The sequence below is a fragment of the Dama dama genome, chromosome 22 (assembly GCF_033118175.1).
Source record: "Dama dama isolate Ldn47 chromosome 22, ASM3311817v1, whole genome shotgun sequence".
Taxonomy (NCBI): domain Eukaryota; kingdom Metazoa; phylum Chordata; class Mammalia; order Artiodactyla; family Cervidae; genus Dama; species Dama dama.
In genome coordinates, this window is record NC_083702.1 from 7266382 (window position 1) to 7329629 (window position 63248).

Below are 63248 nucleotides of genomic sequence, written 5' to 3' on the forward strand. Positions count from 1 at the left end.
GTGTTCAACTTGATTTTTAAAAAGTTTTTGGCCATGCCACATGGCGTGTGGGATCTTAGAGTTTCCCAACCAGGGATCAAATGCATGCCCTTTGCATTGGAAGCATGAAGTTTTAACTACTGGATCTCTAGGAAAATCCCTCAACTTGATATTTTTAACATATATCTTAGTTCCTAGCAAACTTACCATAATGGATGTTTCTTGAATTGGAGAGGGGAAAATGCAAAACAGTTTTTCCAAACTGACTCAAGGCATGTTTAAAAAAAATGTAATTAAAAAAATGCAGCCAATGTCAACCAAATTGTTGGAGAATTAGCTGTACAAATGTACTTCTCCTTTAGCCCATCTAATCAAGAATTGGTGGCGGTGGTGGTGGTTTAGTCACTAAGTTGTGTCCGACTCTTTGCAACCCCATGGACTGTAGCTCGCCAGGCTCCTCTGTCCATGGGATTTCCCAGGCAGGCATACTGGAGTGTGTTGCCATTTCCTTCTCCCAGGGGATCTTCCCGACCTAGGGAACAAACCCGCATCTCTTGCATTGCAGGCAGATTCTTTACCAACTGAGCCACCAGGGAAGCCCAGTCAAGAACTGACTTGGCCTCTAAAATCTAGGCGTGGAAGTAAAGCTTCATCTTCCCTCTAAGGTTGCCCTTCCAAAGGGTATGATAACTACATGGGATGGGACTTCAACCACCTACCTGAGTCTTCCTTCTTACTGTGACTTCAGTTTTAGGGTGCCCTTTGCTTGGTGAGTCTTCAAGGTTTAACTCTGAGAAGGTGGTAAATGGACCTGAGAAGATGAGGTAGAGGGAAGAGAAGTCTCCTGCTGAGCTGCCACAGATCTGTGAGAGGCAGCTGTATTTCCAGCATATGGAGCTTCATATGCTGGTGGTAGGGCTTCATTTCCAACTGATAGGGCTCCATATCCTGCAGATGGGGCTCCATATCCCCCAGGTAAGGCACCATATCCCCCAGGAGGGGCTCCATATCCCCCAGGTGGGGCTCCATATCCCACAGGTGGGGCTCCATATCCCCCTGGTTGGGCTCCATATCCTTCTGGTGGAGTTCCATATTCCCCTGGTTGGACTCCATATCCTGGTGGTGGGGGTCCATAGATCACAACTGGATATGCTGAGAAGGAAAAAAAAATCAGTTACTCATTTTTTAGAGCAGACAAGGAATAAGTAAGAAGGAGGTGGAAGATGAAAAAGTACTGAAGCAGACTGAAACAGGAAGAGAATTCAGACAGAACAATGCAAAAGCCTTATCCTTCAGCCATCACCAGTTGGATGCTTTAACATCCACAACTGTTGTGGAGGAATTCAAATTAACATGAAAATAACCTATAGTTAAATCTCTACATACTAATAGTTGTACACAGATACATATTAACTCAGTAAAGTTTGTTTTGATCATAAAAAAATGCTCAATGAGGAATATGTATTTGGAAAATAGAGAAGAGATAAATTTTTAAAAGTCATCTATAATTCCATCATCAAAGACAAAAACTTATTATTTTGGTATATTTATAAGTAGGATCTCTGTTAATATTTTTTATACAGTCATGATTATGACAATCATACAATTTTAAAAAATCTGGCTCGTTTTACTTGACATTGTGAGAATGTTCTTTATATTATTTTTTCTTTTTTTCCTGGCTGTTCTGCATGGCTTGTGGGATCTTAGTTTCCCAACCACGGGTTGAACCTGGCCCTCAGCAATGAAAATGCCAAGTCTTAACCACTGGACTGCCAAGAAAGTTCTTTATATCATTAGCATATTTCACAAATTAAAATCGGGGCAATATTTCATCATATGGATAAATGCCACTTATGATAAGTGCTACCTGATTGTCAGAGAGTTATGTTGCTTCCAACTTTCCAATTAATATTATAATAAACATGAGTTTTATTTATTTTCTTGGCTACATTCCCAAAATTATTTAACTGTGTCAGTGTGAATGGATAACTGTCAAGTTATTTTTCTAAAATCCATATTTAATATTTAAGCTATCTAGAAAAAAATTAAAAGAATCATCATTAAGATGCTCAAAGAACAAAAGGAAAAATGTATATAAAGTCAAGAAAAGTGATATATGAACAAAATAGAAACAGCAATAAAGAGATAGAAAACATAACAGGAAACCAACACAAACAAAATTGTGGAGCTGAAAAGTACAATAACTGAAATGAAAAATTCACTAGAGGGATTCAAATTCATATTTGAATAGGCAGAAGAAAGAATCAGTAAACCTGAATACAGAACAATAAAAACTGTAGATAGAGAGGAATAGAAAGAAAAATATTGAAGAAAAGTGAACAGAGCCCAAGGGACCAGTGGGACACTACCAAGGAGACCAACATATACATTGTGGAAGTTTCAGAAAAAAAGAGAGAAAGATGTAGGAAAGTATTTGAAGAAATAATGACTGAAAACTTCTCAAATCTGATGAAAGACATGAATATAAACATCCAAGAAGCTCAATAAACTCCAAATAAGATGAACTCAAAGAGATCCACACCGACACATTATAGTCAAACTTACAAAAAAGGGAATCTTGACAGCAGCAAGTTCAGTTCAGTTCAGTCACTCAGTCATGTCCAACTCTTTGAGACCCCATTAACTGCAGCACACCATGCCTCCCTGTCCATCACCAACTCCTGGAGTTCACCCAAACCCATGTCCATTGAGTCGGTGATGCCATCCAACCATCTCATCCTCTGTCGTCCCCTTCTGTTCCCTCCCTCAATCTTTCCCAACGTCAGAGTCTTTTCAAATAAGTCAGCTCTTCGCATCAGGTGGCCAAAGTATTGGAGTTTCAGCTTCAGCATCAGTCCATCCAATGACTATTCCGGACTGATTTCCTTTAGGATGGACTGGTTGGATCTCCTTGCAGTCCAAGGGACAGCAGCAAGAGAGAAGTGAATAATCACATGCAAGAGATCCTCAATAAGATTATTAGCAGATTTCTCTTCAGGAATGTTGGAGGCCAGAAATAAACTATCTAACAAGAATCTTATATCTAGCCAAACTCCTTTCAGATAGAGAAAGAAAGTAAGATGTTTCCAGATAAACAAAACCTGAGGGAGTTGATTACCACTAGACTTGTCCTGTAAGAAATGCTGAAGGGAGTCAAATGAAAGGACACTGGATAATAATTTGAAGCCAAATGAAGAAATAAATATCTCAATAAAGGTAAATCATTGACCAATTATAAAAGTCAATATTATTATAACAAAGGTTTGTAATTTCATTTTTGTTTTCTACATAACTTAAGAGACTAATGCATTTACAGGAAATATTAGATTATGTGTTTGGGGACACAATGTATAGAGATATAATTTTGTGATATGGTAAAAGGAGTGAGATGGAGGGCTTGTAAAGGTACAGAATATTTGTATGTTATTGAAGTTAAGATTGTAAAATTCAAATCAGTGTTATAACTTTAGGATGTTAAATGTAACCCCTGTGGTAGTCACATCAAAAAAAAAAAAAAAGCTATAAAATATAAACAAAAGGAAATGAGAAAGAAATTCAAACTTTTCACTATCAAAAAACAACTAAACACAAAAGAAGACAGTGATGCAGAAAATGAGGGACAAAAAAGCTATAAGGCATATAAAAACCAAATAGCAAAACAGCAGAAGTAAGGCTCCCATCATCAGTAATTACTTTAAATGCAAATGGATTAAATTCCCCAATCAAAAGACAGAGATTGCAGAATGAATGAAAATTCATGATTCAACTACATGCTATGTGTTTGAGAGACTTGTTCTAGATACAAAGACATAAATAAATTGAAAGTAAAGGATGAAAAAAGATATTCCACGTAAATAGTAACCAAAAGAGAGCAAAACTAACTATACTAATATCAGACAAAATAGACTACATCAAAAAGATTAAGCAATAAAGACAAAAATTACATATTAATAAAATATTCAGTACAGCAAAAGAATATAACAATTATAAACATTTGCACAGCTGATAACAGACCATCACATATATGAAGCAAAAACTGACAGAATTGAAGGAAGAAGCAATTTCACAATAATAGTTGAAGACTTCAATATCCCTCACTCACACTGATAGATAGAACAACCAGAGAGAAGATAAATAAGAAAGCAGAGGATTTGAAAAAGCGCAACAAGCCAACTGGATCTAACAAACACAGGACACTCTACCCAACAACAGAATACACATTACTCTCAAATGCTCATTTGATCAGCCGTGTCCAACTCTTTGTGACCCCATGGACTGTAGCCCACCAGGCTCCTCTGCCCATGGAATTTTCCCTTTTCCACGGGATCTTCCCGACCCAGGGATCAAACCTACATCTCTTATGTCTCCTGCATTGGCAGGCAGATTCTTTACCACTAGTGCCACCTGGGACCCTGGTACTCTCAAGGACACGTGATATTTTTAGAATAGACCATATATTAGGTAACAAATTAAGTCTGGATAGATTTTAAAAGGTAGGGGTCATACAAAGTAGCTTCTCTGATCACAAAGGGATTAATTTATAAACCAACAACAGAAGTAAAACTAGAAAATTCACAAATTTCTGGAAATTAAACACCATACTCAGGCTTCCCTGGTGGTCCAGTGGTTAAGAATCCGCCTGCCAATGCAGGTGACATAGGTTCAATCTCTGGTCCAGGAAGATCCCACATGCTGCAGAGCAACTAGGCCTGTGCATCACAACTACTGAAGCCCACACTCTCTAGGGCCCATGCTCTGCAACAAGAGAAGCCACTGCAATGAAAAGCCTGCAAGGAAGCACAATGCAAAAAAAAGTAGCCCCTGCTTGCTGCCCAAGAGCAGCAACAAACACATAGTGTGGCCAAAAATGAATGAATAAATAAATATTTTTAAATGGGCAAAGGACTTGAAAAGATACATCTTCAAAGAAGATACACAAATGGTCAACAAGCACATGAAAAGATGTTCAGTACCATTGGTCATTAAGAAAATGCAAATTAAAATTATAATGAGATATCACCTCACCTCACTAGGATGACTTTACTATAAACAACAAGCAAAAAGAAAGGAAAATAACAAGCATTGACAACGATATGGAGCAATATGAACTTGTACATTGCTGGTGAGAGTAAAATAACAGTGCAGTTTCTGCGGAAAAAGAGTTTGGTGGTTTCTCAAAAAAGTTAAACATTGAATTACCATATCACCCAATAATTCCCAACCTAAGTACATACTCAAGAGAAATGAAAACTTATGTCTACAGAGAAGCCTATATACAAATGATTATAACAGCTATTATTCATAATAATCGAAAGGTGGAAACCAACCAAATGTGTATCAATGCACGAATGAATAAACAAACTATGATATACACAATGGAGCACTAGTCAGACACAAAAAGTGAAGTACTGATACATGTTACATCTTGGAGGAGCCTTGAAAACATCATGTTAAGTGAGATAAGCCAAACACAAAGTCACATGTTGCTTGGCTTCTTTTATGTGATATACACAGAACAGACAAATCCAAAAAGACAAAAAGCAGATTAGGGGAAACCAAGAGACAAAGGAGAGAGGACAAGGAATAATTACTTCGTGGGTATGGGGTATTATTATGGAGTAATGGAAAAGTTTTCCATTTTGTTTGTTTGTTTGCTTTTTGACTGTGCAACACAGCATGCAGGATGTTAGTTCCCCGACTAGGGATCAAACCTGAACCCCCTAAGTGAAATGACAGAGTCAACCACTGGACTGCCAGGGAAGTCCTGGAAAAGTTTTGAAACTGGAGAGAGCTGATGGCTGCACAGCATTGTGATACACTAAATACCATTGAATTGTACGTTTTAAAATGGTTAATTGTATCTTATACAAATTTCAACTTAAAAACATTTTTATAAAACCTTAGCAATACTTACTTCAAAATTTTGAATGTCAGTTGATTAACACTTAAAAATTAAGGTAACTATAAAGGCCAGAAATAACTACCCATGAGTTGTATACAAACTAAATGCTGATGGACATGCATGTCATGCTCCAAGGAAAACCCAAGAAATGGCCTGCATCTGGGGGTCTGTTGGCAGCCTGTCAGGAGACCTTTCGTGGTCCACCCACAGACTGTGAACCACATTTGAGAATACTGATCTATATCTCTGGGGAATATGGCTCAGCATCTGTGGACAGACACAGCTGCTACAGGAAAGGGTACAGGTCACAAAGCCCAAGATTGGAGTCCTCAGTGAGGATGAAAGGCGTGGCACAAGCATGATGGCTGTGCTTGTGTGAGAGAGGAAGGGGGAGGTATGCAAGAGCACACGTTTCTGCTCAGGTTGTCAGCAGAAGTGACTTCCTACTGATGAGAGTTGCACAATATCCTCCATATTTGTACATCAAAGTAAGCCTGAAATTGATGCTTTTGAACTGTGGTGTTGGAGAAGACTCTTGAGAGTCCCTAGGACTGCAAGGATATCAAACCAGTCAATTCTAAAGGATATCAATCCTGAATATTCATTGGAAGGACTGCTGCTGAAGCTGAAACTCCAATACTTTGGCCACCTGATGCGAAGAGCCAACTCATTAGAAAATACTCTGATGCTGGGAAAATTGAAGGCAGGAGGAGAAGGGGACGACAGAGGATGAGATGGTTGGATGGCATCACTGACTCGATGGACATGAGTTTGAGCAAGCTCTAGGAGATGGTGAAGGACAGGGAAGCCTGGCGTGCTATAGTCCATGGGATTGCAAAGAGTAGGACACAACTGAGTGACTGAACAACAACAAAAAAGCCTGAAATGGAAAGCCGGTCACTTACTGACTTGCCACTGGGTTTGAATCCGGAAATGAAATCATGGACTCAACTATTTTCCAACCCCCAAATCTCTGCTGCTGCTCTTGCAGCAGAGTTGAAGGCAAGCTATCAGCGATTAGATCTGCGAGCCTTGGGCACACCCTTTTACCTCCCAGGAAGAACCTCCCTGCCATACTTACCTGGACAAGATGTCTGTGGGGAGCACACTGCAGCCCCTGGGACAGTAATTATGTACAGTCCTGAAGTGTCAAACCAGTAATTTACACTTCCAAGTGGAATTCCTCTGGCAGCTGAGAAGACAAATTTGGCAAAATAAGGGCTCTTTAATTGTTTTAAGACAGATATACAGCAACTATCAACCAAATAATTAACAGAGTATTAACCAACATGTTACATGAGTGTCCAGCAATGTTCCCAGGATACAAGACTTAAAATATACTCTGTCCTTGTCCTCAACTGTATGCTTCCTGAAGACAGTGATTGTGTATATTTTCCTATGCTTATTGAAGGCCTAGCATAATACCCACCATAATAGGGATTCAGAAAAAATTTTCAAGTGAAGATTTTATCAAGTTGTCAGGATAACTCCATTAAAGGCCAACACAACATAATGGCAGTACCCTGCAGGTGGTGACTGCAGCCATGAAATTAAGACGCTTGCTCCTTGGAAGAAAACCTATGACAAACCTAAACAGTGTTTTAAAAAGCAGAGACATCACTTTGCCAACAAAGGTCCATATAGTCAAAGCTATGGTTTTTCCAGTCATCATGTATGGATGTGAGAGTTGGGCCATAAAGAAGGCTGAGCACCGAAGAATTGATGCTTTTGAAATGTGGTGCTGGAGAAGACTCTTGAGAGGCCTTTGGACTGCAAGGAGGTCAAACCTGTCAATCCTAAAGGAAATCAACCCTGAATATGCATTGGAAGGACTGATACTGAAGCTGACACTCCAATACTTTGGCCACCTGATGTGAAGAGATGACTCATTGGAAACGACCCTGATGCTGGGAAATATTGAGGGCAGAAGGACAAGGGAGCGACAGAGGATGAGATGGTTGGATGGCGTCATTGACTCAGTGGACATGAGTTTGAGCAAACTCTGGGAGATAGTGAAGGACAGGGAAGCCTGGCATGCTGCAGTCCATGGGGTCATAAAGAGTTGGACATGACTTACCGACTGAACAACAACAATGGCATTACCAAAGAAAGCTTCTGTTGGTCTCCTCTGCATCTCGTTTACAAGGACACTTTAATGGTATTTAATATTTGATGGTATTTGAGTAATCTAGAGTAATTCTCTCATCTCAAGATCCTTAATTATATCTGAAAAGCCTTTTTTTTTCTTTTTTTTTACAAAGTAACATTCAAAGATTCTGAGGCTTATATTTTCAGAGCCACTGTCAGCCTGCCACACTAATTTCTGCCCTATGGCATATGACCAGAAGCAATGCACACAGCTTCCACACCTGGCCCATGAAAACTTCCAAAGTGAGATCTTTACTCTCTTCCTCACTCTGCTGGCCACCCAAAGAGGCTGTGGAAGCCATGTGTTACTGATGAGACTCTACTACCCTGGGTCCCTGAAGGGCTGTGTGGAGCAGAGATCCCTTTAACCCCTGCTGATGGCCTCTTTTTCAGATTTATTTTGATGTGAGCCATTTTAAAAGTTTTTATTGAATTTGTTGCAATACTGCTTCTGTTTTATGCTTTGGTTTTTTGGCCCCAAGGCATGTGGGGTCTGAGCTCCTGACTAGGGATAGAACTCACACTGTCTGTGATGAAAGGGGAAATTTTAACCACTGAACTGTCAGAGAAGTTCCCAACTGGCCTTTATATAGGCAGTAATATCCATTACCTTATTGTTGTTTGTTTAGTCACTTAGTTGTGTCTGATTTTTTGCGACTCCGTGGACTGCAGCCAGCCAGGCTCCTCTGTCCATAGGATTTCCCAGGCAAGAATACTGGAATGGGTTGTCATTTCCTTCTCCACCATTATCTTAAGTCACTGATAATTTGGGCTTTATCTGTTTCAATAGCTAGCATTATCTTAACTGGGTGGGATGTGCTCAGTTGTGTCTGACTCTTTGTGACCCCATGGACTGTAGCCCGCCAGGTTCCTCTGTCCATGGGGTTTCCAAGGCAAGAATACTGGAGTGGGTTGCCACTTCCTTCTCCAGGGGATCTTCCCAGCCCAGGGATCAAATCCACTTCTGTATTTCCTGCATTGCAAGCGGATTCTTTACCTCTGAGCCCCCAGGGAAGCCCCCACCATAAGATAGGATAATGTATTATTCTTGCATATGTCTATTTCCACTAGACCGTGTGCATCTTAACTAGATTGAAGTTGGTGGTGGAAAGCAAGGGAGAAAGAGGAAGAGCATTCCAGACAGAGCAAATAGCCTGAAGGCTCAGAGATGGGAGAGCAAGGTGCAAAGAAGTCCAGTTGGATTAGAATGTAAAAACTGAGAGTGAGGGATATAAAGTGAAGCTACATTGAATTAAAAGATTACTTGTATTCTAAGTCTGAAAGAGTCCTCTGGTACATCTGTTAGATCAGTGCTGCAGGACTTAACAGTATCTCTTCCCATGCTTTAGTCCCATGAAAAATGAGAATTAAACCCAAGAAAAGTAAAGGTATAGCCAGAGAGAAGACAAGAAGGCATGCCAGAGGAAGAAGAGCCAAGGTAACTCTACCAAAAACAAGAGTACTCAATGATACAGCCACTTCAATGGACAAGAGACTATCAGGTATAATCATTCAGGAGTCTGATGTAAATTCCCACTAGATTGTGAACTCCTTCAGGTTAAGGAAGGACCAAATCTTATGTTTCTAACATGTAGTAGGGTACTTGGTACATAGTCAGTAGGTTCAGGAAATACCCACTGAATACAGGTGAAATCTAGAGAAGGAAATGGCAACCTGCTGCAGTATTCCTGCCTGGGAAATCCCATGGACAGAGGAGGCTGGCAGTCTACACAGTACATGAGGCTGAAAAAAGTTGAACACAGCTTAGCGACTAAACAACAACAACATGGGCAAATACCAACGTCCTGACCACAGAGGCCAGAAGTCTTCACCAGTTAACAGTCCTACTCCAGTTATACAGGTCCCCAAACCCCAAAGCACTCGATATCTTTCTCAGCATCACTCACCAGCAGAGGCAGCTTTTACCATCAGTTGGGCAAATTCGATGGCGCCTCCTTTCCTGAAGGATAACTTAAAAACAGCTTGTCCTTCCCAGCCACCTGGGGGGAGAAACAGCACACTGAGAGGCTGGCGCACGGTCACAGACGGGCTGCCAGAAACACGGAGAGAGACACCACCCAGTGAAATCTGAGTCTTCAACTTTCTCTACGCTTTGGAGAAAAAATACACTTCTGACGGGGACACTTACCACCCGGAGCTGCCTGAATGGTTCCTTTAATGTAGTTGGGGGCAAAAATTGGTTGTTCAATGGTGCAGTCACCCATCAGGCCAAACGGCATCATAAAGGAAAGCATGGGGTCATTGACTAAGTGTGATGTCACGAAGACCACCTAAGAAAGAAAAGAAACTTTAGGAAAGGAATGCAATTCGTCCATGCGTTGAGACATAGAAGAGCAATTCTAAAGTCAAGGCTACTTTATAGCTCCTGGCCTAATTGAGAAACATCACCGATTTTCTTCTATCACTCTTCAACAGGGAAAATCTCCGAGTGGAAATGTTTCAAAACATTTTGAAAGTCAATACCTCTCTCCATTTTAAGGGAAACAAACAGAGAGTTAATTAGATAAAAGGAGAAGCAGAAATTACCTGGTGTGGGACTTTCCTGGTGGTTCAATGGTTAGGAATCTGCCTGCCAATGCAGGGTACATGGGTTTGATTCCTAGTCCAAGAAGAATCCACATGCCACAGGGCAACTAAGCCTGTGTGCCACAACTCCTGAGCCCGAGTGCCCTAGAGCCTATGCTCCTGAACAAGAGAAGCCACTGCAATGAGAAGCCCAAGCACTGCAACTACAGAGTAACCCCCCACTCACGACAACTAGAAAAAGCCCACACATAGCCATGAAGACCCAGCACAGTGAAAAAAACGAAAAATAAATTAGATTAAAAAGAGAGAAATTACCCGGTATGAAGTGAGAAACAACGTTCCTTTCTTTGTACCATTAAAGAGATAGGATTCCACTGGTTTCTGTAGGAAGCAGAGGTCCACATCCTCACACTGCTTCAAGACACTGCAGAAGAGAAAGGACAGACAACACACGGTTTGGGATATATATAAAAAAGATACAACCAAAGCTCTCGGCACAGTTTTTAGCCTGGAGGGAGATTTTAATAAACGTCATTTGCTGCTACTGGTGCTACTGCTACTATTTTATTAAAATAGGAAGGAACTAAAATGCTCTTATTCTCTGACAACTCACACTTGCTTGACTTCCTCTTTATCACTGGGTTCTTTTTTTTTTCTTTCTTAGCAAACCTAATTCTGTTCTTAAAGTCCACTAATTCTTATACTTCTTGTGCATTTTGTATAAAGCACTGTGTTAATGAAACTGTTTCTTGGACTCTGGTAAAGAAGGTGAGACATATGAAGTGTGCTACAGAATCCTCTGACATGTCTGCCATGTTCTCCCTTCACTCCTAACCTGAAAAACCTGGACTCATCCTACTCTTACAGAATCCTATTGGGTTTTTTACCCATTCTTAGTTTTATATATATATATATATATATTTTTATATATATATATATATATATACTGTTAATATTTATTGAAAGAATGAATGAACAAAAACAAATATAGGTAATAATGCAAGAAAAACATGATATGCATCACATAAGCAGAAAAAATATCATGGCAGGTAGAGATCAGCTCTTGGTAGAAGTAATTAGGAATGATTTTATAGAAAAGTTGAAATTTGAGCTGATTCTTCAGAGATGAATAGTGTTTCAGTGGGCAGAAGTGAGGGCAGGGGACAGTCCTGATGGGGTGCAAACAGCATTAGTGGAAGTGCAGGAGCAGCATCAGTGGAAAGAACACTGTATACTTGGGAGCAGCCTACCTGTGTGAATTTATCAAAACATCATGGAAGTGGGATTAGGAGGAATAGTGAGATAAAGCTGGACCCACGTTGGGAATAGAGATAGAAACACCATTCAACAGGCAAGGCAGAACTGCCTGTCTCAGCGGATAGGTCACATGACCAAGGAAATGGTGATATGTCAGAGGGATCCATTTAAGAACTGACATAGTCCTGATATGAGGTAATAAGAACAGGAACTAGGGTGATAGTATTTGGCTAAAAAGCGCTTAAGAGACGATGAAAAGAGAACAGCATCGAAACATGTGTATTATCAAGTGTGAAACAGATCGCCAGTCCAGGTTGGATGGATGAGACAAGTGCTCGGGGCTGGTGCACTGGGAAGACCCAGAGGGATGGGATGGGGAGGGAGGTGGGAGGGGGGTTCAGGATGGGGAGCACATGTAAATCCACGGCTGATTCATGTCAATGTATGGCAAAAGCCACTACAATATTGTAAAGTAATTAGCCTCCAACTAATAAAATAAATGGAAAAAAAATAAAGTCACCAAGCCAAAAAAAAAAAAGAGACTATGAAAAAATGGATGTCAGCAACAATAGTGGAATAGGGAACTCTAGAAGTCAGTCTAGAATCTAATCAAAAGCTTATAGCAGAATGTTTAATCAAGAAAAAAAAATAAGAGCGTCAATAAGAGCTTTGTGCACTTCAACTTATCCCGGTACTCCTCCACTCCCTAGCATGGCACAGCTCTGAAAACAACAACCCACATTCTCAGTATAAGTACAAAGTACTGGGGTGAGGGGAGGAGAACAGACCTTACTGTGGTTTTCTGTTTTGACCTGTCCAGGGGTTCCCTGGAGGACTAGCTCAGAATTCCCTCAGGATTAAGGCAACTACCCAGGGCACATTTGTTAAACAACATTTCAAAATGCGTGAGAGCTGTTAAGTGGGGCAAACGATGACTTTGGGGGGAAAGACATATACTTAAAAGATGGGAAGAAAAGACTGGGGAATGAGATGCTTTGAGGAATAAAGGCTTTGAAAACCTCTGATATATTCATGGGAATCTAGAAAGTATCACAGACTGGGTGCTTTCACATATCAGGGTTGGGGTCATGCTCAGAAGAAACCTGAAAAGGCTCTAGAACTGTTACCTCTGACTGACAATGAGGCTCTGCCCAATCAGGAAGTGAAAATTAAGACAGTTTTACACTGCCTGACTGAGTGACAAAACTGGCTCACACACACACACACACATACACAGAGCCCATCTAAGATATATAAAGGGCTCCTACAACTCAACAACAACAAATCTGATTTAAAAATTAACAAAGGGATAACCAACAAGGACCTACTGTATAGCACATGGAACTCTGCTCAGTGTCATGTGGTAGACTGGATGGGAGGGGAGTTTGGGGGAGAATGGATACATGTATATGCATGACTGAGTCTTTTTGCTATTCACCTGAACCTATCACATTGTTAATCGACTATCCCTCAATACAAAATAAAAAATTTAAAAGAAAAAAAAATTTTTAATGGACAGAGGACTTAAATAGACATTTTGCCAAAAATGATATATAAATAGAAAAAAATATGAGAAGATGCTCAACATTATTAATCATCAGAGAAATGCAAATCAAAACCACAAATGAGATATCACCTCACACCTATTAGAATGACTACTATTGCAAAAGATATTCTAGGTGTTTGTGGTCTAGAATATTGACAGGTTGGAAATTCTGTGCACTCTTGGTGGGATTGTAAAGTGGTGCAGGCATTATGGAACAGTATGGGGTTGCCTCAAAAATTAAAAATAGAATTACTCCATGATCCAGCAATCCCACTTCTGGGTATATATCAAAAAGAATTAAAAGCAAGGTCTCAAAAAGATATTTGTGCACTCATATTCATAACAGCACTATTCATAATTAATATGAATAGCCAAGAGGAGGAAGCAATCTAAAAGTCTATCAGTGAATGGAGAAACAAAATGTGGTATATACACACAATGGAATATTATTCAGTCTTAAAAATGAAGGAATCTTGTCACATGCCACAACATGGGTGAACCTTGAGGACATTATGCTAAATGCAATAGCAGAGACAAAGACAGTTATATGATTTCACCTACATGTGGAATCTAAAACAAAATCAAATTCATAGAAGCAAAGAGTATAACAGTAGTTATTGGAGGTTGAGGGGATGAGGAAAATGGGGAAATGTTAGGCAAGGATACAAATTTAGAGTTATGTAAGATGAGTAAATCGAAGAAAGTAGGGAAAACCACTAGACCACTCAGGTATGACCTAAATCCAATCACTTATAATTATACGATGGAAGTGACAAATAGATTCAAGGGACTAGATCTGATAGAGTGCCTGAAGAACTATGGATGGAAGTTTGTAACATTGTATAGGAGGCAGTGACCAAAACTATCCCCAAGAAGAAGAAATGCAAAAAGGCAAAATGGTTGTCTGAGGAGGCCTTACAAATAGCTGAGAAAAGAAGAGAAGCGAAAGGTAAAGAAGAAAAAGAAAGATACACCCATCTGAATGGAGAGTTCCAAAGAATAGCAAGGAGAAATAAGAACATTTTCCTAAGTGATTAATGCAAAGAAACAGACGAAAACAATAGACTGGGAAAGACTAGAGATTTCCTCAAGAAAATTAGAGATACCAAGGGAACATTTCATGCAAAGATGGGCACAATAAAGGACAGAAATGGTATGGGCTTAACAGAAGCAGAAGATATTAAGAAGACATGGCAAGAATATGCATGAGAACTATACAAAAAAGATCTGAATGACCCAGATAACCACGATGGTGTGATCAGTCACATAGAGCCAGACATCCTGGAGTGCAAAGTCCAATGGGCCTTACGAAGCATCACTATGAACAAAGCTAGTGGAGTTGATGGAATTCCAGCTCAGCTATTTCAAATCCTAAAAGATGATGCTGTCAAAGTGCTGCACTCAATATGTCAGCAAATTTGGAAAACTCAGCAGTGGCCACAGGACTGGAAAAGTCAGTTTTCATTCCAATCCCAAAGAAAGGCAATGCTTAAAAATGCTCAAAATACCGCACAATTGCACTCATCTCACACGCTAGCAAAGTAATGCTCAAAACTCTCCGATCAAGGCTTCAATAGTACCTGAACCAAGAACTTCCAGATGTTCAAGCTGGGTTTAGAAAAGGCAGAGGAACCAAAGATCAAATTGCCAACATCTGCTGGATCATTGAAAAAGCAAGAGAGTTCCAGAAAAACATCTACTTCTGCTTTATTGACTACCCCAAAGCCTTTGATTGTGTGGATCACAACAAACTGTGGAAAATTCTGAAAGAGATGGGAATACCAGACCACCTGACCTGCCTCTTCAGAAATCTGTATGCAGGTCAAGAAGCAACAGTTAGAACCGGACATGGAATAACGGATTGGTTCCAAATCAGGAAAGGAGTACATGAAGGCTGTATGTTGTCACCCCACTTAATTAACTTATATGCAGAATACATCATGGGAAATGCCAGGCTGGATGAAGCACAAGCTGGAATCAAGACTGCTGGAAGAAATATTGATAACCTCAGATATATAGCTGACACCACCCTTATGACAGAAAGTGAAGAGGAACTGAACAGCCTCTTGATGAAAGTCAAAGAGGAGAGTGAAAAAGATGGCTTGAAGCTCAACATTCAAAAAATGAAGATCATGGTATCCCGTCCCGTCACTTCATGGCAAATAGATGGGGAAACAATGGAAACAGTGACAGACTTTGTTTTCTTTTTTTTTTTTTCAGACTTTGTTTTCTTGGTCTCCAAAATCACTGCAGATGGTGACTGCAGCCATGAAATTAAAAGATGCTTGCTCTTTGGAAGAAAAGCTATGACCAACCTAGACAGCATATTAAAAAGCAGAGACATTACTTTGCCAACAAAGATCCATCTAGTCAAAGCTATGGTTTCTCCAGTAGTCATGTATGGGAGACTTGGATCATAAAGAAAGCTGAGCGCCGAAGAATTGATGCTTTTGAACTGTGGTGTTGGAGAAAACTCTTGAGAGTCCCTTGGACTGCAAGGAGATCCCACCAGTCCATCCTAAAGGAAATCAGTCCCGAATATTCATTGGAAGGACTGATGCTGAAGCTAAAGCTCCAATAGTTTGGCCACCTGATGCGAAGAGCTGGCTCATTTGAAAAGACCCTGATGCTGGGAAAGATCGAGGGCAGGAGGAGAAGGGGAAGACAGAGGATGAGATGGTTGAATGGCATCACCGACTCAATGGACATGGGTTTGGGTGAACTCCAGGAGTTGGTGATGGACAGGGAGGCCTGACGTGCTGCGGTTCACGGGGTCACAAAGAGTCAGACATGACTGAGTGACTGAACTGAAACTGAAACTATAGGGGGATTTTGCAATAAATATATTTCCACTTATAAATATGTTAAATATAAAATATGTGTAATATTTTAAAATATGTTTATAAGGATTTTTATATTATAAATATATAAAAATTTTTTAAAGGTCTATGTCCTCTGGGGACTTCCCTGGTGGTCCAGCACTTCCCTGCAAGTTCCCAATGCAGGAGGCCTGGGTTCAATTCCTGGTCCAGGAACTAGATCCTGCACACCACAACTAAAGGTCCCACAGCCCACAACAAAGGTTTGTGTTCCGAAATCAAGACTCGGCACAGCCAAATAAATAAAAATAAATATTTAAATAAATAACAAATAAATACTTTTTAAAAAGTCTATGTCTTCTGACCCCACAATTTCACTTTCAGAAATATGTATGAAAGAAACATTTGACAGGTGACCAAAAATAAATCTTTAAGAAATTCACTGTGGCAATGTTTATAGCAATGACAAATTAAAACCAGACTTATCCCAGATAGTGGCTTGAGCCAAAATGTCTGCATATTGGAGTACCAGACATTGAAAACAATGATGCATTACTAGATGCTAATACTGCAAAGCATTCTCAATACATTGGTAAATGAGAAAAACAAATTACAAAGCAGTCTGATAAGGGAAGGTGTGTGTATTTCCACAGGGGGACGTGCAAAAGGATACATATCAAAATATAAAAAGCACTGAATGTAAGAATTTGGAGTAATTAAATGTTTCCCAATTTTTCTACATGGTATTACCTGCACATTTTAGGATATGGATTTAAAAAAAAAAAAAAAAAACTCAGTCAGTATCTTCCTTTTTACCAATACAGTCTGGCTCATACATTTATGACTTTTCAGCTGGGATCAGAAAAAATATCTCCACACAACATAGCCAAGCTGTTATGAATTTCTTAACTGCGTATTGTGAATACTCAGAAGAAGTTAAAATATAACCAGTCTTCTCCCTCTCAAGCTATTTCTGTAAATTAATTTCTACCCAAAAAGCTAGAGCACTGACAGAGCCTTGTTTGCAGAGGAGAAAAAAGAGACATAGTCCTCATCCTTTTCGAGGGGCAGCCAGCCTAGAGACATGAATACACACTACCAAAATTCAGAGCTCTCCCACATGCCTGACCATATGATTTTAAGCAAATTACTATTTGTTTTAGTTTTTCCACCTATGAAATGAGGAAAATAGTACTGATCCTCATTGCAGATACAGCAGTTATAACCATAAAGCCCTTAGAACAGTGCCCCAATAAGGTCAACCATTGGAGAGCACAGAAAGGACTCCACAAAGATAACAGACATAAAATCAATATTTGTTATAATTTTTTTAAGACCACACTTCATTCCTTGCCTCCAGTACACAAACAGAAAAGCAGAGAGACAAACCCATAGCCCAGCTGAGAAGACACCCAAACACCAGATTAGAAGTGGCTTCTAGGCACAGAGCCACAGGCACACAGGTCATAGTTCTCTAGGCCAGCGTGCAGGGAGTCAGCATGGTGGGCAATCATCTCACTACTAGGAAAACGGTCCTAGCAGCGGTCCTTCGTGGCCAAGGGAAGACGTACAGCCGTGATAGAGCGTATAAATCTGTCAAGAAAATATTCTCGGCAAGGAAACATAGAAAAAAACAGATCTGGACATCAGCATGATGTACTGTCTTCAAGGATCTTCCTGACAGATGCATTCAAAGCAATCTGGGTGTGGTTTGCCCAGTGTGGTTCACCTGAGCAATGCGTTGGGCTTCAGAATCTCACAGCTAGGCGAAAGCAAAGGAAAAGGACGGCAAATCTGAGCACAGAGGGGAGCATTTTCAAGAACTGTTGGGGAGTTCGAACAGGACTCTAACAGCCTGGGCAGGGGACTGAGGAGGGGAGTGAGGCAGGGGCCGAGGTATTGGGTAGGGAAGCAAAAATTGGGCAACTCTGGGCTTAACCTGACAGAGGCTGGAGGAAACGGGTGAGCGGCAGGCACTGCTAGCACCACACAAAGCCAGGGGTGCAAACTCCAGGGCCGTCATGGGAGATGAGAGAACATCACTCTTCCCAGACGTGTCTTCTCTTGGTCCCCATCTTTTCAAAAAAGTAAGACCAGTCATCTCCTTGGTTGGGGGCAAAGAAGAGAGAGGTCTTTTTGAAGTTCTGAGGGTGAAGAGAGGCCCCGGACAGTTCAGGATCTTTCTAGAAAGATCCACCCTCGTGCCTCTTCTACCTCCCAGAAGCCTGGGATCTTGTTGCCGTCACTCTACAAAGGTAGTGTACTCCTAACGGCACCGCATGCCACCCCGAGGGTCGGTGTGACTTCCCTTTCCTGCCACTGCACTTCCAACTTTTTTCTGAGGCAGCACGGCTCACTCCCTGCGCACGTGCCCTTCACATGTGCGACACCCCTATTCCCGCCTTCACCACGTTCACATCTAGAACACCCGCGAGGCAGCACTGGCCCTAACGGTCGGGGAAGAGCTACGCTTGCCGTAAGCGCAAAAAAGGCGGGAAAGTCTCTGATTGGCTGAGAGTTTGCGCGCCGCCAATTCTCCTGGCCTCTCCTCCCTCTGACAGCTGCACAGGCTTCCTTTCAGGCACCTTTCGCCAGAGGGGATGAGGGCCCCACGACGGCTCTCGGTGTGGCTCTGGTTCACTGCCATCCTGCCCAGGCCCCCTCCTGCCGCCCCGCAGATGGGAAGGGGCGGGGCCTGCGCCAAGCGGTTGGGTGGGGTTATGAAGGGGAGGCGGAGATTATGGCGCAAGGACCGCAGTGAGTGAACGAGGCGGCTGGTCACGTGAGGGGCCTCGGTCAGAGGACCCCGCAGAGTCAAGGTTGAGACAACCCTGAGGGGAAAGCGGATGGGTCCAGGGGGTTGGCTCTGCCCCCAGAGCGCTGAGGAGTAAGGGATGAGGCGGTGATCGCCACAGCCAGCCGCAGTCTTGGCCGCTGTTCTGTAACCCCTGCCTAGCAGCCCCGCTGCCCACGAGTATGGACTTGAATTGGTCCTGTCAGGAATCAAAATTAAAAGCCGGATTTTCCTACGCCCTTCCTGACCCAGGTCAGAAAACTGTTGCTCTTTGGAGAAAGAGTTCGAAACGATTCCTCACTTCTGAGATGAGCAGCACTCTCTTCCCCCAGGGAAAGACTGAAATCAGAGCCGATTTTTTGTGAGGCAGCGTCCAGGAAATGGTGCAAGAGCTGGGTGAGGAAATCTAAGGGGGGATTTCGACCCTGAGTGAGTCCGTTCCAGCTCCAAGATGGAGAGCCTTTGTCTCTGTGTCTCCCATCATACCTGCCCTGCCTCCTCCAAAGGGAGATTGTGAGGATCAGGTGATACATTTTATTAGAGTTGCTTTTAAGACTATAATGTGTGTTTGCTTATTTCCTTGAACTTCACCAGTAGCACCAGAGGTCTTCCAACAAAAGGATGTTAACATCTGGATTACCTACCATATATATCATCAAATTTAAGATGTTGTCAGTTATAAAATAGGGGCTTCCCAGGTGGCTCAGAGGTAAAGACTGCCTGCCAAGCAAGAGACACTGGTTTGATCCATCGGTCAGGCAGATCCCCTAGAGAAGGAAATGGCAACCCACTTGAGTGTTCTTGCCTGGGAAATCCCCTGGACCAAGGAGCCTGGTGGACTACAGTCCATGGAGATGTAAAAAGAGTCAGACACAACTTAGCAACTAAACAACAGTTATAATATGCACCATTTTAAAGTGTAACCCTAAAAAAAAAAAAAAAGAATCTGAAAAAACAATAAAGTGTAACGCTAAGGGGGAAAAACTGCTAAATCAACTGACATCTGTTGTAAGATGTATCCTGATTTCAGAAATATGTATGTGTATACATATATTTTTAAGTATGACTACCATAGGAATGGTGTGAAGCAATGGAACAAACATCACGCATTGCTCTCTAGGTCCTGTCCTGCACTGTTAACTAAGGATATAACTTTGGGCAAGATGATCATGCTTCCTAGACTTGTTTCCTTATCTGTTTGAAGAAAGAACTAGAACTCTTAGGTTTCTTCCAGCTATAATATTTTATGTTTGCCAAACTGTCTCTCAAATCTTCTCACTTTTCTCCATCTCCTTGAGGCTCCAATTCTGGCCTTCATCATTTAACTTGAATGACTACCAAGAGCCTACTGACCTCGCTTCCTCTAGTCTTGACCCCCACCATTCATTTATGCCTTAAGATCATCATACAGAACGTTGAGGACCCAAACATAATTGCATATGGTTGTCACATTCAAATTCAGAGAAATAATGTGCAGTTAGAGTTGTGTTATTTGCTGGCTATAGAAGAGAGTGTAAACCTCATAGAGAAGAAGGACTGATTTAAGTTCAAAAAAGACAACAGAAAAGCTAGTTTAAATTCTTAACTCTTAAAAAGTCTTCAGTGCAAAATAGGCAGGTTTCTAGCAAGATGGATCCACTCCTCTCACAGCTTTGGTTTTATGCCTTTATACCACATCCCTCAAGGTCATGTGAAAGATCTATAACTCATTTTGGATACAAAACTCCAGGGAATAATGCCTGGTGACCAACTTCTTGCCAACTGAAGATGAACAAAATTTTTCCATCTCTAATTTCTGTGTCTGCTTCTTACCAACATGGTCCTGTCTCACCCTCCACATGAGTGAGATGATGTAATAGCTAATTTGGCCAAGGATGAGGAGCACAAATAAAACACAGTTCAGACAGTTATTGTTTAAAGAGCAATGTTTAGTTGTACAACACATAAAGTCTAGCAACATTTACACAACCAGTTTGAGTGTCTGTTGGCTTACTTTCAATTGGGTAAATTAACTGTAATGTCACCAAAAGGTTGGCTGGGACTGGTAACATTTAAGAAATGGGTCGTTCTTGCATCCCCTAGGCTTGGGCCTCTTGCTCCATCAGGACTTGGTTGTAGATGAATGGCCCACAAGTCACCAGCCTTTGAGCAAGTTGTGTCCAGGTGGAAGTGGTTGGGCAGTGGGCAAGGGGTAGTCCATAAAGACACAGTGCAGGGGTGGGCAGTGGCAGCCGACATTCGCAAACATTCATGCATCTGATAGGAGGGCTTTGCCTTCCACTGGGGATTTTCCACTAGCCTACAGTAACCGACTGTGGCCAGGCTAATTCATTACTCACATTAATGGAGTAGGGGAGGGGTGGGGTGTAGGAGTAGCCAGGGTAGGTGGGAAAAGATTCCCTCTTATTGCTAAGTGGACAGAAGGGTGCTTTTTTTCTTCCTAGAGTTCACATTTCGTGAGCTTCTGGAATTCGGTATGTGTGTTTAGTTCTTATTTAAAATATAAGGATAAGGAAGTCAACTCCAGGAATGTCTCTTCAGGAAAACCACCATTCCTAAATGGCTGCTATGTGGGGTAGGGAGGGTATGTGGCTGCACTCTGGGCCAGTCACCAGCGGTGATTTTTTTTAAAAAAGTGATCCTAGCCCTTGCTCCCCCACATCTGGAGTGACCCATCCTTACAAATAAGCTTTAAGCAATGAAGGAGACACCCTTGTCCCACGTTGGGGCTCACACAGCTGACGTCAACAAATCCGACAAGCAGAAAAGTTGCTTTCTTGACCCTTTAAGGAAGTCAAGAGCAGCTCATGCAGATGAACGGACAGGGAGCAACGCCATATCCCTTGGAGATGGTTACAAGTAGCTGATATGGGTTTGCAAGGGCAGAAGAAGCTCTTGGTGAGTTCTTTCACCCTACAGATGGGCTAGGACCGGCTGACACAGACGATGGAGGAGGGCAATGCTGGCGGGAACTCCATTCCAACTGGGAGGAGAGGGGTGGTGTGGATAAATGGAAGCAGCAACTGTCCTAAAGAGGCAGCTGGCCCCTCCCATCTGCTGAGGGCTGAGAGGGGCTGTGGTGGTGGGCCCGACACGCACGCACAGCACTAAAGAGCGCATGGCCCTGCAGCAAGAAGAGCTGAGAGGAATGGAGGGAGGAGCGGCGCTTGAAATGGCCTTCATTCGGCAGTGGGGCAGGGGGTGGCTGGCACGGGTGGAAGGACAGTGCCCAGGAGGCCTTCTCCCTGCAGGGGGGGTTGAGAACGGTTGAGGGTGTGGAGACCGGCAGCTGACAGCAGACATACAGAACAGCTTCTCCAGGGAGGCTGAGATCATGGTTTAGGAGCACCAAGCATTATTCTCCTATTCTCTTCCTCAGCCTCACCAGTGCCCCCCAACTCCCACCCCAGACCTTCCCTGTGAGGTCAAGGTGTCTAGTCCCACGTCTTCATATAAGCCAGGGGTCCCTCTTCTGTTGAAACTTAGCAACCTCTGGACTCTAACTCTGCACTGTTCTGCTCTGACTGGTGCCTAACCTGGAATAACTGTGTGGGTGAGGGAAGATGGGGGTTGGACTGGTAATGAGCTTCCAGGAAAGATTGGAGACTGTGAGTTTGGGGCCACTAGCAATCTGATCACCCACCTCTTTCTCCTGGTCTGCTGAATCTTGGTCTTAAGTCTATATGTTTTCCTAGCACCTGAGTGATAAGGGCCTATAAATACTGGGATTTGTAGAGGACCAGTAAAACACCTCGGGTTGGACCAGGAGATGAAACAGGAGGTTGTAAGAGGTTACTGTAAACTGTGTCAATTTTTCCCCTTGCCTGAGGCTAAATTGTTTCTCCAGCTTGAAATTTTAGCCACCTTACAGACTAAAGGAGAAAGAGTAACTTGTGTGTCAAACAACATGGAAAATATATGCATTAATAAATATAGGGCTGAAGGGGAAGGCAAGAAAAGGCTACATGTAGGCTTGTGAGTGTCATTGGGCATGTATAAAGGGGTGAGGAAGAAGAAGTTCAGAAAGCTGAGAAAGACACAAAAATGCAAGTAGCTTCAACACGAGAAAGAGAATAGAAGAGAAGGAAAGGGAGGTCAAGTATATACAAGAAGGAGGAGAAACAGAAGCCAGCTTTAAGGAGGAAGAATCCTAATGGATAGAAGGGAAATGAGGTTCAAAACTGTCTCTGAAGCCAAACGACCAAGAAAGACAAACACTGTATATTGTTCTTGATACTTCTTTAGACTCAGTTCTGCTAGGACCTAACACCTAGAAAAAAGGTTGTCTCACTTGACCAGCACATGTATTTCTTTAACCAGACAGTGGGAACCACATAGCTCACTGTGTCGGCTCCTTCACTGGGCTGCCCACAAGTTCAGGCCCCTTTTTCATCACTCAACTGCAGAAACTTTGTCTCCCATGTTTTTCTACAGATCTGATTTCCCTTGTAGTCTCCTTTTTTACTGTCCTGTGATTTTACTGGGGATGTTAAGTGGCCTAAAGTCACTTTTGGAAGTAAACTGGACATAAATCCTAAATATAGGAGTGCAGCTCAAGTGGATTAGGCTAAAAGGAAATGAAAGAAGTCAGAGGGGGCAGGGAAAAGGAAGGAGGGAAAGGGGAGAAAGAGAGAAGGTGGGAGCAGAGGAGAGTGAGGCGGGGGGCAGGGGGTGGGATATGTGGAAAGCAGCAGTCTGCGACAGAGACAGGTGGTAGCTTCTGGACAGTGAATGCCACACAGACCGAAGGGTGGAGCTCTCTCCTCCACGTGTAGGCACTAATTCTTCAGGAGCCCAGCACTGGCCAACTTCTCTGCTCTCCACTGATCTTTCTTTTCCCAAAAAGTCCTAGCCTCACCACAGATCACCGGGCTTACAGAGAGGGTTAAGTCCTCAACTCTGCCGCCGCCCCCTCCCCGCCCCCCCCCCCCCAATCCCAGGTCAAGCTCCACAGACCGTCTTTGGAGAATCTCTGTGGTCCCTGCTCACAGGTGGGTTCAGAGATAAGAAAGCGTTACCTGAGGCTCACCTGCTCCCATCATTTTTAAATGAAGCCTCCCCCAGACCTCTTGAGTGAGGCACACGCCTTGTTCTGGGACACAAGGAAAGGAGACAGATAATGGACAGCCATGGAGGAACCAAACTTACTAGGAACTTTCCAGGGAGGCAGTATAAATACCTCAGCCCTGCACGGGCGCACACACATACACACACATGAGCGCGCGCGCGCGCACACACACACACACGCACACACTCATCTCTCGCACACACACAACACACACACACACCGTAGACAAGATGCTCCACAATTACCAGACAGGCCTGTGGGACAGAGTAGAAAGGAAGAAGGTGGTGGGTGGTGGTCTGAGGATGTGTGTGTGTGGAGAAGTGGGTATGTGTGATGATACAGAGAAAGGGTCGTCATGGGTTACTGTCGTGGCTTTCCTCTGTGTCCACGCTCACCGGAGGGAGGCCTCCATTGTCATTAAGACGCTTGGCCCTGTAGGTCTCGTAGTGGATGTTGTGTGTTACTTCCTTGAGGTCCTGGAGGTGGGTCCTGAAGGACACAGGGCAAGAGAAAGAGAGATGAGATTAGGGGCAGGAGGAGGAAGAGAGGACCCATGTCTGAGGTCAACACGTCGCTTCCAGGGTCTGGACCCAATGACTGGGACCAGAGAGCCAGTGACACCTCTTGAGCCCCTTGTCCTTCAAGATGGGAGCTGGGACTGCGGCAGAAGCTCTGTCAGAGGCACCTGGGGACCGAGGAAGTGGATCTGAACAAGTGGCCTCTGGACCCCAAATAATTAAACTTGCCGTTGGATGGGAGCGGTGTGTCTTACCTGATGACAAAGTCTCGAAGCAGGGCAAACTCACAGTGGTTGAGGTTTTCCACTGTGAACAAACAAACAAAAACAGGTGGTCACTTCACTAATGCAGATACCAGCAGGTGAATTTCTGTTCAGGTCATGGACTGAGCCATGGGCCGGGCCACTGTCACCTTCCAGAGGTGTGCTCATCTTGGCACTCGGGTGCACTGGATTTTACTCATTGAACAAGGATTCATGAAGCAGTGACAAGGGCACAATACTATTCTAGACTCTGTGGAATAATATCTCATATGTAGTATTATATTCCCCATTTTATAGGAAAAGAAACTAATACACAGGGAGTCTAAGAAACTTGCCCAAGGCCGAAGACACAATTTCTATCTTTCAGGAGCTTGTAATCTGATTGGAAGACAATAAACACACAGAATAATCGAGCCATCTTAAAAAGGTCATGATGGCTTGATAAATCTAATTCAACATAGATCGAGTGCCTACTAACTGCAAATCACTTGGCAAAGACGATGGAAACCGAAGAGAATTAAGTCATGAGCCCTCTTTCTCATAATCTATGGGTAGGACAGATATTCTTATAATTTCATTCAATGCAAATGATGAGAAAAAGGCTATTTTTTTTAAATCCCAACAAAGGATAGAAAAATGAGAGACAACATGATATAATGGGAAGAACTTGGTGTGTTTTTTTTTTAATTTTTTTTTTTAGAACTTGGTTTTGAAATCAAAATATCCAGGTCTAAAATCCAGGTTTCACCATTAATAAGTCACATGATCTTGGGCAGGACACTTAACCTGATACCCAAGTGCCTCAGGGAGGATGATCTGAGAACAGTCACGCCTACCCTGCCCGCCTCCAAGGGTATCATGATGAATTCATCACTGAAGTGATTCTCTGAGAGCTCTCAGAATCACTGTGACCTTCTCAAGGTCACATCATTTCTAATAAAATGAAAATGGCAACATCTGAACAACCCTTCAGCAGTTTTTCAGATCATGCCTCCTTTCATGTGAAAACCTTTCTCTGGTTTTTCTGATCCTTATTAATCTCTCCATGTTCTGAGCTCCTTTGACCCTCGAGCTAGTGCCTCCCGGTCAGGTGCTAAATCCATCTTTTATTGCTTCCTGCTCATGAGTCTCAGCCTCTCAGTTAGACTGTAAGCCCCTTATGGCAGGGTCTGACTGGCTCTGGCTGGCATTCATTTTATATTTTGCATCCTAGGACTGTGCCTTGACCTACAGATGCTTAATTAATAAGCATAATTGACTGGCAACCAGTTCTTCAAGAAGATGCATTGAATTACCTTCAATGATGCCCCAGGGAGTTTTTCTGCCAAGGACCCGCTTGCCATTCACTTGGTACTCCTTGTCACTTCCCACCACAGCGAAAGGCATGCTCTCCTGCTGACAAAGCAGACACATACGCATGTCATCCTTCTACTCTTTGCGCCTCCAAGGGTAGGATGGCATACGGTCCTGGGCCTCTAACCTTGAACTGCACATTTCTGAAGCTCATTCAGTGATCCCACTGATGGCAGAGGCCAGGCACTTGTCTCTGAAAAAGAGCACTGGACTGGGAGTCTGAAGTCCTGGGATCCAGACCTGATTGCTCCCCTGCCTGGCTGGTTAACCTCAGTAAGTCAGCTTTCCCACAACTGGAGAATGCTTTGTACTCTTTAGCACTTTTAAGAGGTTTGGTTTGATTTGGAACAACTCTGTGAGCTAGCCAAGAAAGACAGACCTCTTAGACAACACCCACCCAATGGACAACCAAAGTAATGAGTTTCACATGGTCTCCCACACTGGCAGAGGCCCATACCTGCTGCCCTGCCAGAGGTCAAAGGCCACTTTCTGACGTACCTAGGCTCCTCTATTCCAGCAGGTGTCTGTTCCCAAGTTGATCTGCTTGGTGTGTGCTGTTATTGCATTTGGATAAATTAACTATTATATAAGCTGAGGACCTATCAGTGTGGAGATCTGTTTCTTTGAAAATGGAATGTTTCAGAAAGACCGATAAAGCTGAGTTCCTTTTGCATTAAGAGTGGATTTAGCAGGACTTCCCTGGAGGTCCAGCAGTTAAGAATCTGCCTCCCAACACAAGGGATGTGAGTTTGATCCCTGGTCAGGGAACGAAGATGCCACAGGGCCCAAGCGCCTCAACTAGAGTGCCTGCATGCTGCAAATTACAGAACCCATGTGCTCTGGCCCCAACTAGAGAGAAGCCCGCACGCTGCAATGAAAAGCCTGCATGCCACAACTAAGACTAGACGTAGTAAAAAATGTATTATTATTTTTTTTAAAAAGCACAGAATTTAAATAAAGAGTGGACTTATCTCCAAAGAAGAGGCCTTGTCTCTATATAAAAAGAATGCTTAATGAACCTGATGTGTTTTTGATATTTTAATTTAATAATTCAGTAAAACATCTATTTTAAAACATTTAAGATTTGTATGCTTCATTTTTAAAATTATTTCTTCAATTGATTTTTTCAATGAACTACCTGTCTCAACTACATCAGGCTTCTCCTAGGTTACCACACTTGATGGAGAAGGAGACTCAAGGTCAAAGCGAGGGATTTGTCCCAGGTTACAGTGATTAGTGGAAACGCTCAGACTAGAACCCAGGATTCTAATGAGGAATCACAGAACAGTAGAATTTTAGAATTGAGAGGGATCTTGGAAATCATAAAGGTCAGGGGTTTCCCAGCCAGGTTTCATGAAGCCTTAAGATTCCCAGGAAACACCTCAGGGGCTGCTCAGAAGGTAGAGTTGAAAAGACCCTGATGCTGGGAAAGATTGAAGGCAGGAGGAGAAGGGGGCAGCAGGGGATGAGATGGTTGTATGGCATCATCGACTCAGTGCATGAATTTGAGCAATTTCTTCTGGGAGATGGTGAAGGACAGGGAGGCCTGGCGTGCTACAGTTCATGGGATCGCAAAGAGCTGGACACGACTGAGCGACTGAAAAACAACATACTGGAGTCTGACACTTAGCTTTTTCTAAAGGGTTCTTCTAGGGGAGCAAAAGAGTCGATGAGCCACTCATCTAGCCTGATCTCTGAATTTTAAAGAAGGAGAAACTGAGGAGGAGCTCTGCCTGAAGCTTTTCCTGCCTGTATTCTTCCACCACCCCATACTCTGGTTTCACTTGGCCCGGTGGGGGAACCAGAGGCTTTTGTTGGCTGTGGGCATGAACAGGAGAATTTGGCTTTCTGGGTGCAGGATTCACAGCCACGGCCAGGGCCCCCAGTCCTCATCCTCTCCCATGCCACTTCTGGTCTGGGTCAGGCAAGGTGGGGCAGGGAGTTTGGAAAGGGGAAAGCAGGAGGCAAAACAGAAGTGGTACATGATACATATCCCAGGGGGACCAAGGCGGGCATCTATGTGATGAACAGAGTCCTAGGCACCTACCCGGATTTTGTCATTCTCTGTCTTGTCCTCCAAATCCTCATCAAATTCCTTCTGTGGGTAGAATTCAATGCCATTCACTTCAAGCTCCTTTCGAACCTAAAGGCGGGCAGGAGAATCATGGTAGCCAAGCATCAGGATTCAGAGAGGGCTATGTGTGCATGGGCACGCATGTGCAAATGTGTGCACACTGAAGCCAGAGGGGTAAATGGCAGTCCGGTCATCTTTGAACTCTGAGGCCCTGGCCAGCAGGAGGATCCTGAATGAATGGGCGCCCCAGCGCTACAGTTACCACTGCCCACCCCAGCCTGCCACGAGGAAGAATCAGGGGATGTGGTCTGTTCCCCTCAGGGTCTGTAAGATCAGGATCCAGACAAGCAGGACCACTGAGAACAGACTCCACGTGGGCAGTGTTCATGCCATGCTTGTTTCACGCCTCTTGGCAGGGAAGAAAGGTCCAGCTCGCCACCTGCAGCCTCTCCCCATTTGTCCTCTTTCAAAGCTCAGCTTAAGTCTCCTCCTCCAGGAAGCCACCCAGTGCTTTTCAGCAATCTCCTTGATGAAGTTTCTTAAAGGCAGCAACCGTCTTTATACTTCTCCGGCATTTCCCCAACCCAGTCCCCTGTGTGTCCAGCACAGGACAGAGCTTACGGAAAATAACGATAAAGAACCAGTAGGTGGTTGATTAATTAGTCTCGTCCTTCAAGCAACCTAACAGTGTAGAGTGGTTTCTCACGCTCGAGGTGATTTATGCATTTAGTGGTATTTGCAGGTAAGTTTGGAGGGCAAGAAGGCTGGAGCCGCACTAACTTCTCTTCTCCACCAGTCTCGCCTCTTTAATAGTTGAGTAGGAGCCGGGTGGGAAGTGGGGTAGGAGGTGGATATAGTAATAGAGGAGAGGAGAGGGCTTGGACCCGAGGAGGAGAGGCAAGCATGGGGACAGGAAAAGGAGAAAGGACCTTCTCACCCTTTGCTTGAATTCAGACTTCTCCTCCAGGGTCATGGTGTCAGCCTTAGCAATGACGGGGATGATGTTCACAACTTTGCTGAGGTGTTTCATGAACTCCAGGTCGAGAGGTCGCAAGCTGGGGCCCAGAGAAGGCGGGTGTCAGAGCCACCAGGCCCTCCCCACTCAGCCTCTGCCACCACTCCAGGGGCACCCTTGGGACAGGAGGACTGGGCTGGGAACTGGCTGGGTAGCCACCATCTCCCGTCTGCAGAACAGAACCCAACTCTCTACCCACACGTGGTCCACCAACTCCCTTTCTCTCTCCCTTGGCTCTGGGGCATATCCTGGCTTTCTTTAAGCCCCACTCAAACCACTCCTTCACGACACCTTTTCTGACCTGAGATCTCCTTCTCCTGGGAACAGCCATGGCCTGCTGTCCCTACCCATGCATCCTCGTGTCATGGTTATACGTGTGTCTATTCTGCCTATGGGCAGCACTTTTGGACAGGCCTCCCCCTGGTCCCCAAGTAGTCCTGCAGGGGTCCAGCTGGGGCCTGGCCCCTCACCTCCCCGAGGGCCTCTGGGCTCTGGGGCCCCGATCTGGCTGTAGTTTGAAGTCCACCAGACTCATTTAAGTCAGGCTGCCTGCTGGCCTGCTCTGACCTTGGGTCCAGGCTCTAGGGAGGGATAAATGCGAAACTTCCTGCTGAGTTCCTGACCTGCACCGTCGAAAACCTGCTGAACATCTGGCTCCTCCAAAACTGAGGGCCTGCCACGCTGGTGCCATCGTCTCAAGAATGAAATTCTTGCCTAGCCACCGGGCTCAGTGACAGTTAGGAGACCTCCCCAGCAGGAAGGTGGCCTGCTTGTCCATTTGCATGGCTCAGCCCCACCTGATATTCACAGAGTTCCGGGCATGCCCTGCTGGTTGTCAGCCTTCATCGCTGGACGCCTGGCTCCTCTCGCTGGGCTGGCCACCCTCCAAATGCCTACAGCTGGGTCCCCCCCTCCTCACCTCTACCTAAACACCAGCCCCAACCCACTAGCCCGGGCCCTTCCCATCTCATCCTTCTTGCTGCCCCTGACCCCAGGCCTCTGCAAAGCAGGTATCTACTGAACAAACGAGGAGCCCTTTGCCCACAGCAACCAACTTCTGTCTGCTGGCACAGTCATGCTATGGTGCTAACACATGGATGGGCAGCGTGGGGGCTGATGGTGGTCAGCTTCTCTCTCCTGTCAAGAATCTCTGGGGGACTCCCAGGGCCATGACTATGTGGGGGCCCACCTGACCTCCCTAGCTGAGTCTAGATATTTGTCATTCACTATGATTGGGATCAAATGATGCAAACCAGAGGCAGGCCCAGGGACAGGGGCAGGACTGATACATACGAGTGTCCGGTCGGGGAGATGAAGTAGAGGCAGCAGTGGACGCGAGTGTCAGGGATGCGTTTCTTCCTGGCGATGTTCACCTCCTCCTTCAGGAACTTCTCGTACTGCTCATTGATGTACTTCTCAATGGGCTCCCAGCTAGAGGAGGGGGGAGGAAAGCAGATGGAGGTCCCAGAAGGACACGACCTGGGAGCTCCTCTTACCAGGGTCAGGAGTCAGGCTCTCACATCCGTCTCATTCCCTGCCTCCCGAGGGCTCTAGGTGACGTGTTCATTATTCTCCCTCGGCGCCCATGGATGGCTTTCCCTGTTGTCAAGGGCAGAATTCCTCTGGGGTCCGAGCCCTTTGATTGACCTATGGGAACCTGCAGAACCCCACCCTGCTCCTGACAGCAGTGCACACTTTCCCCACATCCATCACTTATTAGCTGGGCTACTCTGGGGAAGTCTCTGCCCTTCTCTGAAGCTCTTTTCCCATAAGTGAAAAGAGAGTAACAACAGATGCCTGGAAAGATTCATGTAAGAATTAGAACAGAGGTATAATACTGAACGGGGCTTCCCCGGTGGCTCAGTGGTAAAGAGTCCGCCTGCAATGTAAGAGATGCAGGTTCGATCCCTGGGTCAGGAAGATCCACTGGAGAAGGAAATGGCCACCCATTCTAGTATTCTTGCCTGGGAGATCCCATGGACAGAGGAACTTGACGGGCTACAGTCCAAGGGGTTGCAAAGTGTTGGACACGACTGAGGGACTAAACAACAATAACACAGTACAGAACAGAGAAATGGGACATAGAAAGTGCTCGATCCTGGCATTATAATAATTCATATTATAATCACAGGCGTACAATAACCCCAGCACAATAATTCATCATTGTCATGGCTGTTGCCATAATAGTAACCTTTCCCTGTCTAGGAGTGTGTGGATAGCCAGAGAAGAAGGTGACCAGCCACTTTCTAAGATCAACATAGCCAATTCCAAGGTGTGTTGTTGACAGGCCCTATCTGTCTGGGGCAGCCCCAGGCTCCCTCACAGAGGTACAACTGTCTTCATCCCTGTCTGGGACCAAACTTCTGCCCAGAACCTTCTGTAAAGCAAAGAATGTCACTTGCCATCTGGTTTTACAAGGATTAAGTCATTAGCCACTGTAGTCACTGACCTACAATATATCCTGGAAGGAACAAGATAAGGCTCTCTGTGCTTTGGGGAAACAGGCCCTTCAATAGTTGTATTTCAGGAAAAAAAAATTGGACCCAAATTCTTGCACCTTCCCCTATTTAGAAAAGCACTAAAATCATTAACAGAGATCTCTGTTCCTCTTGACTGGCAGTAGCCTTCTGCTGAGATGTATGCTTGGCTACACGCATCCCGTCAAAAATCACTCGTACACTGGCCTCCGCCCACCTTTTCAGAGTAGGTCCTCCGAGCCGTCTGGGAGGCTGGCTCTCAGGCCACAGGCCTCAGTGTGTGTGCGTGCGTGCTTAGTCGCTAAGTCAGGTCCGACTCTTTGTGACCCCAAGGTCTGCAGCCCGCCAGGCTCCTCTGCCCATGGGATTCTCCAGGCAAGAATACTGGAGTGGGTTGCCATTTCCTTCTCCAGGGGATCTTCCCAACCCAGGGAATGAACCCACGTATCTTGTGTCTCCTGCATTGGCAGGCAGATTGTTTACCACTGAGCCCCCTGGGAAGCCCTCAGTAAGAGTGTGAATAAGACCCAACTCAGAACTCTTACATTCTGCTTTTTCTTCTTTTTTTTTTTTGGCTGCACCATGAGGCAGGCACTGTGCATTCTGTTCGCAGCCGACACTTCCATCCTCACCTGGGCAGTGTACTTCCCCCCTTTTGGCTGGACACTGGATCCCCAGAGGCTCTCTCCTCATGGAAATTGCCCTCCCCCTTGTCTTCTTCCCATCCTGTTTGTCTAGGTGGCCAACACCTGGCCCTCAGGCCAAGCTCTCAGCCACAGCCTTCAGGTCTGCCTGGGTTTGCAGCCCAGTTTCTCCCGCTCTGTCACTCCGGCTCCTGACCCACACCCATCTCCAGGCAATGCCTCGGCTGACATTGCCTCTGCTCTGTCCCCTCTATCCTCACGCCCGGGCCCCATTTGGTCCTCTCTGCTTGCTTCCTGACAACCCACCCCCCCCCCGCCTCTTTCAGCAAGTCTTGCCACTTAAGCCCTCAGCCTAGAGGGCACAGATGGTTCTCAGTTTGAGTGAATCTGCTCTGCATTCAGTGCCTGCCTTGCAGTCTTTAGGGTGGAGGTCTCACACACAGGCAGACATACCAGTTTTCATTGTTGATCTGGTCTCCAAAGCCTGGGGTGTCAATGACAGTCAGCTTCATCTTGACACCACCTTCCTCGATCACTGGGGAGCGAACAGAAAAGGCACCCGGGGTGTCACTCCTCCAGCTGACTCCAGGTGCCCCACTGCCTACCCGCTGGGGAGACCTGGGCTCCTTACTTCTACAGGACCAATGACTGGGAAAACCAAGTTCAGGGTCCTCAACACTTCAACACCTTTGTTCATACTGTTCCCTACACCTGGAATGCCCTCCTTACCCCTTCTGTCTGTCTAAATCTACCCAGTCTTGGGACTTCTCTGGTGGGCCAGTGGCTAAGACCTCATGCTCCCAATGCAGGGGGGCCCAGGTTCAACTCTTAGTCAGGGAACTAGGGTTGCAGACGTGAACTCTGTACACTGCGAAGAGTTCGTGTGCCCCACTAAAGATCCCTTGTGCTGTAACTAACACCTGCTGCAGCCAAATTAAAAAAATATATAAGTATTTTTTTTAAATGAAAAAAAAAAAATCCACCAGGCTTTATCATCCCACTCAAATCCTACTCATTCCTCTGTAATTCTCTCACCCTCTTTTCTGGACTTACAGTCTAAAGAGTTGGCTCCATCATGTTCAAGGGCTTAATTCTATTCTGTCTTCAGACTGTCTTTCATTTATCTCATCCCCCAGATGCCCCACTCTTCCCCTTTTCTGGCAGAGGCCCTTGGAACAATGCCCGTCAGGGTCCCTGCCGGGTTCTCACCATGCCCAATAGCTTTGATTTCCACCGTCTTGGGAATCTTCTCCTCCCGGTTCCAGCTGGAGGCCTTGCGGCTCACTTGGGATTTGAAGAGGGTGTTGACCAGTGTTGACTTGCCCAGTCCACTCTGACCTGCAGCAAGACAGGAGGAGGATGAGAAGGCTGGGAGACCCCAGGCCCAGCTCCCAAGCCTAGCATCTCTCCCCTGAGCTTACAGAATTCTAGAGCTGTGATTCAGGTCCTTGACTGAATGCTCACTGGAGAGGCTAGAGGCTGAGCAGGGACAGCGAGTGGGTGGGAATGCTTTCCTACTTACTGATAGAGGACCTGGGGAAACGTCAGTCGCATTGCACATCCTCTCCTTCTGGAGCCCTGGGAGCGGTGGGAAAGGGGCAACCTCTGCACTTGTGTACTGGTTTTCCATTTCGTTTTTGCTTGACCTAAGTTTTCAGTCTTAAATCACACTTTAAAGATGGAATTACTTTACATACTGACACTGCACTTCTGAAGAAGATTTCAGTCCAAGGAAGAGCTCCACAACTAAAAGATAGGTGAAAACCACTGGTCTGAGCAGAGTGTTTCTCAAACATGCACAAGAATCACAGGATAATAAAGAAAGCTGAGTGAAGAATCGACGCTTTTGAATTGTGGTCTGGAGAAGACTCTTGAGAGTCCCTCAGACTGCAAAGAGATCAAACCAAACAAACCCAAAGGAAATCAACTATAAATATTTATTGGAAGGACTGATGCTGAAGCTGAAACTCCAATACTTTGGCCACCTGATGCAAAGAGCCGACTCATTGGAAAAGACCCCGATGCTGGGAAAGAAGGCAAAAAAGAAGGGGGTGGTAGAGGATGAGATGGTTAGATAGCATCACTGACTCAATGGACATGAATTTGATCAAACTCTGGGAGATAGTGAAGGACAGGGGAACCTGGTATGCTGCAGTTCATGGAGTTGCAAAGAGTAAGACATGGCTTAGCGATTGAACAACAGTAAAGATGCTACATGGGAAGTGCTAAGAGATGAGTGGAGAAGTACTACCAGGCCAAGCTAGGAATTCAAACCCTTAAACTTATGAAGATTGTTAAGTAGGATGGGTGATGAGGAGCTTTGCAGGCTGGAAAAATTATTCAGTCACTGGTAGACAATGGATTGAAGAAGACAGAGAACCAGGAGAAAGAGAAGTTATGTCATCACACACGCTGTCTAGTTTAGCCAGTGTGTTTTAGAGCAAGATGTGCCAGATGATTTACACTCTGGCCCAGATGTATGAGCAACTCTGAGTCAGGTGGCCGTGGTAACCCAGGGTAGTAGCAGCTGGTAGCCTAGGGTGCTGGCAGTGGAGATGGAGAGGGTAGACAGACTGGAGAGATATTTGTGAGGTAAAATTGACAGCATTTGATGACTGACTGGATTGGGGATAAAGAAGGAGGAAGAAAGATGATTCCCAGATCCCAGTTTCAGCAACTGAAAGAATATGTCACTGCGATCAAAGGCAAAGGTCCCTCCCTGCTCTTATATTCTGTGGCCCAGTGACCCTACTTAGTGACCAATGTCCTGAAAATTCTCTTCAAGCTTGAAAGCACTACCAAAGATCAGAAAGAAGACCACCCTTCCTCTGATCCTCTCCTAACTCTTGAAGGTGGGGAAGAACAAGGGTGATGCTCCCAGGCCTTGAGCACAGCTATAGGGCTGCCTGTGTACAGACAGGGGGTGACGGGGCCAGGTTGACCATCGTCCACCCTCATCTCCCACCCTCAGAGCAGCCAGCCTTGTGGGGAGAGAGGAGTCAGGCTTTTGTGATCAGCACGATAAGATCTTTCCTCTGAGGAAGAGCTCATTCTAGAGAAGCCAGGGCTGAGGCCATCCTAAAGAAAGAGGTGGGATTCTAAAGGGTACTGCCTGCCACCAGGGTCTCCAGAGAGCCAACGGCCTCCGTACCGACCACCATGATGTTGAAGTCAAAGCCGGTCTTCATGGTCTTCTTGCGCATCTGCTCGATGATGGTGTCGATGCCGATGTAGCCCAGCAGGTTGGGGTTGATGCCGACGGGCTTCATGGGCACTGCCGGCTTAGGCCTGGGCTCAGGCACCAGCTCTGACATGGCTGCGTCCGTCCTGGTCTCTGGGAGCCCTGCAAAGCCAAGGTGGGAGAGGCAGGCTGAGGTCACGTGGACACCACAGTTTTATTCTCTGGATACACAATTATACAGAGTTAGGCCTGGATGGGACCATGGATGTCCTCCAGTACAGGTATCCCATCTCACAGATGTGGAGACTGAGGCCTGGGGGTGGGAGGTGGTAGTAAGGGCTCACCTGAGAACACAGAGCAAGTCAGATGCAAAATCTGGACCAGTACCCAGTTGCTGGGGTACTTTCAAATGCACCTCACTGCTCCAAAGAACCAGATCTGTGTCTCTAACCCAGGGGTTTCTTTGCCTTGGCACTACTGACATGCTAGGTCAGATAATTAGAGCAGGCAGTGTCCTGGGCATTGTAGTCCATTTAGTGACATCCTTGGCCTCTACTAGCTGCCAGTGCATGCTTAGTCACTCAGCCGTGTCTGACTCTTGGTGACCCTTTGGATTATAGCCCACCAGGCTCTTCTGTCCATAGGATTTTTCAGGCAAGAATAGGTGGGTTTTCATTTCCTTCTCCACTAATAGATGCCAGGAGTAGCTTCCAATTTAATGATCAAAAGTATTTTCAGACAGTGCCAAATGTTAACTGGCACTGCCAACAGTTGAGAACCACTGACCTAAGAGATGTCTGGGGTTATTCCAACCTGAGTCCTGCCTCACCCAAATAAAGGGCAAAGCAAAGACCTTTTAGGATTCTGGACCTAACATCTATTGACTGCCTGTCCCTGACCCAGTTGCTTTGTCTTTTAGAAAGCCATGGGTCTGGGACGTCCCTGGTGGTCCAGTGGTTAAGAATCTGCCTTGCAAGGCAGGGCATGTGGGTTTGATCCCTGGTAGGGGAACTAAGATCTCACATGCTGAGGAACAATTAAGCCTGTGCACTGCAAATAGAGCCCTTGAGCTATAATGAAAGATCCAGCCTGCCACAACTAAGACCTGATGCAACAAAGTAATTTTTTTTTTTTAAAAAGCAGCAGATGGGGCTCTACCTCAACTCAGCAGAGTGAGCATCACTCATGTCTCCCAGTCTCAGTATCACCTCTATTCCATGGGCATTGCTGCAAAGTAGGGGTCTCTGTGCCCTGAGGAGTCCCAGACAGCCTCCACACTCTATTTTTAGATTTTAAGTTGTTTATTGCTTTCAGATTTTTTGTTTGGCTGCACCGCATAGCATTCGGCACCTTAGTTCCCCGACCAGGGGTCAAACCCATGCCACCTGCAGTGGAAGCATGGAGTCTTAACCACTGGACCACCAGGGAAGTCCTCTACAAGCCTTAGTTTTAAATCTGAGGAGGAATAAGCCTCCCCTGCTGACCAATGCGGAGAGGATGAGGCCCAGGTAGGGGCAGTCACGGGCCTAAGATGACAAGACATGCTGTGTTCTTGGCATGGTGGGTAACAGGAGAAAGGAAAGCCTGAGATCACAGCCCTTCCCCCGGGGGAGAAAGGCAAACATCCTTCCGGGTCTGGCACATCATGGGTATGCTCATATACATGAGAAATCTGTGTGTTCCCTCATCAGGGCACTGTCCTCCAGGGTGGGTTTCGGGACATGGCATCTCCACTTCCCTCCCCATGAGACGCGGGTGTGAGGTGACGTGGGAAGAGCCTGGCTCTGTGACTTGCCTTCTCCGTGGCCTCGGGTGAACCGCCTGCCCCCATGCACCTGCTTCCTCTTCTGTAAACTTCTTAGGATAGTGATTAAGGCTGTGGGGAGCCCCCCATGTGAGATGCACCCCCACTCTGCCTCACTGCTGCAAACCCTCTTGGTCCTGCCCCTTTCTGGTTCCCAGTCATGAGAGGGAATGAAGTGGTGCATGAGAAAGCACTTGTTAAAGGGAGGTGCCCCAGATGCTAATTACCCAGCACAGTCACTGGACTCCACGCTCTCTGGAGGCCCCCTTCCAGCCTGGCCATTCTAGAATCCTATGGCTCCTGGTTACCCCCTGCAGGGTCTCTGGATCCCAGGGAGAAGTGATGGAGCCGCAGATGGGAAAGAGAGAGAGGGGACAGGAGCACCTCCCTCCCCCACCCGCAACGCCAGCCAGGAGTCTGTTCTTGCACCCCCACCACCTGGTCCCTTCCCTGGTCCTGGCACGACTCTCTCTCCCCACTGGAAACCGTTCTTTTCTTGTCATCCGCGGGCACAGCCAAATCTGACGGAGTCTCGGGACCTCCCCAGGGCCTGGCGTGCTTCCCTCCTGCTTCCCAGGAAGTTGTTGCTAGCCAGGCGGCTCCAGAAGGCACCCAGATTGGCTCGGGCCTGAAGCAGCTGACTATCAGCAGCCTGGCCTGCGCCTCCACTCCGCACGTGGTTCCCGGGCCCAACTCAGCACACCTGCACTGGGGCCAGTGCCCCGATTTCCCTGTCCAGCTGCTCACCAGGCCGGTCCTCTTCATCCCCCGGATGCCTCTACGGCCAGCCCACTGGGTTGCCACAACCACTGTTGTGAGATGGAGCCATCTGTGTGCATGTGTGTGTTTTGGGGAGGGCAGGGTCTTACTCTACAGACCTGGAAATGAGTCTGGTATTTATTTACGGGAGTTTTTATAAGGGTTTTTATAAAGTCTGTATCCTCACCCCAGCCTGCTTTGCCCTGGCCTGTCAATCACAGCATCCTCAAAGACTACTCCCCAGATACAACCTGGTTTGGAGAAGAGGCCAGCTGACCAGATTCCCGGGCAACTTCAAGGGGCTCCAGCAGGCCAGGAGCAGAGTCCACTTTTATTCCTCCATCGAGCCCCTGTTACCACCCACAGAGCTCCTGCTGGCAAGATGTCCCTCCCAACCACACGGCGATTACACGCCAGTCATGTGCTAATGACAGCCACCCATCAGCCACAAGCATTGCAAACCTGCAGCGGGTCACAGTGTCACGGCCTTTGCTGGAAGACCCTTTGCCCGCTCCAGCCCCTGGCGACCTCCCACTCTTCCTTCACTATACAGGAAAGCCTCCGCTTTCCCATCTCACATGGATGCCTCTCTTCTGTGCTGCCTCAGCCCCCTGAGTACCTCTGTAGTCATTACATTCATTCATTCATTCACTCACTCACTCCATCCCATCTGGGCCATTCTATAGGCCCTCCAGTGAGAGCCAACTCCAGCCAAACCCTAGACTAAATGCCAAGGACACTGCTAGACCCCAGACAAGGTCCTTGCCTCATACTGTCTGGTGAAGAGACCTCCAGAGCACAGGGTGTAGACAGCTCCGAAGTTGATTTCTGTAGCTCCCTCCTCTGCCCCTGCAGCCCCTCCAGGTCCGGCCATGCCAGCTCCAGATGGGCAGCTGGCCCATCCTTGACCCCCAGCCAGATGGCCTCCAGGAGCCTCAGTGTTCTCCTCGGGAAGACAGGGACAGTCCCGACCTCACTGGGTTGCTTTGATGCTTACACAAAAGTGTGGGCACGAACCTGGCACTGAACACATACCAGTTGCCACCCTTCTTCAGGGCAGGAGCCACGTCTTATGGATTTCTGTGCCCCAATATACCTAGTATAACAAGGCATTCAGCAATGAATGAATGAATGCAAGCCTCACTCAGCAATATGAACGAATGAATGAAGGTAAGCCTCATTCAGCCATGAATGAATCAATGCAAGCCTCACTGCAAGGCCGATGTTACTCAGAGCCATCACCTTTCTCCTCCTTTGGATGCTGCTCCCTTGGTGGAGCGGCTGACCTCCAACCCAGCAAATGGCTCTTGGGTGGGCCCCAGGCAGGGGAGACAGACTCTGTTATGAGACCTTCTCCCCGCTCCACAACAGGGATTGGAGGAGGGGCTCCCCAGGGGTGGGGAAGAGCTCCGGATGGGCTCACAGCCGGATGTAACTCAAAAATGCCATCCTGCCTACGGGGTTCCTGGGGCTCCTTCTAAGCTCCCAGCTTTCTCCCAGCCCTGCCTGAAGCACCTCCTGCTGGGAGCCACCTGCCCCAACCGTGCTCCGGGGAGAGACCCTGTCCACTCCCTGCTCAGCTCTGGCTTAGTCCCCACAGAAACGGCAACATTCTCCCCCCACCCCACCCCACCTCCCTGACAAGCAAGGGCCCTGGTGCTTTCTCTTAGAGGGAAATGAATGGGCTTTGTCTTTCTCCGGCCCAGGGACCCCACCCCTCTGCTGGGAAGGTGGCCGCAAAGGGAGAGGACCTTTCCAGAATAGCACCTGCCTTCCTGGCTTCGCGGGGATCCAGGGGGTGGAGAGGCTCTTCCTTCCGGAGCCGGAGATCATTCCCAACCCCCAGACCCCAGCCTTAAGACTCCACCCCCACCCCCACCCGCAGAGGCAATTTCAGTCCACCCCTAGCTCCAGCCCCTGGCTCTCAGCGGGAGAAATCACAAAAGCTATCTTAGTACTTTCCCATTCACAGAACCAAAGGGCCCTGAGATATATACCCCTTCCTCCATCCCAGTCCTCTGGAGGCCAACGAGTTCCCTTGGAGACCACCAGCTGGTGCCTGTCTCAGCGTGCGCCCGCCGCCCCTGTGTGTGGGGGAAGGGGTCTATGTGTCAGCGCACATATCTCTGAGTCCGGCCGTAGGTGGTCCCGATACCTGTGCGTGGTGTGCATGTGTGTGCACGTCTTAGTGTGCTCCAGCGCGCATCGCGGTGCCCGCCTGCGTGTTCGGGGGTCTCCGTGTCTCTCCGCCTTCCCGTCTGTGCATTTCTCCGGGCTTGAACATCTTGGGGAGTGTGCCCCCGTGTGTGTGTCCGTGCAAATATGTCACCGTGCGTGGGCTCCTTCGCGCATCAACCCTCCCCCTGGTAGCATCTCCAGCTGGGCTGGTAGGGGCCGCAGCCTCCGCCTCCCGGCACGCGCTGATGGCCCGGCTGGCCTCCTTACCTTTGGACATGAATCCTCCTTTGTCTCCGTTTCCTCCGGGAAGATGCTCAAGGGCGCGGGGCTGCAAGGCTGAGCGGGACGCGGGCTCCTCCTGGGCCGAGTAGCCCCTGCAGCCGGGCCTCGCCCTTCGGCGCTCTCCGCCCACCCGCCCGGCCCGCGGCCCGGCCGCGCCGCCCCTGCGCCCCGCGCCGCCGCGCCCGCCCGAGACTTCGACTCCGTGGCTCGGCGCCGCGCTGCCCCTGCCCGCGCGCACCGATGCCGCCGCCGCCGCCGCCGCTGCCACCCGCACCACGTGACCCGCGCGCCGCCCGCCCCGCCGAGGGCCCCTCCCCCTCCCACGGCGTCGGCGCCCGCACCGGCTCTCCGCCCGCCCGCCCGCACGCGGGAGCGCGGGCACCCAGCGCCGGCTGAGCGGGGGCGCTGGGCCTCGCAGTCTCGAGATGCCGGGCGGGGGGGCGGCGCCCCCATCCCATCCCTCCGCCCGGACCCCGCTCCCGGCCTCTAATTCTCTGAGGCTGGGGTGGGGCGGGGGCGCGGGGGACCAGTGACTGCTGCGGGATGCGGTGCGCGAGCGTGAGTCACGCGGTGGTTGGGATGTTGGGCTGGTTCCGTGGGGTTCTGCCCAGGCGTGGGTGCCGGTAGAACCCTGCCTGATTCAGGAGCCCGGGCCTGGCTCTGGGATGAGGAGCCCTATGACCTTGAACTGGTCAGGAACTTTCTTTCCTGGGCCTCAATTTACCGGTCGGGAAAAAAATCTTTCTTGCATTTAATCCACATGAATGGATAGCATATTGCCAGGCCAGGTGGGCACAGGAATGAGGACCATCGTTTATGTCCTCAAAGAGCTTTGGGTCTGGTGGGGTAAGACAGAAAGCTGGACTGTCCTCATACAGAGAGTGGGGTGTGCCCAGGGAAACTGTGGGTGCAGGCAGGTGGGCACCCTGGGGAGAGGGGTTTTGTAGGATTTCTTGGAGGGGGTGAGGGCCGAGACGGAAAGACAAATGTAGGTGGGAGGGAAGAAGGGAAATCATTCCATGGAGAGAAGAGGGCTGAGGTGAGGAGACCAGAGGTGAGAGCTGCCTGGTGCTGGGGACAACAGGGTTCCTGGGTGCAAGGAAGCAGGGAAAATTCCAGACAGGGATACAGAGCTAAGAGAAGTCCACAGCCTTGGGAGTCAAGCTAAGGAGCTAGACTTTAAAAGAAGATAATGGTGAGTCACCAACAGCTGTTAAGCATAAAGTGCTCCCATGAGATGAGTCCCTCATCTCCTGCCAGTTGAAGGGGGCAAGTGGCCTCGCAGGGGCAGAGGGATGGAGAGAAAGGGACACAGAGCCTGGGACTGAGGAGGCTGGGCCACAGAGTTGGAATCAGACTGGTTGGGATGAAGGAGAGAAAGAGGAGGATGCCCGGGTCTCTAGTGGGGTGGGGCAAGGGAGAAGTCAGGAAGTAAAGGGCTGCCTCTGAACCTGCCTGGGAGCTGTCTGGGCGGAAGGGTCTGGCAGGCCGCTGGCTGTCCACACCTACATTTCAGAAGAGAGGGCTGGGCTGAAGATGGAGAGAGAGCTGGAGGGAGGAGGGAAGACGAGAGCCTGAGTGGGCTCCCCAGACGGAGTGTGCAGAGTGCAGTGGGAAGGGGGCTGACAACCCCCAACCCCAGGTAAGCCACAGGACCAGATGCTTTCTGAGCATCCGCCAGACCCAGAATCTCTGAGCCTTTGCAAGGTTGGGAATGAGACTGCCAGAAGAATTCCAATCCCTGGGTTGCCGTTACCTTGCATGAATGCATGCTAAGTCGCTTTAGTCATGTCCGGTTCTTTGAGACTCTATGGACTATTGCCCACCAGGCTCCTCTGCCCATGGGATTCTCCAGGCTCCTCTGCCCATGGAGTGGGTTGCCATGCCCTCCTCCAGGGGGCCTTCCCATCCCAGGGATCAAACCCGAGTCTCTTATTATACATCTCCTGCACTGAAGGCGGGTTCTTTACCGCTACTGCCACTTTAGACATGCCAGCTATGTGATGTAGGCAAGTCACAGCCTCTCGAAGACCAAATGAACTTCTGGCCCTTGTGTTGACCTGTTTATAGTTCTGTGTAGGACTTCCAACATACAAACCTCCAACTCACCCTGTAGGACTACAGCGCTGGGGCTAGGGGACCAAGAAAGAATTCCAGGTAAGACACTTTTTAAGCAACAGCTAACAGCGCTCCCCCCAGTGGCTAAGACTCCAAGCTCCCAATGCAAGGGTTCTGGGTTTGGTCCCTGGTCAAGGAACTAGATTCCACGTGCTGCAACTAAGAGTTAAAATCTTCCTTCCCAGGACTTCCCTGTTGGTCCAGTGGTTCAGAATCCACCTTCCCATGCAGGGGACGGGGGTTGGATCCCTGGTCAGGGAACTAAGATCCCACATGTTGCATGTGCCACAACTAAGACCCAGTGCAGCCAGATAAATAAACTAAATACATAGATATTAAAAGAAATGTCATTCTCACCTTAAAAAAACTTCCCTCCCTTTCCAGATCTAGCCAAGCACAATCTATTTCTGGGTCCTTACACCCCTGCCCCACCCACCCACCGCGGTCCGGTGCCTCCCCAGCCCAGCTCTTTGCATTTACCTTTGGTTTCTCTGGCCCGGTCCAGCTCTGTGGCCCAGTCCGTGGCAGCATCTGCTGTAGGGTGGCCCAGGGCTGTGTCTGTGCTTTGGCTCAGCACTGATGGGTGGGCGGCAACGTCTGGTGTCATCAGGTTAATGACACTGTCCAGTGTGGTCTCGCCAGCGGCCGGGTCTGGGGCGACTGGCACAGCTGGACCCATGGCTATGACCAACCTGCTTGTATCCAGAGCTGGAGAATTCGTAGTCACACCCAGCTTGGCTGTGTTCGCCAGCATGACTGTGTCCGGCCTGGCTGTGCCCAGCCTGACTGGATCTGGGGCTGCCCGTTCCATGGCTGCACCCCCTGTGGTTGTTTCTGGCTTGGCTGTGCCTGCTGTAGCTATGGCTTTGCCCACCTTGTCTGGGTCTGGGGTTACCGAGTCCATGCCCCCTCCAGGCTTGGTCGTGCTTGCTGCAGCCACATCCATAGCAGATCCCAGATTGGTATCCAGATCAGGGGACTCAATGCCTGTGTCCAGTCTGGATGGATTTGGTGTAGCCAAGTTGACAGTCAAACCGGGTCTGTTGGTGGCCCTTGTGGATAAACGGCTGGCTGTGCCTGGCCTCTTATCCAGAGCAGCCAAGTCCATGGCCATCGTGGGCCCCGAGGTAGGGGAGGCCCTTTGGAGATGCAGCCGGGGTCTTGGAATACCCCTGCACCGGGGCTTGCCTCTTCCTGGAGAAGCTCTGGCAGGCACGTGTGCAGTCACTGGGACGGGGTGCCTTGGACCCACTGAGCCCAGCCCCGCAGGACCTGGTGGACTCGGAGCTAAGCGGGACTGGAACGGTAGAGTCAGATATGAACTCACCAGGGGCTTCTCCACTGTGGGCATCCTGCTGGGTTTGGCCAGACCTGGGTTCCCTGGGCCCTCAGAGTGGACCCTGTCCCCTGGCACTAGGGTCACCGATGACGAACCAACTGTGGGCAGCCTCCCTCCTCCGTGGGTGGCCGCCTCCTTGCCCGGGCTGGACAGCTCTTCCCAGTGAGAAGGTAGGGGGCCCAGGGGCCGTGCCTGTCTGTGCGGATGGACTGTTAAGGAGATGGAGCTGAACTTCCTGGATGCCAGGCTCTTGCCAGTCTCCTGGGAGGACACGCTCCAGGCCCTCACCCCGAGGCCCGACCGGCTGGAAGCCTGCGGGATGTGGCTCGGAGGAAAAGCATCCAGATGGAAGGTCTTCCTGAGAACAGGGATGAGAGGCGACACCCCACCGGGGAGCTTCGAGGGGCGGGCTGGGCGGCCCAGCAGGTGGCTGTGGGAGAAGGAGTTTCCGGGGCCGGGGGCCCCATGCGGCTGCATCTCAAAGTCGTGGTCCATCCAGGTCTTCCACCTTCCCCTGATCAACAGAGCAAAGGGGCCAAGCAGGGGTGAGGTACCCGAGCCTGGAGGTGCCGGCCCTTCCCCACCTGTCCAGCCGCTAGCCCTCCTCTGAAGGGGCCTTATTTGGAGGGGGTGGTCAGGTACTCAGTGGGGTACATGCATCCCCTCCTACAGCTCCCACCGCTGCATGCCTGCACACGCCACACACACACCCCGCTACCTGGACACCAGGTGAAGGTGGCCCCCAGTGAGCAGGCTGCCTGGTGTGATGGATGAAACCTCTCTCTTTACCTGGGCCCCTCTCTCTATGGACAGCTCCGTGGAGGTCACATATACATGTCTGGGGACCCCAGGGGAGGACAGTGGTTATTGGAGGCCTGTCTGCGTCTTCCAGAAGGAACCAGAGGACTCTGGGTTCCCACCCACAGCCCCCAAAATAGGAGTGCCAGCGTCCAGGTAGGAGGCCAAGAGACGACCCCTTTGGCTTGGGAACAGGGTCAGATCTGGGGCTCCTCCCAGAACCAGGGAAGAGCCCGGGGCTGCCTGCTGCTGGAGCCGAAATGAGAGCCGTAATTGGAGCTGAAGCAGGCCCTGGAAGAGGGGAGGCTTGGGAAGTGCAGAAGTAACAAGCATTCACGGGAGACTCGTCTGGTGAACACACCTCTGTCCCCTCCCCGGGGGACCTGTGGTCCCCAGAGTTGCAGGGCAGCAAAGCAGGCCGAGCTACATCAGAGGTGAGCCCGGTGGCGGAAGCGTTAGCTCAGCCTTTGGGGTTCAAGGAGGGAGGCTGACCTGGAGCTGGGGGAATTCACACGGAGGACCCAAGGGCAAGGAAATGTCGTGTTTTTCTGAAAACCCTCCATGGGCTTCCAGGCTGTGTCTGGGGGAGAGGGGAGGCCAGCCTGCAGGTGTCCTGGGACCTGGGCCAGGCCACCACGATGCTCGGGCCCTGGAAGGGGACCTGGTGGGATCTTGCAGGTGGTCACTCCGCGGCTGTGTGGCAGAGAGACCGGGGGAACAGAAGAGGAGGCAGAGAGGGAGTCCCCTGGTGTCTGGTGGTTAGGGTGTGCTGCTTTCATGGCCGTGGCCCCAGTTCAACCCGATCGGGGGGACTGAGATCCCGCAAGCTGCATGGCAAGGAGAGACGCCTCTCTGTGGGCTGGGGTGGGGCTGGAGAAGGCTGAGCAGCACAGAGGAAGAAGCAGAGGGACCACCTGGCCGCGAGGAGTAGGGGCAGGGGTGGGGGGCGTCCAGGAATCTGGCTGGTGGTCTGCATGGGTGAGCCACCCCCCGAGGGGAGCTACTAGCGCCCAGATGGCCAGCTGGTGCACACGCTGGGCTCCATGGAACCCTCCTTCTGGAACAAAGTTGTTTCTGTTGCTTTCAACACAGGGATGTGATGCTGGGGGGAGGGGGTGCAGGGCTGATAGCAGGGTTCACGAGGGAGTGTGACTCTGTGGCTAAGGCCCTAAGGTCTGGAGCAGGGACAGGGCAGGATACCAAGGGGTCTTCATCATCCCTCACGGCGACGCCCCAGCCCCGCGTCCCCTCCAGTCGCATATTTGTCCCTAAGGCTGTCCTGGCCTTTATCACCTCCCCACTTGGCATGTCCCCACAGCCCTGCTTGTGGGCCCTTACTTACAATGACACGCACCCGGGCACAGGCGCGCTTACCCTGCACTTAACCACAAACATCTACCCTCGGTGTACACACACACGAACACACACACGCGGCTGGCCAGAGGACAGAATTTCTGAATCTGTTCTAACGTCCCCAGATCCCTTCCCCTCACTGAGCCCCCCCTGCCCCCCATCAATCACTTGGTCCTGTCCTCCCTGCAGCCACACTCACCCGCCTTGGTCAGAGAACAAGGAAGGTCTGATGGTTCTTGGTCTGGGAAACGGACCCCAGGGCAGGGCCCTCACCTCCTCCGCACCCAGATTCTGGCCAGCTCAGGTGGCGACCGGTTCAGGGGCCTCATCCCTCTGGTCCCCTCACAGGCTTTCGCTCAGTGTCCAGGCTTGTGGTCTTAGGCCCAGGGCCCAGTGCTCTCCTGACCTGTCCCACCAGCGACGTCCCCAGCTGGGCTGGGCTCCGGGGTAGGGAGGGGCTGGCTTCTCGGCAGTGGGCGTCAGTGAATGGCTGCTCTGAGCCTCTGGAATCCCAAAGGGCCATGGGAGGCTCCTAACGGCCAGGCTGGGCCGCCCTGGACTCAAGGGCACCTGGGGGGTGGTGCCCTGCTGTCTGCCCTCCCCAAATCTCCTCTGTCTTCCCCAGACTCTGACCCTTGGAGAGATGTCTGCAGTAGGAACAGGGAGACTCCAAACACGGCCACACTCTGGTGGTCCCAGAGCTGACCTCTCTTCTGCCTGCATCGCCGTGCACCCTGATTAGTTCTCTGACCCTCAGACCGTCTTGCCCACCCGTCTGAGGTCTTTTGTGGAGCATGCTGGAGACTAAAGCAGGGGCCGTCTGCTTCAACAACTATCCCTCTGAGCCTGTGCTCACTCCAGCTGGACCCTGTACTGAGCCCCTGAGCCTGCGAAGATGACCCTCCCCTGGGGTTGAGGAAACCCACAAGGCCTCCCAGCCTGGCGCTAGCATTGCGGGCTGTCCGCAGACCCTGGCCCTTGGGCTGGGCTGGGTGTCTTCTTCTGTCTGTTTCATAGAAATCAGTTCAGTTCAGTCTCTCAGTCGTGTCCGACTCCTTGCGACCCCATGGACTGCAGCACGCCAGGCCTCCCTGTCCATCACCAACTCCCAGAGCTTACTCAAACTCATGTCCATCGAGTCGGTGATGCCATCCAACCATCTCCCCCTCTGTCGTCCCCTTCTCCTCCCGCCTTCAGTCTTTCCCAGCATCAGGGTCTTTTCCAATGAGTCATAGGAATAGTCATAATAATTATGGTGCTAATGATAGCTACCATTTACTGAACACTTACTATGAGCCAGCACTACATCAGGGCTGGGAAGAAGCATGCAGCCTGCTCAGAGAGATGATGTAAACAATCCTTACAGTAACTGTAGGGCAGTGATGGCTGACATTGTCTGAGCACTGACCCCCAAGCCAGGAACTAGACTAGCATTCTTCTGGCATCTCCTTCACTCTTTGCCTCATCCCCTGTTTTCTCCTGATGAGGACATTGCGGCCCACACCATCCTGTGTGGTCTGGTCCATCTTCCTGCGTGTCACTCCCCTTAGCCAGTGAGCTTCTGGAGCCGTGATGGCCAATAGAACTTTCTGCGATAATGGGAATGTTCTATATCTGTGCTGTCCAATGTGATAGCCGCTGACCACACGCAGCTGGTGAGCACTTACCATGTGGCTACAGTGACCATGGAACTGAATGTTATTTCATTTTAATTTATGGTTATTATATTGGACAGCACAGTTCTGAAGGACCTGGATTTTATTCTTCTCTGGGTCTTCCCCCAGGGCCTGGCAAGGATTAGCCTCTTAAGTTTCTGTAGAATAAATGAATAAAAGGGAAAAAATGATTCAATGAATGGCGGATATGTGGACCTAGGAACTGTCCCTCTTCTTATCCATTCTCTCCCCCTCCAGCTTTAGGTTTTCAAACTTGGCTATGCTCTGGTTGCCAGGGCAACCTGCTGGAAGGTTGGGTGGGGGAGGGGATCTGCCTGGAGTTCTCCCCCATTCTCCCCTGCCTTTGAGGCCTGAGGACCAGCCTGGTTCCCGGAAGAACAGAGGAGGCTGGGGGAGGGGCTGGCACAGCTCTTTCTGGATAGGTTGTGTGTGGGGGGAGATTTTACTGCCCACCCCACTGGATCACATTATCTCTGAGATGCAGAAACCCCGAGCTGGAGTCAGGGGTCTTAGCTTCTCTCCTCTCTTCAGCCAGTGACTCAGTAGCAGCTTCTATCAGATCTCTTGCCCATCTGGGCCTCAAGTTGCCTTTTTAAATAGGGACCAGATGCCTTCATGTGGCCTCTTGAAGGTCTAGAACTCCTCTATCTTGCTCCGTGCCAGAATGTTAGGGCCTTGAGAGCAAGGTATGACTCTTGTTCATCTCGGTATTCCTACTGCCCATCTTCCCCAGCTCGCTCTTCCATTCTGGGGGTCCTAGAGAAAACTGCCTGCCCTCTAATTGCAAGCTTGGGTTCAGCTGCCCTCTAGTGGCCCAAAGTAGCAATGACCACCCCACCTTGTGCCTGTACCCGTTTCTTTGCCGCTAAAGGAAAGATTGACAGGTCTGAAAGCAGCCTCAAAGGACAAACCTCCACCCAAGCAAAAAATCCTCGTGGTAGCCTCCCAGACAAGTGACACGAGCTCTAGAGTCTCCAACCTGGGTGTGTTACAGCTGTCCAAGATTTTGAACAAGTGGATCTCTGTGAGCTCCTGTTTCTTCATCTGTGAATTGGAAACTGTATCAGTCAAGACAGGTTAACTTATGTCGCACTCACAAACAATTCTGCAATCTCAATGACTTGTAATGTTGAATGCTTGTTTCTGATACATGCCTGTGTCCACTGTGGTTTGGGTCCACTGTGGTTTGGCTCTGCTCCATGTCATCTCAGGGACCCAGGCTGATGAAGCAGCCACCTTCTGGAGCTGGGCTGGTTGTTGAAGCAGAAGGAAGGAGACAGTGGTAAAGCATGCAGAAGCTATGAAATGCATTGGCCTGGACTTTTCGGATCACAACTCACCAGCAAGAACTAGTCGAATGATCCCAGCCATTACCAGGAAGCAAGGAGATTAACCCTACCGTGTGCAAGAACTGAACAGCCAGAAGTATTTGGTGAGCAGCACTGCTGGCCCACATGCACGGCTATGAGGATGCAGTGAGAAGTGCCAACGCATTAACCATCATACAATGAATTGAGTCCTTCGCCATTGAAATTACTGTCTTGGGGACTTCCCTGGTGGTCTAGTGGTTAAGACCTCGCCTTCCCATGCAGGGGGTGTGGGTTTAATGCCCGACTGAGAAGCTAAGATCCCATGTGCCTTGTGGCCAAAAAACCAAAACATAAAACAGAAACAATGTTGTAACAAAGTAAAGACTTCTAAAAACAGTTTACATTTAAAAAAAAAAAAAAAACTCCATTAAAAAGGAAATAATTGCTCATAATTCTGATTTCTTCTTTTATTTACCCTTGTGATTTCCAGGGACCTCTGCATCAATTCCAGCTGTTTACAGCTGCAGATACAGAGAGGGTAGTGGACTCGCCAGGCTTTACCCGATGAACCAGTAGCTGAGCACCCACGTCTCCAGGGCTCCAAATTCTGAGCCCCGCATCCCTCACTTGATGGGGTGTAGGAGAAGGGGCTCTGCATTCCCAGGGTTCTTGGTAAGGACGCTGGCTGACCGTGTGATGGTCTTTTGTGGGGTGGGGTGGGGGGGTAGCTGCCACTCTCCTCCCAAAGCTGGTCCCTCAAGCCTTCCCAAGGGAAGCCTTCACTCAGTCCGAGTGGAGAACGAGGGGGTAGAACAATGAGCAGCCTATGCCGCCCTCCGGGGCCAGAGTCCGAACATTGCAGCCACGCCTACGCAGGGACCCTGCACATTCCCGCCTCCTGTCCTGGGCCCAGCCCAGACACACCCACTTATCCTGACAGCAACCAGATGGTGGGAAAGGAGGGCCCCCAGGGCTCTTCAAAACTTCCCAAAGTGTTTTTTAAAACCTTCATAACAGCTGACCTGTAGGAAGACTCCAAGCCTCTCTAAAATCTTTTGTCTCTCAGCAGCTGGGCAGCCCCTGGCAAGACAGAAACAGGTGCCATTCATCCAACAAGCATGATGCCCTGTGCCGGCTGTCCATAGACACGTGCACAAAATCACAGCACGAAACTGGGGCCGAAATGGGGAAAGCTGCTGGTGGGGTCAGGGAAGGCTTCCTGGAAGAGGTAGCAACTAGAGAGTGATCAGGTTCTCTCCCGGGACCTAAGCCTTACCTGAAATACAACTTTCGGCTTGTTCAGCCTCCTCTCCCACCACTTACGCACCGGTATTCTGTGCCGCGACCACGTGACACCCCTCACAATCCTCAAAAAGGACTGGGTCCTCCCTAACCTCCACGGCTTTGCACTTGCCGGCTCCTCTTCTCTTTACAGGGAATACTCTTATTCAGCCTTCAAAACCTACATCGGCAGTCATATCCTCCTTGATAAACCCCTTCCCTGGGATTCAGTTCTATTTTCAGTTTCTCACCCATCCTTCTCTTGCTACAATTACAGTTGTTATTTGTTTCCATATCCATCTGCCCCTCTAGTCTGTGAGTTCCTCTGATTGGGAGATTATATCCTGTTTGTCTTTGAATTCTTGGTGCCAGTCCTAGCGCTGGCTTCGAGCAGGTATGTGACATGCCTCTGTAGGGTTCAGGAAAAGAGTTATATTCTGTATACCATTCATACACTGCTTTCTTGCCAACTATCTCTTTTGACGTTTGCCACGACCCAGTGAGGCACTGCAGGGGGCATTTCTCTGAGTTTTAAACATCTATGAAATCTCTGTGCCTGGTACACAGAAGTGCTTGGTGAACTCAGCTGTGTGTCTGAGAACAGGAAACTTGCCCCCCAAAATGCAACTGATTTTTATTTATTTTATTTTTGGCCACACTGGGTCTTCATTGCTGTGCACAGGTTTTTCTCTAGTCACGGTGAGCGGGGGCTCTTCTTCATTTTGGGGCACAGGCTTCTCACTGTAGTGGTTTCTCTTGCTTCAGAGCACAGGCTCTAGAGCACCGGCCTAGTAGTTGTGGCTTTCAGGCTTATTTGCTTCTTGGTGTGTGGGATCTTCCCTGACCAAGGACTGGGCCTGTGTCCCCTGCATTGGCAGGAGGATTCTTAACCACTGGACCACCAGGGAAGTCCCCCTAAAAACACAATTTAAATGAACAGCTTTATAGGACTTACTATTGTGGGGCCCTGACATCAAGCTGCTCCCTGGGAAGCCCTGGCAGATGGAAAAATCTGCCTCCATGGACCCTGGCCTGTGTCTGTGACCTCTGCCATCTGGGTCAACCTTGTAAAAGTGATGCTGAAGGCGCCATCTACTGTGTTGCTGTTAACATCCCTTTTGAGACATTTCTTTTAGTATTTAGAACCAGATCACTTGTCTTTCATTAAGGGTCGACCGCTCCCTCCTATCACCTACTGGGAATTAAATGACCTCTTTATGTTTCCTCTTTCCCTCTGGCTGCCAGGAAGCTCAAAGACAAGGAGCAAAAATACAGCAGGAGTCAGAGTCAGAATATTTCCTTCTCACCCCCGTGTATGTGGCTCCTTCAGCTGAAACTTCTTAGGTCCTTTATGGGAAGAGCACATATAAATAAACATTTAATCTAGAAAACATTTAGAATCTAGAAAAATAGTACTGATGAACCTATTTACAGAGAAGAAATGGAGATGCAGATGTGGAGAAGGGACTGATGGACACAGCAGGGGAAGGAGAGGGTAGGACAAATTGAGAAAGTAGCGTTGACGCATGTGCATGATCACGTGTGAAATGGATAACTAGCAGGAAGCTGCTGTCTAACACGTGGACCCCAGCCTGGTGCTCTGTGATGACCTAGAGGGGCAGAATGATCATGGGAAGGGCTGAAGCTGAAGCTCCAATACTTTGGCCACCTGGCACGAAGAGCCGGCTCATTGGGAAAGATTGAGGGCAGGAGGAGAAGGGGGCGGCAGAGGATGAGATGGTTAGATAGCATCACTGACTCAGTGGACATGAATTTGAGCACACTTCGGTAGATAGTGAAGCCTAGCATGTTGCAGTTCATGGGGTCACAAAGAGTTGGACATAACTTAACGACTGAACAACAAAAAGAGGGAGGGGAGATATATATATATACACACATATAATTATGGCTGATTCTCACTGATGTATGGAAAAAACCAACACATTGTAAAGCAATTGACCTCCAATTAAAAAAAAGAAAGACTAAATAAATAAATATTAATGTGATAGGCCCTGGGGAGAGCACTGGGAAAGGATCCAGGCTTAAGAGCAGAAAGCTTGGGTAAATCCCCTACCCTCTCAGCCTCAGTCTCCTTGCCAACCTGAGATGGTAGATTCTGCCAAGACTTGTGGATACAGCCAGCCTTACTGTGAAGACTGGCCACTGCTCAGGCCTCGGGTAGGGTCACAGTCAACCTCCCCCTGTTTCTGTACACCCATTTCACTACCCGCCCAACCCCGCTCAGGCTGTGAAGCTCGTAACCTTGAACACCTTCACACTTTAGATCCAGGATGGCCAGAATTTTTATTTTTAAAGAGGAATCGGGATTTTCCAGGCAGTGCAGTTGTTGGGACTCCATGCTTCCACCCACGTAGGAGGCATGGGGTTGATCCCTGGTCAGGGAACTAATATCCTGCAAGCAGTGTGGTGCAGCTTTAAAAAAAAAAAGGGGGGGGGGGGGAGTCAGAAAAAGACTTTCATGTGAAATCTCCTGACTTAAAAAGGTTGCAATTAATTTGCATTTGTTCAAACTTGGCTGCAGGCCAGATCTAGTCTGAGGCATTCCCTGACTCAGTCAGTTAAGCCTAATAGTCCAAGAGGGATTGTCTGATGAGTCTGGACCAGGGGTGAGGGGAAATTTCCATCATTCTTTCTGAGCCCTGGCTTCCTTCCATAACATCCCAAGAGACCTGACTGCAGGAGTCGGAGTCAGGTTCTGAGAGGACCTGAGCTCAGGTCATGTGGGCAGGTCCAGAGGACCCTGTTCCAAGCTGGACCTTACAGAGGACCCTGCCCTAGCCTCAGGTGGTGAGTTTAAAATGGGCATCTGACCTAGGATGAGCCATGAATCCTTCCCCTGAGATGTATGTGCTTGCAGCCAGAGAGTATGTGCGTGCGTGCAAAGTCGTTGTAGCCCACCGGGCTCCTCTGGCCATGGGATTCTCCAGGCAAGCATACTGGAGTGGGTTGCCATTTCCTTCTCCAGGGGATCTTCCCGATCCCGGGATTGAACGTGCATCTCTTATGTCTCCTGCTTTGGCAGGCGGGTTCTTTACCACAAGCGCCACCTGGGAAGCCCTGCAGCCAGAGAGAGGGATGGGTAACTCTCTCTCCAGTGCCCAGAGCTGTAAGACATAAAATTTGCCAGCAGTTAGCTACTGCATTTTCCATGATGGGGGCAGCAGGGGTGGTTAGTGAAATGGGTATACAGAAACAGGAATAAAAAATGGTTTGAGAGGACTTCCCTGGTGGCCCAGTGATTAAGACTCTACACTCCCACTGCAGGGGGCATGGGTTCGATTCCTAGTTGGGGAACTAGGATCCCACAGGCCACATGGTGTAGCCAAAAAAAAAGAAGACTTGAAAGAGAGTCCTAAGGGGGAGTGCCTGTCTAGCTGTCCTGAGTCCCTGCCACTCTCTTGTCCTACAGGGCTGGACCACCCCAGTGTCTTTGTGATAACTTTCCCCTTCTTACCCAAGTCAGTTAGTGAGTCGGAATTTTTCTGTCCCTGGCAATCATTGGTCCTAACTCATGCACGTGGCTTCTGCTAGGGCACTTTCCTCTTTCCTGATAAACAGAGGCAGCACCCAGCTCCTAGTCCCGGCCTCCCAGCCCCGTCCCCCATGCCTCACACCTCTACCCACTCAGCCTTGTAAAGGAAGACGTTCATGACCACCCCCACTGAAAGGAAGAAAGCTCAGAATACACTGGGGCTGGCGCTGCCAGAGACACTGAGGCGTCTGGAACTGGCTACTGAGTGGGTGGTGTGGGTGGTGCTGGTTCCCCCCTCTTTCTGGTGTGGGGCAATGAAAGACACCGGAAGGACCCTGCCCTCCAGTGGGTCCCTACAGAACCCACTCACCTGCTCACCTACCTCCGCCATGCCCTGCCTGCCCTGAAAGTCCATACAGAGAGCCCCAACTCACATACCCACCAAACTGAGGGTTTCCGTCCATTCTCCCCATTCCAGACTCCCAGTCTCAAACCCAGGTACTGGTAATCCCCTGGGTCACCCTGGTTCACTTCTCTCCACCCTTGTATCCTCCTCTATAAAGCAGCAGCCTCAGTCCCTCTTGGTTTTCACCCAGCATCCCTTCCCTTTCCCCTCCCTTCCCTTTCCCTTTCCTTCCCTTCCAGCTGCAACCTACCCCTCAGACCATGAGATCAGCAGAGCAACTCCAGCCCTGTCCCCTGTGGTTGGAGCTGGAGCTGCCTGGTGATCAGCGCACCCATCCCCTGGGCTCAAGAACCCGGGGGCTGATGGGAACTTTTTGCTTGAACACGACGTGTGCTCCCTCCTGAGATCAATGTACTAGGGCTGTGTGAGCCTGGGACTGTCTGGGTAACTTACCACCTCATGGAGAAGAAAAATCCACCTGGATGGAGCCTGCAGGGCTGAGCGAGATGGGGAGAGAGAAGGATGGCTCGATGGAGCACTGGTGACATCCTTGAGCCCCAGGGTCCAGCCGAACCTGAGTCCAGGAGTAAACCCTTTTATTGCAGCTATTTTCAGTTTGGTGCCTTGTGGCTGCAAGAGTCTTGGGCGGTAGTGTGGTAGAGTCTCCGAAAGCTACAGAACACTCTGCTGGGTCAGACGGAGGTCAGGGCGGTGAAACTCAGAAATAACAGAGCTGGGCCAGGTTGAGACAAGAGAGGTGCCCAGCACTGGTGCCCCTCTTGCCTCGCTCTAACCTGGTTCTGCAAGACAGCCCCTGCAATTCCCAGGTTGGCTCCAGGGGGGAGGGTAGCCCCACCCCTCAAGGTGAGAGAAGATAGCTTTTGTCCTGGCTGACTCCTAAAATGGGGCTTGTTCAAGAGCAAGCCTAGGCCTTGGGTAAGGAGATCTGATCCAAATCTCAGCCCCTTGCCCTGTGCCCTTGGCAAGTCCCTATGAAAACAGAATGGCAGGGATTCCCTGATGGTTCAGTGGTTAAGATTCTGCCTTCCAATGTGGGGAGCATGGGTTCAATCCCTGGTTAGGGAACTAAGATCCCTGGTTGCAGGATCCCTGATCCTGTGGGGGTACAGCCAAAAATTTAAAAGAAAAGATGGAATGCCAGCTGCCTCCATGTGTTCTCCCCCTTTCAAGGAGGGAGGACTTTTTTTATCTTATTATTTTATATTGGAGTATAGCCAATTAACTGTGCTCTGATATTTCAGGTGAACAGCGAAGGGACTCAGGAATACATATATTTAATACATGAACCCATTCTCCCCCAAATTCCCCTGCCATCCAGGCTGCCACATAACATTGAGCAGAGTTTCATGTGCTAGACATTAGGTCCTTGTTGGTTATCCATTTTAAACATAGCAGTGTGTACATGTCGAACCAAAATTCTAAAGGAGGGGGACTTTTTTTCATGAAGATACAGCTCTTCCCAGACTCCCTTGCAGCTAGGAGTACCCATGTGACTAAGTATTGGCCGGTGAAGTGTAAAGGGAACTAAGGGTCCAGCCAGCCAGAGTATCCCTCAAGAGGGCAGGTGACCACTTCCAACCTCCTTCCACTCTGCTCCTCAGGGTACAGAAGACCCCCCTGGGGGGGGGGGGGCACCAACCAACAACATCCCTTTAGCAAGAGAGGAGCAACTCGGGTCCCTGAACACTGCGTGGACCTGGCCACCAGACCAGTCTGGATAACCTCCATATGAAAGAACCATGAGAAAGAAAGGATGTTCTATTTGGTATCAGGCTGTATTGTTTTGCATCTCTGTGCCTGAATTTATGTCCTCACTGGTTCTCTACCCCAGGGATTCCAGTTAGCATTTTTGGTTGTCCTGGGTCAGGGGAGGGCACAGGGCTACTGGTTTCTATTGCGTGGAGCCCAGAGGTGCTCACCACCCTACTGCATGCACAGGACAACCCCCCACAGCTAAGAATGAATGATCTCATCCAAAAAGTCAACGATACACCCGCTGAGAAATTGCTCTTTCCTTCTGGCGATTCAGTTCCCATCCCCCAAATGGGGGATATTGAATGATCATGGGGTTTTTTTGTTTGTTTTTGTTTGTTTCTGGTTGCACTGGGTCTTCATCACTGGGCATGGGCTTCCTCTAGTTGTGGCAAATCTGGGCTACTCTTTGTTGTGGTTCTCGGGCTCCTCACTGTGGTGACTTCTCTTGTTTCAGGGCACAGACTCTGGGCACACAGGCTTCAGTCGTTGCAACATTTAGACTCAGTAGTTGTGGCTCACAGGCTCTAGAGTGTGGGCACAGACGTTGCAGTGCATGGACTCAGTGGCTCCATGGCATGTGGGATCTTCCCGGACCAGGGATCAAACCCATGTCCTCTGCACTGGCAGGAGGATTCTTATCCACTGCACCACCAGGGAAGTCCCTGAACTATCATGTTTTTTATGAGGATCTGGTGAGATGACAGACATGAGCCTACTTTTAGGAAAGGAGACAGTCCTGCTGAGATAGTCACGGAGTCTTTATTATTGCAATAAATTAAGGTGGAAGCCCCAGAGAAGGGGAGTGAGGCCAATAGATGTCCAAAAAGGAAGGGTGGTGCTCCACAGAGGAAGGGGCTCCAGGGTGGGCTTGGGGGGGCAGCACAGGACCAGGAGAGGAGGCAGAGCTTCTGCCAGCAGCCTCAGTCTTGGGAAAGGAGAGAAAGGGGGAAGTCCAGCCAAGGAAGGGGGACGGGAACTGCTGCTGGTGGCCCCCATAATGCCCAAGGAACTCACCCCGTCCCCCACTTCCCACCCTACCTGGGGCCCCCCTCTCCCTCTCACACATACATGCTTCTCCCCCCCACCCTGCTGTCTCCAAGGCTGCTTATTCCTCCAAAACTTTCTCTCCCTCTGTGACACACACACACATACACACACCTCCTTCCTCTATGGTCTGGCCCCTGGCACGCCCCATCACATACACTCATCCACGCTAAGTTTGGGCCCAGAGCAGTAGAGCTGGGCTGGCCTGAGCTGACTTCCCTCCAAAGGGGGCCCTTTCCTTTCAGCAGACTTGAAGCCCGGCCCGTGGAGCTGCAGGATCGAGACCATCGGCTGGAGCGGGGAGCTGAGTGTCACCCAGGATCCTGAAGGGACGTGGGAGACCTGGAGACTCAGGACAGGCAGAGTGCCTGGCTCTGGGTGGAGGGCCAGGAGCGCCGGGCAGCACAAAGGCACTGGGGGGAGCAGGACGGTGTCCCGGAGCTGGGGAGGGCAGGCGTGGGGTGAGCCGGCTTGACCTGGAGAGCAAGCCCCGGGGCCATCAGCAGCAGCAACATCTCAAGGCACCCCAGGTGCCCCTTCCCTGCACAGCCGGGTCCTCCTGGAGCATCTCCTCCTGGAAGGAGCCAGGCTGCAGAGCGATCGCCCGGAGGACCAGGGGTGGCCTCCCTCTGCCCCAGGGTCTCCAGGCTGGGCGGCGCGGGAGAGGGCACCCCCTACCGCCACCAGCACAGGTCAGCTCAGACCTCGGGGCCCCCGAAGGCCAGGTTGTCGCGGACCATCAGCGTCTTGCGGAAGTCGCGGTCCACCAGGGGGCGCTGCATGCGCCACTTGTGCGCCTCCTGCAAGCCGGGCTCGAAGTAGTAGATGCAGGCGCCGAAGCCCACCAGGATGAGCACAGAGATGAACAGGTAAACAGGCACGAACCAGTCCAGGAAGTGCGGCATCGCGGCGGCCTTGGCTGCTGAGACACGGTCGGTGAGAACCAGCAGAGAGGCGGCTCGTCCACCCACTCACCCACCCTCCCTCCCAGAGGGGGCACCCGCGGTCTTCACGGAGCCAGGCGGCCAGAGCATCACCTCGCAGGTGGGTAGACCGACACCCGGAGAGTGGAGGGCAGTGACTCAGCATCCTGGCCCCTGAGCAAGCACACAGCCATCCAGACACCCACCCACCCAGGGGCCCACCCAGCTCCTACTCACAAGGAAGCTTATAGCGGAGGGCCCCCTATGCCTCAGTCCCTCAACAGAACTTGTGGCCTCAGGCCAGTTGCCTAACCTCTCCTGGCCTCAGCATTGTCCCCGGCAGAAGGGGGGACAACTACCAGAGACTTGATGGGACGGGGAGGTGACTGACCTCTCAGAGCTCTCAGTAAAGGACGACTCGGTCAGTCCTCCTTTGAGCTCCCTCTCCCGGCTCTGAAGCATCTGCAGAGGCTGCCACTTGCCGGCCCCCTCACAGATGAGTGGGTCCCCAGCCACCCGTACATCCTGGCCAGGGGTCGCTTGGTGAAAGCGTGGTGAACAGCCACCCATCCCCAGGGAACCTGGTTGATATCAACAAGGTCTGCACAGGCTCCCGAATTCAGGCCCATGCCCCATGTCATAATTATAAGAGCATGGACACGGGCAGCAGCCCCCAAAGACAGGCCTTAATTTCCACGTCCATAAAAACGGGAAATTATAGGGCTGTTGTGACTGTTAAAAAAGATAATTTATATAAAATGCTCAGAACCAGAGCCTGACGCTTACTGAGTGCTACATAGTACTTTGTTCTTGGTCTCTGAGCCTCAGTTTTCTTATCTGTAAAATGGGCATAGAAGTAGGACCCACTTCTTAAGGTCTCTGTGAATGTTTAACAAGACAATGCCTAAAGTGCCTTTAGCATCATGCTGCCTGGAGCAGAATCAGCACTGGATGAATACTAGCTGATTTTATTTCCAGGGCACCAGAGGTGGGGAGAGCAGGAAATGGAAGCTGGCAGGTTTAAGGTGATTCACAAGCGTTACATGTATCCAGCTCCTTAGAGTGGTCCACCCCTGCTCTCTGCCAACCTTGCCAGCCGCATCTCCCGCACTCCACGCCATCAGAGGGAACCACTTGTCAGTCACCTGCGTGTGCCTGCATGTGATACAGTCTCCATCTCCGCATGTGCTTTCATTTTCCTGGAATGTCCTTTGCGTTCATGTTCATCTGGCAAACTCCTATACATACTTCAAAAGCCACACCACAGATTATCTCCTCCAGACATGGGACAAATCAGGACCCATTTAATCCGCCCTTAAATGGTTCCTGAGGTATGAGAAAGGGGTAGGGTGAGGAGCCCCACCTCTGCCCGCCAGGCAGGGAGACCACGGTCAGAATGGAGTCACGGACCTTACAACAGGTCTCTGGGGTAAGTATCATTATTCACATTTTATAGATGAAGAAACTGAGGCCTGGAGAAGCTCGCTAACTTGCCCTGAGTTACCCAACTGAGAAGTGACGGAGTTGGACTCCAGTCCCCCAGCGATGTCCTGAGGTTTGATGGGGAAAGACACCTGAGCTGAATGAAATGAGCCAAGGCCCACCTTGTCTTCTCGGGAGGGAAGAGTGACCTCCAGGGCTGGCTGAGGAGAAGCCCCAGGTTCTCAGACCTCAGGCTCCAGACTCCAGTCCTCTCGCCCCTCTACTGCTGGGTGGGCCTCCGAAGAGGGCTATGGCCCCGGTGGAGGGAGAGGTGCTGCTCCCCAATCCTACATCCACCCGGAAGCCCTCCCGCGCCCTCCAGGGTCCCCACTGGCCGCTCCAAACCACAGTGTCTCAAGGTGCCCTATTCTCTTCACTGAGGAATAAAATGAAGAGTGTGCTAACGGCCCAGAGTTAGGGCTAGAGCCTGTCCTCCTAACCATCTGCCTTTCTGGAGAGCCAAAGAGAGGGTTCTGAATTGCTTGGTGTGGCCTGGGTTTGGGAGAGGTGGAGAAGGGGACCTACGAGCAGGAAGGCTGCTCCAAACTAGCCTGACTGAGACCGAGAGATTTGTGCCCCCTCCCCTGGCCCACCCAGGACCCCAGGCTCCTTTGAGCTTAAACATGAGGATGGGGGACTTGGACAGAGCAGGAGCCGTTTCAGCCGCAGTGCCGAGGGCCTGTGGAGAGGTGGTCTGGGTCTCCCATCCTCTCCAGCCCTGTGAAGAAAATCCCAGGCATTCTGGGGCAACCGAGGACCCCAGACCTTCTCCTGGCTTCTCAGAGGACTGGCTCAGCTGAAGCAGAACCTCCACTGGCCTTCCGTGTGACCTTGGGTCGCTCCTCAGCCTCTCTGAACTTCAGCGTGTCCCTGCGCAATGACGAGGTAGGCATGGGGGCTACCAGATGACCTATAAGGAATTTTCTAGCCCCCATTCCAGCAAAAGTCCCATCCAGGACAGTGCAAGGGTTGCAGACCTCCTTTCCCTGCCTCTCAAGCCGCTGGTACCTTTCAACCTGGCAGCCCAACCCCCGCACCCGCAGACCCACCTCAAGCCCTGCAGAAGCCTGTTCCGGGGGCTCTGCGCTGAGCGCACCGCCTCGGCCCAAGCAGCTCAGTGTCGGCCCGTGGACTCAGTCGTAGCTGCGGTCCCCAGAGATGCTGCCATCTGCAGCCGCCCTGGGTGCGGGAAGCAGAGAAGGGGCGAGGCCAACGCCCCCTAGGAAAGACAGTTTCTCAGGCCCAGGGGCTCTGCCTGGGCGGAGGGGGGCGGTCCTGGGCTGGGCAGCCTGTACCTCTCCCTGCCCATTGGAGACCCTTCCCTCTGCCCCCCACCCTCAGGATAGCAGGAGGTGGGACCCGCCTCAGCCAATCAGCAGCCTGGCAGAGCAAGGGCTTTATCCTCCGTTGCCCTGGCAACCAGCCTTCTTTTCTGGATCCCCCGCACTGCGCGCATGGTACAGAGATGACAGGCAGGGCAGGATAAATTTGGGACGGATGGGAGTCACCCAGCAGGCTGCTGGACCCCAAGAGGAAGCGGCCCTGACCAAGATAAGTGGGACGATTTGGAGGCTTGTCGTCTGAGGGTACGGAGAGACTGGGGTCCCTGGCATGGGGGTGGAACACCAAAGCAATAGCAAATAGAGCCAATGAGGGTCATATGCTAAAGAGGGACGAACCAAAACTGAGAGTCTGGACACATTGGTCCGATGTAGCGTTTATCATATGCCAGGCTCTGCTTTAGTGCTTTGTTTATATTAATTCATTTGTTGGTCCTCCAAGGTCACATGGGAAGAAAGTCTCAATGCCAGGGTCAGAGCCCTAGCCTGGGCTGCAGGCTCCCTCGCAGGGGCTGGGTTCTTCCTCACCAGCCCCAGAGCCCCCCAGGCTGGGGCGCAGCCTGAGGTGGTCGTGGCTTTCAGGCACTGAGCCTTCCCTGGCCATCCAGGCCTTGCCCCCACATCACTTCACTTGCTCCTTCAGCTGGGTGGGTGTCGAAGCCCATTTTGGGGGTGATGCAGCTTCAGCTCAGAGAGGTGCAGCGGCTTACCGTCTCCTTCTCCAAGATCATTCAGCTTCTCAGTGACAAAGCCAGAGGGGCCGGGGGGTGGGAGGGGGTCCTGTGCAAGCCTGGGTCCTCCCTCCTGTGCTATAGACAGAGTGTGTGCAGAGTTTCACATGCCTGGTGAGCATTCCGTCAACAGCAGTGGTTACCGTCTCAGGAGAGAGCAGCCCTGGAGGCCCACGGGGCGGGGGAGAGGCTCAGAGGAACCGTCTCCCTGGGGAGTCCATTTCCAGAAGCTGAGGACAGGCAGGTGGGAATGGCCATAGGTAAAATGGTTTTGGGTCTCTGGGTCCCCCACCCCATTCCACACACACCCTGCCAGCTCTGAGACCACCTGGGAGTCCTGCAAGGGTCCTCTCCCCTATATCCAAGGGGAGTGAGTTTGGGTTTACAGAGGGATTTAAAAAAAAAAAAATAACGTTGACATCTTTTTGGACTTAACCTGATAGCTCAGTTGATAAAGAATCTGCCTGCAATTCAGGAGACCCCGGTTCGATTCCTGGGTCGGGAAGATCTGCTGGAGAAGGGATGGGCTACCCATTCCAATATTCTTGGGCTTCCCTTGTGGCTCAACTGGTAAAGAATCTGCCCACAATGCGGGAAACCTAGGTTCAATCCCTGGGTTGGGAAGATCCCCTGGAGAAGGGAAAGGTGCCCACTCCAGTATTCTGGCCTGGAGAATTCCATGGACTGTATAGTCCATGGGGTCGCAAAGAGTCAGACACGACTGAGTGACTTTCACATCTTTTCAAAGACATTTTAAATTAATTTTTAATGTTTATTATTATTATTTTGGCTCTTCTGGGTCTTTGTTGAAGCAAGCAGGGGCTACTCTTCCTTGCTGTGCAGGCTTCTCATTGCGGTGGCATCTCTTGTTGCAGAGCACAGGCTCTAGGCACACAGGCTTCAGTACTTGTAGCACACAGGTTTAGTTACTCCACAGCATGTGGAATCGTCCTGGACCAGGTATCGAACCCATGTCCCCTGCATTGGCTGGCAGATTCTTATCCACTGTACCACCAAGAAAGTCCTCCAGAGGGGTTTTATTAAGATATAAGGTGTGAAAGTGTTAGTTGCTCAGTTGTGTCTGACTCTTTGTGACCCAATAGACTGTAGCCCGCCAGGCAACTTCTGTCCATGGGATTCTCCATTCAAGAATACTGGAGTTACCGTTTCCTTCTCCAGGGGATCTTCCAGGCCCAGGGATAGAACCCGGGTCTCCTGCATTGCAGACAGATTCTTTACCATCTGAGCCACCAGGGAAGCCCAACTGAAGCCTGTAAAACGTAAACCTTAGTGATGAATTTTTACCTGTGTATACACTTTTGCAAGCAGCACCCAGATCATGTCTAGGGTGTTTTCATCATCCCAGACAGTTCCCTCCTGCCTCTTGCCAATCAACACCACCTTCCCACAGGCTCTCAGTGATCTGATTTCTGTCACCATAGATCAGTTTTTCCTGGGCTTGCATTTCACATAAATGGGATCTCACAGCCCGTGCTCTTTTGTGTCTGACTTCTGTTGCTCAGCACAATGCTCACTCCATTGATAATGCTGCCTGTGCCAGCGCCCCACA

At 49.4% G+C, this 63248-nt stretch overlaps 3 protein-coding genes across 9 annotated transcripts; all 3 read right to left on the reverse strand.

Annotated features, from left to right (window-relative positions):
- Positions 1 to 618: 618 nt before the first annotated feature.
- WBP2NL (WBP2 N-terminal like) lies at positions 619 to 18845 on the reverse strand. The gene is made up of 6 exons (XM_061124028.1): positions 18784 to 18845; positions 10892 to 11000; positions 10179 to 10320; positions 9937 to 10029; positions 6963 to 7073; positions 619 to 1131 (listed from the first exon to the last, which is right to left on the reverse strand). Exons 1-6 carry the CDS (start codon positions 18843 to 18845, stop codon positions 764 to 766), a joined length of 885 nt encoding a protein of 294 aa, XP_060980011.1. The 3' UTR covers positions 619 to 763.
- A 2213-nt stretch (positions 18846 to 21058) lies between these two features.
- On the reverse strand, positions 21059 to 44560 carry SEPTIN3 (septin 3). Of its 5 annotated transcripts, none has more exons than XM_061124029.1 (11): positions 43207 to 44560; positions 35556 to 35747; positions 33614 to 33742; positions 32858 to 32939; positions 30577 to 30714; positions 29206 to 29323; positions 28242 to 28337; positions 26137 to 26236; positions 24833 to 24884; positions 24456 to 24549; positions 21059 to 22237 (listed from the first exon to the last, which is right to left on the reverse strand). In XM_061124029.1, the coding sequence occupies exons 1-11, from the start codon at positions 44558 to 44560 to the stop codon at positions 22172 to 22174; spliced, it is 2421 nt and encodes an 806-aa protein (XP_060980012.1). In that variant the 3' UTR covers positions 21059 to 22171. The 5 variants fall into 5 exon arrangements, with proteins under 5 accessions (XP_060980012.1, XP_060980016.1, XP_060980014.1 ...); XM_061124033.1 differs by lacking the exon at positions 43207 to 44560 and adding an exon at positions 40594 to 40712; XM_061124031.1 differs by lacking the exon at positions 35556 to 35747.
- Positions 44561 to 56898: 12338 nt separating this feature from the next.
- SMIM45 (small integral membrane protein 45) lies at positions 56899 to 59341 on the reverse strand. 3 transcript variants are annotated; one of them, XM_061124034.1, is made up of 3 exons: positions 59271 to 59341; positions 57907 to 58121; positions 56899 to 57678 (listed from the first exon to the last, which is right to left on the reverse strand). In XM_061124034.1, the coding sequence occupies exons 1-3, from the start codon at positions 59308 to 59310 to the stop codon at positions 57553 to 57555; spliced, it is 381 nt and encodes a 126-aa protein (XP_060980017.1). In that variant the 5' UTR covers positions 59311 to 59341; the 3' UTR covers positions 56899 to 57552. The 3 variants fall into 3 exon arrangements, with proteins under 3 accessions (XP_060980017.1, XP_060980018.1, XP_060980019.1); XM_061124035.1 differs by lacking the exon at positions 59271 to 59341 and adding an exon at positions 58517 to 58582; XM_061124036.1 differs by having other exon boundaries at positions 56899 to 58121.
- Between the last annotated feature and the right edge of the window lie 3907 nt (positions 59342 to 63248).

Bases quoted from the DNA above. Each gene is read 5' to 3' on its own strand.
- WBP2NL (XM_061124028.1), bottom strand. From the start codon at position 18,845: ATGGCAGTGAACCAGAGCCACACCGAGAGCCGTCGTGGGGCCCTCATC. The intron at 11,001-18,783 runs GTGCCTGAAAGG...TCTCTTCTGCAG, and splicing joins CTCATCCCCTCTGGCGAAAG to TGTCTTGAAGCAGTGTGAGG. The intron at 1,132-6,962 runs GTAAGTATGGCA...TTTCCTTCTCAG, and splicing joins CCCACAGACATCTTGTCCAG to CATATCCAGTTGTGATCTAT.
- SEPTIN3 (XM_061124029.1), bottom strand. From the start codon at position 44,560: ATGGACCACGACTTTGAGATGCAGCCGCATGGGGCCCCCGGCCCCGGA. The intron at 24,885-26,136 runs GTAATTCAATGC...GTTTGTTCACAG, and splicing joins TCCCTGGGGCATCATTGAAG to TGGAAAACCTCAACCACTGT. The intron at 24,550-24,832 runs GTAAGACACACC...TGTGTCCTTCAG, and splicing joins CTTCGAGACTTTGTCATCAG to GACCCACCTCCAGGACCTCA.
- SMIM45 (XM_061124034.1), bottom strand. From the start codon at position 59,310: ATGCGGAGATGGAGACTGTATCACATGCAGGCACACGCAG. The intron at 58,122-59,270 runs GTGACTGACAAG...GTGTCTCAGCAG, and splicing joins TCACATGCAGGCACACGCAG to CCAAGGCCGCCGCGATGCCG. The intron at 57,679-57,906 runs GTCTGAGCTGAC...CTTGCTCTCCAG, and splicing joins TGGCCTTCGGGGGCCCCGAG to GTCAAGCCGGCTCACCCCAC.